Source organism: Perca fluviatilis, chromosome 5, assembly GCF_010015445.1.
Source record: "Perca fluviatilis chromosome 5, GENO_Pfluv_1.0, whole genome shotgun sequence".
NCBI lineage: Eukaryota > Metazoa > Chordata > Actinopteri > Perciformes > Percidae > Perca > Perca fluviatilis.
Window position 1 is genome coordinate 1,364,955 of NC_053116.1, and position 69,613 is coordinate 1,434,567.

At 40.5% G+C, this 69,613-nt stretch overlaps 2 protein-coding genes and 2 long non-coding RNA genes across 8 annotated transcripts; all 4 read right to left on the reverse strand.

Annotated features, from left to right (window-relative positions):
- Positions 1–15,888: 15,888 nt before the first annotated feature.
- On the reverse strand, positions 15,889–17,709 carry LOC120559883. The gene is made up of 2 exons (XR_005639376.1): positions 16,513–17,709; positions 15,889–16,027 (listed from the first exon to the last, which is right to left on the reverse strand). It is a non-coding gene; the product is annotated as an uncharacterized LOC120559883 (long non-coding RNA).
- A 1,595-nt stretch (positions 17,710–19,304) lies between these two features.
- Positions 19,305–26,133, reverse strand: LOC120559784. Its single transcript, XR_005639362.1, has 3 exons — positions 25,993–26,133; positions 25,823–25,888; positions 19,305–19,438 (listed from the first exon to the last, which is right to left on the reverse strand). It is a non-coding gene; the product is annotated as an uncharacterized LOC120559784 (long non-coding RNA).
- A 3,885-nt stretch (positions 26,134–30,018) lies between these two features.
- LOC120559785 lies at positions 30,019–37,499 on the reverse strand. 5 transcript variants are annotated; one of them, XM_039801800.1, is made up of 11 exons: positions 36,226–37,499; positions 35,466–35,478; positions 35,193–35,323; positions 33,557–33,683; positions 33,037–33,203; positions 32,144–32,297; positions 31,938–32,021; positions 31,592–31,765; positions 30,779–30,841; positions 30,429–30,491; positions 30,019–30,161 (listed from the first exon to the last, which is right to left on the reverse strand). In XM_039801800.1, exons 1-11 carry the CDS (start codon positions 36,235–36,237, stop codon positions 30,043–30,045), a joined length of 1,107 nt encoding a protein of 368 aa, XP_039657734.1. In that variant the 5' UTR covers positions 36,238–37,499; the 3' UTR covers positions 30,019–30,042. The 5 variants fall into 5 exon arrangements, with proteins under 5 accessions (XP_039657734.1, XP_039657735.1, XP_039657731.1 ...); XM_039801797.1 differs by having other exon boundaries at positions 30,028–30,161; positions 31,938–32,033; positions 36,226–37,495; XM_039801799.1 differs by having other exon boundaries at positions 30,028–30,161; positions 31,938–32,033; positions 35,466–35,485; positions 36,226–37,494.
- Positions 37,500–38,508: 1,009 nt separating this feature from the next.
- On the reverse strand, positions 38,509–59,433 carry LOC120558467. Its single transcript, XM_039799481.1, has 6 exons — positions 59,256–59,433; positions 40,586–40,915; positions 39,978–40,096; positions 39,726–39,848; positions 39,350–39,438; positions 38,509–39,201 (listed from the first exon to the last, which is right to left on the reverse strand). Exons 1-6 carry the CDS (start codon positions 59,431–59,433, stop codon positions 39,189–39,191), a joined length of 852 nt encoding a protein of 283 aa, XP_039655415.1. The 3' UTR covers positions 38,509–39,188.
- Between the last annotated feature and the right edge of the window lie 10,180 nt (positions 59,434–69,613).

Here is a 69,613-nt window from a genome sequence, read left to right on the forward strand (position 1 = left end):
GGTCAAAAAAGTTAACTTCATTCCCTGAATGTTACTCTCCAGGTTGAGAAGTTTCCAACGATGTCTTTGCTATAGTCCTACGACAACATTTACATTTTTACTATATCATGGAGACCACTTTGCAGGAGATATTTTATTGTCCCCAGAGGGATATCTTTTTTTTTTTCTCTTTATTTATTTAAACAGGGACAATGTACAATATACATTAACCTTAGACAGGACAGATGCATTATACCAGGTTGTAGCACATGTGCTAGTTTCCACCTGTAGTCCCTGGGCAGGCTGATGTCAACAAATAAATGTAATAATACATTTATCCCAAAACCAACATTAAAATGATCACACCCTTCATTCATTCCTCAGCATTCATTTACAAATACGCTCCCAAATACACATCAATTTCTATACATTATGTGAACATGAACATGGCCCGATATGAAAAAATTTTATCAGCTCTGTTGGCAACTTATTCCCCTGTCTGATAGCCACACTTGAGAAAGCTGAGCTGCCGAAAGCTCTTTACACTGAGGAATCCTACACTCGCCCCGAACAGTCGACCGAAGTGCTTTTTAAGAATGTGACAGTGATGAAATAGCCGAGATTTCTTGTCATGAACCTTAAGAGAACTTTTGTACAATGATTCCAGGGGCCTAAATGCTGTTTTACATGCCTGTGACCAACTTGTCATGCAATAACGAAAGTGCGGAATAATCATCGCATTGAGATATAAATTAGATGCATCTATGGTCAAAGAGTTCCTAATATATCTAAAATGTGCTATGTTAATTTTCAACGTGTTGGCTATCTTTTTAATGTTTTTTGAAATTTAAATTTGGGTCAAGAATGATATCTGCCTTGAGTTAAATGCTTCAAACATAACACTTGACATATTGTTTTATCATACAGCTGACATATACTTACAATAAAACACATAAACAAAGTGATATGCAGCCAGACTGAAGCACATTGTCAGCCACAATCTATTGCTCATCTTTCACAAACAGTGAAAAGACCTACACACAATCATATATGCATTATATCATGAAGTTATTCCACAACCAGCTTTAAGCAACATTATTTAAAGTTTTAATTGAGGTAGGTCCAAATTAGGCCTATAGTTTAGAAATATTTAGTTTACATTAGGGTGCCAGCAGAGGATAAGAGCTACTTGGCATGGAGAATAAAGATCAGACCATATTCTCTGTGCTTGTCTGGAGAGACTGGTTTCTATTCCTCTCCATAACCTTCATAACAGTCACCTGACAACCAAACTTTATATGAGATGTTTTTAGATATTGTCATGCTTTCTGACATGAATATGTTCTATAATGCAGCCTTGTATAACATAAACCCTATGATTCACTGTGTCTGCTCTAAATGATAACACCCACTTTCAACACGGGCCTTCCAGCCAAAGGTGTTGTCCATATGAACACCAAGGTGCCTTTAGAGCAGAGCCGATGGATTGGTTCATCATTTATGACCTCTGATACCCTCTGACCCATGTCACAACCAACTCCTCAGTTTGTGAAAAAAATGACAAAACACATGTTGTATATGTACACATACCCAAACAAAGCTATATACATCTCTGTGAAAAAAAACCTCAGCAACAATCTGCTTATCTTTTTGATTTCCTGAAATGCTTCCTAAAACTAGTCCCTTCTTCATTTTGATGGCTATATGGCTACAAGCTGTAACCACGGTGATTGATATGAGGATCATCTTCTGAATATAATAATTAATATGTTAGGCCTACCATAAATTGATATTTCAAAAAAGTCAGTTATTTGCTCATTTTGTTTCTCTGTTCTGCGCACCATCCAATATTGCCAGGTTTATATTGTGGAATCTGTTCTGTATGTCTGAATAATAAATGGTGCTAATAAAAAATTGAACTTAAAAAAAAAGTAATTTATTTAAAACAACTAATAATGCAGTGTGATGTTAAATCAAACTAAGTCCCACACATACATATGCTCATGTTTTTTCCCTTTTTCCCATCAACTGCAAAATTAGAAAATTGCATTTTTAAAGGGGTGATAGAATGATTATATAGGGTATTTTACACTGTTCCTTAAGGTCTCCTAATGGGGTATGTAACATTGGTTGGGCTGAAAATTGCCCGAATGATATTTTATTAGGCACTTAACTACCCTGTGAATATGGCTCTATTTGGAACAAGAGCTTTTCTTCCAAATATGGTATGCTCATTAATATTCAGAATGAGCTACGCGCTGATTGGTTTGAGCAAACTACATAGAAACACATGGGAGACTCATATTTCAGACACTGCAAAGTTATACATTGTTTATCGGGCTATTTCGTTATTAAAATCACTTCTGAATCTTTTTAAGCGAGAAATCAACTATATAAAGCTCAAATATGGGCCGTTTTACGAAAATTGATGGCTAATTGCAAATTTGGTAAGACTGTGTGTCGGAGTTCAGCCGCCGGTGCTGCCTCGCCGTCCGCCGGTGCTGCCTCGCCGCCCGGCCTGCCTTCCTTCACAGCCCCCGGCCTGCTATGAGGTACTTGGAGCTTGGTCACGGCTGCAGCCCACAGCAGGGACTACCAACACCGCTGCCCTGACAGTGCTCCAGGGCCTTCAACTCCCCTCTTCCTGCTAGCTAAATGGCCCATTGTGTGAGAGTGAGAGCGCGGTCAGCGAGCTTGTTACACCAGCAATCTGTTACCACATGTTACACATATGTCACGCCACTTATACAAAATCTAATTAAAGGTCTTATAAAGCTAACAACGGTGTCTGATTTCAAGTTAATGAATATTTGTGAAGACAAAGTGTTTCGTTAGCTGCGACTGTCCCTTCAATCCTAGCTATGTGTAGCTACAAACCACGGATAGTTAGCTTCCTTTTCGCCTTAATTAGATTATATTTACAGTTTGAATTTCGTCACGCCACTTACACAACATCTAACTATATGTCTTATAAACCTAACAACGGTGTCCGATTTCAAGTTAATGAATATTTGTGAAGACAAAGTGTTTCGTTAGCTGCGACTGTCCCCTTCAATCCTAGCTATGTGTAGCTACAAACCACGGATAGTTAGCTTCCTTTTCGCCTTAATTCGATTATATTTACAGTTTGAATTTCGTCACGCCACTTACACAACATCTAACTATATGTCTTATAAAGTTAACAACGGTGTCCGATTTCAAGTTAATGAATATTTGTGAAGACTAGGTGTTTCGTTAGCTGTGACTGTCCCTTCAATCCTAGCTACAAATCACGGATAGTTAGCTTCCTTTTCGCCTTAATTTGAGTATATTTACAGTTTGAATTTCGTCACGCCACTTATACAACATCTCCCTAAAGGTTTTATAAAGCTAACAACGGTGTCCGATTTCAAGATAATGAATATTTGTGAATTCCAGAGGAATTCTAAGAGGAGGCTAGCTAGCTCTCATTGATAGAGCTACATCCAGCCGCAGGCTCTATCAATGAGACTCGCGGACAAGCGGCGTTTATTTCCCCAATGGTTTGTTTAAATAACTCAACACATTATAATTACACACATTAAAAGATTAACTGGAACCTGTGGTAACAGATTGCTGGCGTAACAAGCTCGCTGACCGCGCTCTCACTCACACACACCGGGCATTTAGCTAGCAGGAAGAGGGGAGCTGCAGGCCCTGGAGCTCTGTCAGAGCACCAGCGTTTAGTAGTCCATTATCCAGAAACCGGTGACTTTGCGCGGGTATGGAGTGCTGTGGGCTGCCAGTCGTGACGGAGCTCCAAGTACCTCAGAGCAGGCCGGGGTGTGTGAAGGAAGGCAGGTCGGGCGGCGAGGCAGCAACACAGGCAGCACCGGCAGCTGAATTCCGACACACAGTTGGACAAAATTTGCAATTAGCCATCCATTTTCGTAAAGCGGCCCATATTTGAGCCTTACATAGTTGATTTCTCGCATAAAAAAGTTTCAGAAGTGAATTTTGTAATGGAATAGCAGAGATCTGCGCGACCTAGATTCGGAAAACTACCTGATCTCAGGTCAGTTGTGTAGCCTAGCTATGTAAATGTTGGGGCGTGACCGTTCTCTTAATACACCCATGGGCTGACAAAGGTTCCGGTTTTTGGGAGGTTGACGTCAACTTCCAGCTTTGTTGAGATTCGCCCGTTTTCAGCGGCAGTTTCAAAATATGAGATTTTCATAGTAAAGGGGTGTCAGTGGGACTTTGAGCTTCTATGTATGTCCTATTTACCCACCGAACTGTCGTTATTCAACTATGACAGGCTAAAATCGGTTTTGCATTCTATCACCCCTTTAAATAACGATGCATGGAAAATAAGATAAAAAATGCTTCTAGTTTATTTTTTTGTTTTTAACAACAGAACAAGTAAAAAAAAATGCAAATAAGTCAAACATAAGCATAAAACACTATTTTTTCATTATTGGTATATTTATTGTACAAATTCTCACGTAGGCTACAACGTGCAGCAAGCTTTCACAGACGCCGTGCGGTAATTACCACGTCACTTCCGGAGTCTTCAGCTGATTGTTTTAAACGTTATTACGGTGCATAACTTACTGGAACAAAGCTGAGCAACGTGTTGTTGCTGGTGACTAAACCACTGATTATATATATGTATATTGAAGCGATACTGCCGTTAAAGATCCGCTGATCGCTGTCTGATTCTCTGATATGAATGCCCGCCTTGCATTGTGGGAAATCGGCTTTGCATGCGCCCAGCTCGGATCATATTCAGGGTTCAAAATTAACTTTTTCTCCGACCAGCCAAATGGCTAGTGAATGTTCAGATTTGACGAGCCACTCAATAGATTACCATTGTTTTTTTGGCATATGCATGAAGCAAATCTACCCGCCACTTACATATTTTACCAGTATTTGGCTAGTAGATGGTGCTAATTTTGAACCATGATCATATTGTGTTCTGTCTTACAGCATACTGTAATATTTCACCGGTAATAAAATAAAAATAATATTATTAAAATAAAGAAATGCATACTATGATAATATCTAAATATATGTTGCTAGATGCAGCGTTATAGTTTTAAAAATATCAATAAACAACAAAGCAATCCAGCTTCCCTGGCCGAAATAGACCGAAATAATAACATTAAAAGAAAGACATATAAACCATGAAAGATCAGGGGCCTGTTGCACAAAAGTGGAATAAAGAAATCCAGGATAACTGAAAAAGCACAGCTTTACTTAGTGCGATCCACTCATCGCGGCTTAATCGGTTGCACGTTTGCCGAGCCAGGATCAGTAGGTGAAGCTATGTCAGCCAGAGGCCTGGACTACGAAGCAGGATTTGGCGTTAACGAGCTAACTTCAGGCTCAACCCAGGATTTTCTGTACTACGAAGGTGGATTAGTTGTTATCGGGTTCAATCTCCATGTTAACTCATAATGAACACCTAACCTGGTCGGGAGCAGGTTAAGTTGGAGATCAGAGATCAACCGGTGTTAAAGCACCGCCTACTGACCAATCAGTAGATTGATAACGGCGTCACCGTTCTTAAAGAAGAACAGGCGGAGCCCGGTGCGGGGAGAGAGAGAGAGAGAGAGAGGGGAGAGAGAGAGAGAGAGGGGGTAGAGAGAGAGAGAGAGAGATGCGCTCATAAAAGTTAAAACATTTAGAGACTGACAACCCTGTTAACATTCCCTGATTGGTATTTTTATGAAATATGTATATTTTAATGGGAGGGAACTACATATCGGCTTCTTGAGCCGTGTGTCGCCAATGCGCACATCGGTTTGAATTATGTTTTTATATTTTTTATTTGCTCTCACGGTCGCTTCCCACTGCCAGGGTTGCAACTGATATAATAGGCTAAAGCAACGACAGTTTATGGAAAGCCCCGGTGTAATTATGGTCAGATCTTGGTCCTGACTGATGAGGAAGTGATATTAATAAGCGTTGTGATTTAAACATCTACAGCGTCGGCTATTTTTTTTTTGCCAGCTTTCCTCCTGTTTTAGGAAGCAGTGACTGTATTGCGTTTTCCCTGTAAAACCGTGTCTGTGTTCTTCATATTTATGGAGAATTATAATTTGCTCTTCTTATATAACATGCGGCTCTGGTAGATGTTTGCGATTGGTCGTGGTGTGCAAACCCCGCCTCTTTTATGTGAACGTGCGCGCCGCTAGATTGGGAAACCCTGAGTTGACTGAACTAGTTGATAACAGCGTCGTAGTACAGGTTATGCTGGACCGAGGTTGTTAGGTTAGGTGAAGCCGGATAACTGAAAGCAACACAGTCTCACTCCCTACTCGTCAAATGTATGACGCATGGTCAAGGACCCTGGCGTCAGGTTTCAACCAAATAGGGGTACCCTTGACGTTATGTTTCGACGAGGGGGTCCGTCAGATAGACATTCATGTTATTCCCTCACCGTCGGATATCGACGAAAGAAAAAAACAAGCCCCCCGCCCCTTAACTCGAAATCTATGACAGTTATTATTGGTATTTTTAGCCCAATAACCACTGTTTTAATCAACATTATTCACGAGATATTATCATGGTTTATATGTATTTATTTTAATGTTATTATTTCGGTCTATTTCGGCCAGGGAAGCTGGGTTGCTTTTTTGTTGATTTATATTTTTTAAACTCTAACGCTACATCTATCAACATTTATTTAGATGTTATCATGGTATTCATTTCTTTATTTTAATAATAGCCTATTATTTCGGTCTTGGAGTAAAGAAAGAAATGTGCTGTGATCAGAATCTGTGCGTAGACCACAGATGATGCCTGTCATTGACTTACTTAGGCATCGCATCCGTGGGCCCGTCACGGAATTTTCGGTGATTCCGAACTGCCACAGATTTTGAGTTAAGTGTCCGTGTTCATTTCACGGAATTCTGTGAGACCAGGTTGGCCTACCATACACTAGAAGACTTTGAACAGACTTTGTCTGACACTCTGACAACCATCTCACATCTAACGTTAAAGACTGTCATCACATGTAAAGACTGGGGAACTTCAGGGTCACACACTGCAAGACTACAACTAAATTTGATTTACAAAAAATGTAACCAAGGTAGCGTTAGCTGGTAACTTAAGCAGAGGTGGAAAGTAACGAAATACATTTACTCATGTTACTGTATTGAGTAGTTTTGTTGTGTATTTTTCAAGTAGTTTTTAAAATCTGTATTTTTAAATGTACTTGATTACATTTGGAGTGAAGGATTGTATTTCGCTACATTACAAATCCCATCAGTTACTGAGTAGAAAAAAAAACGAAAGGAAGAAAAAAAAATTGCGCCCGGAATGACTACACCAGACCAGACCATAGACTGTAATGCACCGTGAATGCACCAGCATTCTTTATTTTGCACGAACGTATGCAGCTTCTTCTTCTCTGGTTGCAAGTCGCAATTAAAAAGAAGTAGAAGAAGAACTGCAATGTGTCGCACCGTCGGACCCATAGCTAAATACATATGTATATATCTGTATATATCTATGCGTCGGACCCATGGATGTATAAGTCTGGTTTGTGTGTAACTGCTTAAGAATACGGTCGGACCTGGATGTGTCGGCGAGCGGCGAACTGAGTGGGAGACGTTAGCGGACCTAAATGAGCTGTTATCCCTCAAAAATGACTTGACTGATGCAGAGTGCGCACCGACATCTGAAGCTTTGGTAGTTATGCTCCAAAAGCAACAAGGCATCCAGGTATGCAGGAGTCAGGACCAGCTTTGTGACAAACCACAACATCGCCAAAACAGTAAGCCATTTTTTGAAGGGGAGTTTATTAAACATTGTTTGGTGGACTCTGCTGCGTTAATATGCCCAGAGAAAAAAAAGACGTTTGAGAATGTGTCGCCTGACATAAAATTAATATTGAGCAGAGTTAAGTTTAGTCTTTTGGTCCGGCCCTCCACAACAGTCCCCGATTCTCATGTGACCCCTTGGGAAAATGAATTGCCCACTCCTGACGAGTAAACCCTGACTGCAGTACGCAGATCGAGGAGTGGCTCAATGTGGGTGGAGCTAAACGTTTGACTCCGCCCACTTGCCAAATAGCAATTGGCAGAGCCATTTCTCTATCACTCTGGCAATTGGTGTGAGGGGAAAACGCAGGACTTTCAAGCTGACCGGAGATCTTTTCCCGCGTTTGAAGTTTGCTTTTCCCGTTGTTGTTTTTCTTAACCCAACCGTCCGTTGTTGGCGTCCCCCAGAGACATGGGCTCGTTTCCCGCAAATTACGTTTGCTTTCCCAGTTATCCTTTCCTTAACCCAGCGGCGGAGTGGAACCAAAACATCTACCGGGAAATTATGTAGACCACCGGCCGGCAGGCAGTGTCCGTCCGCGGGAAGCCAGCGTCCGTTCGCGGGCAGCCAGCCGGCAGGTTAGTCCGTCCGGCAGGCGGCAGGTTAGTCTGTCCAGACTTTCCCGATTGCCACTCCGCCTCTGCCTTAACAACCGTCAGTTGTTGTCTGGCGTTCCCCAGAGACCAGGGCTCATTTCCCGGGAGTCATGTTTGCTTTCCCCGTTCTTCTTTTCCTAAACCCAACCCCTTTCTTTTTTCCTTTTTACAATTCAAATATCATTGTTTATTATAATCTATATATCTATAATTCAAATATCATTATTTATTATAATCTATATATCTATAATATATATTATAAAGGTGTTGCATTGACGTTTGAGAATGTGCTGCCTGATGTCCGCCACCAGATGGCGCGCCCACAGAATCAAACGTTTAGCTCCGCCCACATTTGGCCCAACCCCGATCTGCGTACTGCAGTCAGGTGCAATTGCTCCTGCCAGGACAAGGTATAGGAGACTGGCTGAATTAATTCACATACAGTAGGGGAGAACCGGGACGAATGAAACAGTTTGTAATTAAACGTCATTTACAAAGACATCGTAAAACACTGAAAGCTAATATTTTGTCACTAGCAACCTACATCTGTCCTCTGTCAAATACAGTTGCATTTTCAGCTCTGAACGAAACCGTTGGGGATATTTAAGCAGTAGTCTGACGTGCGTTTTGTTTCATTCGTCCCTCCTGGCCTGGATGAATGAAACAGGCATGGGGGACGAAAGAAACATACAGTTTAAGCTATGTATTGTACACTTCCCACAACTTCAATATATGGCAACATATCATGACTGGTACTTCAGATAGGTGTTATTTTAGATAGATTGCTACAGGGCTATACGTCTTGGTGAATGTCACCAAGTAAGAGTAAAAGTAAAAGTTGGTAGGACTGGATCCTTCAGAGGCTAGGCCAGGCTCCTCCTGAGCATTCGGAGAGCATGTAAATTGGAACAGGCTAGCAAGCAGTGGCGGTTTCTCTAGGAGGCCAAAGGAAGCCTGGCCTCCCCATAAAAATATAAAAAATAATTTAAAATATAAAATTAATTTTATTTTTAAATAAAATTAAAAAAGATTTTTTTAAGATAAATGTTATAATTTAAAATTATGTTTTATATTTTTAACCGTAGGAATTACAAATTTACGGTTGTGTCTTTTACTGATTTTGTAATTTCCCTTATCAAAACATTGCATTATCATGCTGGTAGAGCGAAACAGCGCCCCTCTGTCACTGCGTGCGTGGTGCAGTCCTGTCTGTGCTCTGTCTAGTGGCCAGTAAAATGCTACGAACGCTCAAAGGAGGCCAGCTTTTCCTGGCCTCCCTTAGAGAAAAAAATGTTCAGCCAATCAGATTGAGGCTAGGTTTGACCGAGCTTGACATTGAATGGTCAATTCATCATGAATAAAAAAACCAGGGAAGCCAGGTTGAACCTGGCTTCTCACCAATCACATGCCTCAGACAGATGCGTAACTATGGTAACAGTACAGCAGCGGTGCCGGCTGGTGTCAGCTGAGCTAACAGTCAGTTAACAGCAAGTTTACACAATGAATGGCGCAAAAGCGCATTTTGGATTTCTTTATAGATTAACCACAAGCTAAAAAGCGTAAAAGAGCGGAGGCAGAAAACTCAGCAACTGTAACTGACTGAAGTAGCGACCCTGCTAGCAACAGACGACGAGGGAGCTAATCTCGTAAACCAAGCTAGCAGCACCAGGCTAGCCGCAGAGGGAACGTCAACTCAGTGCTGCCAGCCTCGGGTCACACTTTTCCTGGTGAACATTTTAAGATGAGGATTTATTTTTAGTGTTATGACTGCAACACAAGGTAATAATGCTGGTTTATTATTATGCTGCCGCCGTGCAGTAAATTGGCCTGATTTATCAACTGTTCAGTAACAGTTCAACTGGAAGTTTATACAAATTATTGGAGATAATTGTGTTTTTGTTACACTTGTGTAAAGCCTACTTAGCCTACATATTGGAAAACCAGAATGAGGTCACACCGATTTTTAATTATCCTACCGTATTGTTATAAAATTATTAGGCCCAGCTTAACACGCAGGCCCAATATCTTTATGCCTTTAATTTGCTATTGCTGTGCTACAAAAACTTAAGGCTGCATTTCTCTATTTCAGTGTTTATCTCAGGACTGACTGGCTTCACTTTGATTTGATTTAATATAATTCAGTGATGTGTTTTATACCCTTGTGTTTTGTGGCTCCGTTTTTGAGCTTGTAGTAGCCATATTCTGTACCATTGTCGTAGCTTTGTGCCGATATCCTGCGTTACCCGTGCCTGGTTTGTTCTGTCTTGGATTTTGGACTTTATTCTTGTTTTAGTTTTTTCGCTTGTGGAGCGTGTACCTATGTTCCAGTTTTATTGGCAAAGCCTTAGTACTGTTTTGACACCACGAAGTGCCTTTGTTTTAATAAATAGAGATATTTTGTCTTCATCTTGACAGTATGGGTATGAAATAAATGTATCTTGTATGAATAGCGATAACGGTCTATTATTTCCCGGTGTTTGGGGATCAGTAGCCCACGGCAGACTAATTACGGTCTTGGATAGGCTATTTATATGAATTGAATCTCTATACAGTTCAATAAATTGTGATGGCTGCAGTTTGGTGTGTGGTGGTTGACTTAGGCTGAAAACTTTGTCAGCACCCCCAATTCAAAATATGTTCCCGCGACTCTGGTGCAAGCTGTCGCCGAGTTTGAAAACGCTAGCAGGGCGCCTAGCATCAGCTACAACATTTACGGGTGTTTCAAAGACAATTCAGAATGACATATGGATAGAGAGCGCTGCTCATGTTATTCAGGAAGAAATAGATAAAGAAATAAACACAGCGTCATTCATAGCAGTGGAAGTGGATGACACCACAGACATATCATGCAAGTGCCAATTGACGGTCATTATCCACTACGTAAATGAAAAGGGAATGATATGTGAGCGGTTTCTTTGACGTTAGCCTTGAACGAGATGCTGAAGCCATAACTGCTGTGGTGATGCTGGCAATTACCAACTACAATCCTGAAACAAAGCTCATTTGTCAGACATACGATGGAGCAAGTATACATACTAAGCTCGCTGGCTTCCTCGGTCAAATTTGCCACGCACCGCCACTGCTAGCAAGTGCACGTCATTGCGTGCTTGCGTCATTGAAAATGTTTTGCCGCCTTCACTTCCGCGCTGCATTTCAAAACCATGTTCAAAACTCTGGACGAAATGGATGTGGAACTGTGAACTGTGCTGTTCAATTTTTTTTGTTGAGATGGAGAATATGAGTCAGCGTCAGTCTGCTTGCAGGAGGAGAATATTCTGTCGGCAACTTTGCCGCAACGCGCTAAGGTAGGTAACGTTACCGACACTGATAGGCTTTAATGTAAGCAATAGTCGTTTTCTCTTATTTATCCCATGTCAATAAATTAAAAATTAGTGGGAGTTCATGTTTGTAGTTGTCATAACACTTAACCGGTGTTGAACGAGAGTATGTGAAAATCCAAAAAACAGTTAAAACTATACTCCTGCTTTTTAAAATATATTTTCCTTTTGAAATGTATTTGTAAAAAACAGCCAAAATTATACTTCTGCTTTTGAAATGTATCAGCTCAAAAACAGTTGTCTTTTTGTTGTGGAAGTTTTCCTCGAAGCAGCAGGGTTAGTGATATTCATGATAAAATCAAAACGAATAACGACTGTTTGAGAATTAAACCAAAGTTTGGTCTTTGAGTATTTATTTACATTTGCAAATGGAGAAAACACAGTTTCAAAGGTACACGCAGCACAACTGAAAATATCTTTCTAACCTAAAGTCTAAACATCCAAACATCATATAGTGAAGATAGTCCGTTAAGCCACCCCTCTAAATGTATCTTTTAGTATGGCCATAGTTGAAGAGAGACATCATTAACAGTCACACCATTGTCTCACCTTCCCCTCTGCTCTCTGTTCTTTTCATTAGCCTAAACAACAGTTTATCTCAGGAGGCAGAAGGAGACACGGTTTGTGGCCTTCTCGACTTCGTCTGCTAAAAAGGTCAACAATGTGAGAAGGTTCAAACTAGTAAAACTAAATAATTCTACTGGGCTATAGTTCACGGTTGCCAACTATTTCACTTGGAGCCTTTTGAATCTACACATGAAGAAGCTAAATCTTGTGGCGTTATAAAACAATCATTAAACAAATGGTTAATATCATTAAACAAATGGTTAAAATAAAATTTGCCACCACATTTTCTTCTGCTTTTGACATGAGTTAACCCAAAAACAGCTAAAATATATTTCTGCTCTTGAAACTATAATACTGCGTTTGATTTTGATTTGTGAGTGCTGATGTGCCTTTAGAATGATATGACTGCTTAGAAATATAATCATGCTAAGTTTTTGTGTTGTTAATATTACTATAAACATGCTTAGAGACATTTTAGTGTAAATTACTGTGTGAAGCTGCCTATCTGACCCCGCAGTCGTGTAGAGGAAGTGTCTGCAAGAGGCTTCAGACGCATAAATTGCTTTGTGTAACTGTCTGTCTGAACCTGCAGAGCTAGAAAGAGGAAGTGCTGTTGGGCCCTGTATACATGCACTCGGGGGTTATGCTCTGGGTGCACAAAAGGGAGAAAAAGGTTACTGCCTTGGCCTAGTGATGAACTAAGCTGTTAGATTTTATGCTAGATAACAATATGCATATGCATGTAGGAAATATCGTCATATGAGATGTTTATACGAATATCCAACCTGATGCTTGCTTTAAGAATGTATTACCATGTAAGGTGAAAACAAAGGTGGGAAAACACACCTCACTGTGATGGGGGGGTTGAACCCCAAGAAATGTACATATAAAAATGGGTGCTGAGCCAAAAACAGCGCTCTTGGGCGTATTTTCTGCTCTCTTTACCGATACCCTTGCTGTAGGGACCTCCTGTGTCTTAGAGCATTTTTTGAGTGATTGAACTCTGTTCATTTTTTCATTTATTTTGTTTGCTTGTTAACTTTTTGCTTTAAAAAAAAAAAAAAAAATAAACCACCTGTGTTCGTCTTGAGCAAGGTGACCCAAAAAACCTTGTGAGTCCTTTTTTGCTCTTTTAGAAGACTTTTTTCCCCTTTTTCTTCTTTTTTGCCACTTACCCGTGTGAGCGGGGACACTCCGAAAGGGGAAGTGGTGGCCTCCTCTTTAACCGGTGCGGTTTGCAGCCCAGGGCTCCAGACTAACTTTTTTCACTAGGAGCACTGTGGCCCCCAACTGAATATTTTAGGGGCGCAACCACAAAATTTAGGGGCACACACCGTAAATCAACATGCTAACCAAATATTCACATTTCTACTAATTTCCACTGTATAACTAATAAACACTTTGATAATAGAAATTACAATGTGTTTATTTTGCACTTTTGAAGTTGCAACATAGAAGGTAAACTGACAGCACCATGGCTGTCGTGACAGTACAAAAATTTAAAAAATATACCAGCTGTAGTCTCTAGTCTACAATTACAATGAATTCAACTTAAAATTAAACATGCATTGTTTAGGCTACTAAACTAAAATAAAAATAAACCCCTCCCTCTCTCCTCCCAAACCTGCCCTACAACCTTGAATTGAATAATTATTAATTTCTTACTCACTGTAACTTTTATTCTTGTATGTATATTAGTCTTTTTTAGCGTGTTTTATTTTCATCATGACCGTTTTTAATTGCTCTTTAATGTTTCATGTAAAGCACTTTGAATTGCCTTGTTGCTGAAAGGTGCTGTAGAGATAAAGTTGCCTTGCCTTACAACCTCAGCCTGTCAGTCAGTCCCCAGGGCAGATAAACCAACGTTGTGCCTGCTTGACTCGCAGGAAGTGTAACGTCAACAGCCCCGCGACCGCTTTCGCCTCAATATTAATATAATATTGCAGCAAACGCTGTCTGCGTGAAGTTTAGAAAAAATTTAACCACACTTGCAACCACTTTATCGGCATTTCCGTGACTCGCTGTAACTTCAACAAAACTGCAGAGCCGACGAGTCTGCTCCGTCCGCACCTCTGCGCGTGTGTGTGTGCGCGCCGGAGCTCCGCTCTCTGTCACTATGCAGAGAGGACCATGGATGTATTAGGAGAGGACAGATAAGCTTTGGGCTTACACGCTCTCAGGTGCCGAAATTTCCACGTTTAATGTGTAACAAAGGGGGCAAATTTATTGGTCTTACATGTGCGACTAGATGTAAAATTTAGTCGCACACTCTAAAATTTTGGTCGCAGTCTGGAGCCCTGCAGCCACCCCGGGGACCGATCTGACCAGCAGACCTTTGATCCTCCAGCTGAGCGGAAACCTCGGTGACCAAGGCAGAGACAGCGGTCCGAGTGTGAGTAATTAATTGTAATTGTTTGGTTGTAAAGATCTTCTGTGTGCTGTGTATATCACATACGGGGGACATCTAGGTTGTCAATCAAAAGCCTCTTGTCTCATCATTGGGTTTCCACCGTGGTGAGAACCCGTGAATGCGGGGGTGTGTGTGTCTCTCTAAAAATAATCTATTAACCATAGGGAAGTATCTAAACTAATTACTTTGAACCTATTAATATTTATAATACAATATTTATAATATTTGAACCTATAATGTTTTAATACCTACAGTATTAAATATAGGGAAGTATCTCAAATAACTCCTCTAATATAGGCTTAACCATCCGCCCCGCTGACAGTATCTGTAACGGCTGAAGAGGGCTTAGAGGGCGAGGGTTATCGGGGGGAAGAAGGGGGGTTGGCTTTAAAAGAAAAAGCGATACTATGCCTCGATAACTGTCACATTGTTCCACACCGGTAAGGAGAATTGCATTAATTAATCTTAATTACATTAAGCTTACAGTAGCAGTTTACATTAGCTTGTAGTTTACTGCATGTATGTAACATTAGCTCATTGTCCAGTAGCTTCTAGCTTTCAAACAAATGTTGTGCAAAATATGATCAGCAACTATGAGGTAAACACTACCAGCTAATGAGCTACCACAGGCAGTATGATATGCAGTAAATTGCAAGTGAGAAAGGTTAAATAGTACTATAGACACACAAGCTACAAGGCTACATCCAACATATGAAAAGTCATAATAACACCATTGATAAACACCCACTAACAGAGTAAAGGTAGCTAGGTGTAAAATGGTAGGTAGCTAGGTGTAAAGTGTGTTAAATGGTCAACAGTTGTAAGTTAAGACCATAATGGAGACCACTACACAGTTACATCAAGTACCTTAATGTTACAGTATGCTTACATATATTTGTGATACAATTATAATCTTACCAGGACAGGTTGGATAACTACTGGACTAACCTAAAGCTTTCTCTTTCTGTCTGCAGTCTGGAAATCCCATCATCAGCAGCTGAGTCTGATCGCCACTTCATGTTGAATATATTTGTGTACAGTATATAGTCATGTTTGAATAAATGTTATAATAAAGATACACGTTTCGTTAATGTCTTTTTAGGGCTTCTATACCTTACAAGTTATTGAAACAGGTACCATCTGAATATAATTATTCAGTTAGAAATAGACATTAAAAAACTACAAAAATGTAATGACACAGACAAACCAGTTCATTTAATATATTTATTTTCAGAATGCCAATCTCTAATAGGCTTTAGCAAATAATCTAGCTATTCATCTCTCTTTGGCCTCTTGTCTCCCTGCTTGTCTTTTGCTTTCCCATCCTCAGTGACTGCCTCCGTTTGTCCCTGTTAAAAGACAGCAAACACAAGAAAAATATGTTTACCATTATGAATGCTATAACGTAACGTTATATGAAACATTATACTTTTTACATGGGAAACTACTCATACATTTTAGCCTTTATCTAACGTTGCTAGTGAAGTAAATAAGGTGCAGCGTTACCTCCCAACCTGCAGCTACAACTGATAAACACACCAATTTATAAATCTCGGCTAACGTTACGCATATAGAGTAACAACCTATAAAAGAGATGAAAATGCCACCGGACATTAAACTTTAAAAACACAAATGGCACAAAAAGACAGCTAGCTAGCTAGCTAGCTAGCTAACAGCCTAATGTTAATGATAGGTTCAGTTAGCTTAACGTTAGCTCGGGTGTATCTACCTAATTACTATAGCAATTTGTACCAGCATTAAAGCGTTAAGCTTTACATTGATTTAAAACATTAATGGTGATAACACATGTACGGCAAACACTAAAGATACTTACATTTAAATGATTATTTCGCCGTCAGCGATGCCGCTCCAACTCCTGCTTAGGTCCGCCATTTAATTTTTTTAAACGAGCTGGCAAAGCCGCGCGCATAGGATTGTGGGTGATTTGGGAGCGCGAAGGATACACATATGCATCCTTTGTCGTCTATGGGAAATTCTCCGAACGAAGGACTCGGATTCGGAGGATCCTCGACATTGGAACAGTCCTTCGATGGACGTAGCATCCTCCGAATTCTGGCTTCGAAGGATCCTTCCTTGACATTGAGAAACACCTCCTATTTAGCACCGGAATTGTCCTTTAAGTTACTAGCTAACGCTAGCGGTAGCTAGCTAGCTTGGTTAAATTTTTCAAAACGAATCTAGTTGTAGTCTTACAATGTGTGACCCTGACGATCTCCAGTCTTTACATGTTATGACAGTCTTTAACATTAGATTTGAGATGGTGTCAGACTGTAGTCTTTTCAAAGTCTGTTCAGAGTCTTCTAGTGGATGGTAGGCGTAAATCACATAAAACACAAACACACAACATGGTATGTGGCCTTACTGGCCTTGGTCATTGAGTCCGACTGCCCACCCACCGATTCAACGTGACGGGTGGTGATGGCGCAGTGGATATGACACATGCCTTTACTAACTTATAGGCACAAACGTTATTCCACGTCACCAGTCTCAGGTTCAGAAGAGTCTCCAGTCTGGACTTCAGTCTCTGGTTGTAAAAGTGGATGTGGATGTGAGTTCCTGTCTGGTTCTGGTCCTCCACAGTCCTCTCCATCAGCTTCTGTTTCCATCGGACCAACACAAATGTCTTTTTTGGAAAGAGAACGCCAGGCAAATCTTTAGTTACAAACACTGCAGCTGAATCTTTTCTCTCTTGTGTGGACTACCATGTGTTTCTGTAAATGTTCTCTCCGTGTAAAAGATTTCTTACAAACCGAGCAGCTGAAAGGTTTTTCTCCAGAATGAGTCATCATGTGTTTCTGTAAATGTTCACTCTGTGTAAAATATGTATTACAAACTGAGCAGCTAAAAGGCTTCTCTCCTGTGTGAGTTCTCATGTGTCTCTTCAGATGTGACTTGAAGCCAAATCTTCTGCCACACTCAGAGCAGCTGAATGTTTTCTTACATGTTGAATCATGTTTAAGAGAGTTTAAAGCTGACTGAGGTTCTCTGGTCTCCTTCCAATCAGCACTGTCATCAGTCTCAGGTTCAGAAGAGTCTCCAGTCTGGTCTTCAGTCTCTGGTTGTAAAAGTGGATGTGAGTTCCTGGCTGGTTCTGGTCCTCCACAGTCCTCTCCATCAGCTTCGGTTTCCATCGGACCAACACATTTATGTATTTTGACATCAGAACGCCAGGCAAATCTTTTGTTACAAACACTGCAGCTGAATCTTTTCTCTCCTGTGTGAATTCTAATGTTCTTTTGTAAATTTCCACTCTTTGTAAAATATTTCTTACAGACTGAGCAGCTGAAAGGTTTTTCTCCAGAATGAGTCATCATGTGGGTCTTCAGGGTTCCACTATCAGTGAAAGCTTTACCACACTCAGAGCAGCTAAAAGGTTTTTCTCCTGTGTGGATTCTCATGTGTTTTTTTAAACTTCCACTCTGTGTAAAAGATTTCTTACAGACTGAGCAGCCGAAAAGTTTCTCTCCTGTGTGAGTTATCATGTGTCTCTTCAGATCTGCCTTGTGGCCAAATCTTTTCCCACACTCAGAGCAGCTAAAAGGTTTTTCTCCTGTGTGAGTCGTCATGTGTTTCTTAAGATGGGACTTGAAGCCAAATCTTCTCCCACACTCAGAGCAGCTGAATGTTTTCTTACATCTTGAATCATGTTTCAGAGAGTTTAAAGCTGACTGAGGTTCTCTGGTCTCCTTCCAATCAGCACTGTCATGGTTTTAGGTTTAGAAAAGTTTTAGTTTGTTTTTCATTTTTTTCTCTGAAAAAAAAAAAAATTTTTTGTAGATGTGGATGTGAGTTCCTGGATGGTTCTGGTCCTCCACAGTCCTCTCCATCAGTTTCTGTTTCCATTTGTTGAGTTTGTCTCTGATGAAGCTGTGAGGACTGAGCTTCCTGTTCCTCTTTAATGTGTGTGGGGGGCTCTGGCTCCTGCTGGTCTACAATGGAGCTACACTCCTGTTGCTCAGGGGGAAACTCTTCTTTAACCACTGACAGCTGCTGCACATCTGCAGGAAACAGGAAACACAGAGAGAGAGATGTTAACACAGACACAGAGAGACAGCATCAACAGTACAGAGTCTCTTTTCAAAACTGGTATTTCACATTTCTGCATTCTAACTTTCAGTCTGAGTGCTGTAAAAATTGACAATTATACCTGAGGCTTATCTTATTCTGATTTAATTTTCTGGTCTGGTTTGAATCCTATCTAAAGAACAGGGACTACTTTGTGTCTATAGATAAACATCTGAGCGGACAAATATGAAATGCGGAGTTCTCCAAGGCTCCATTCTGGGGCCCCTTCTTTGTAACATCTACATGCTTCCACTGGCTCAGATAACAGCAGACAGTTGCAATGATTATTTGTCTATAAGCGTTAACGTTTGCTGTGTGATCACATCAACACACAGTCACATGACTTCTCAAACCTGACGGAGGTTCTGCGCTCTCTTTCAAAACGTCACAATTACCTACTGTTTCCATGTGTTGAGTTTGTCTCTGATGAAGCTGTGAGGACTGAGCTTTCTCTTCATCATCTTCACTCTTCACAGAGACAGGAGAGAATGGGAACTTGGTGATATCAGCCTCCTCCAGCCCTTGAAGCTGGTCTCCCTCCTGACTGATCCACAGTTCCTCCTGTTCCTCTTTAATGTGTGGAGGGGGCTCTGGCTCCTGCTGGTCCACACTGGAGCTACACTCCTGCTGCTCCTCTTCACCAACAATCACTTCCAGAACATTTTGAGGTAAAGCTGAAACACAGTGTGAATATTTGTACAATTTAATCTAATTAATTCCATTAAACGTGGCAAAATCCATCACTGGAAATTATTCAGCAACAATTTTTAGAAGCCAGTTCTCCTCACACACACACACACACACACACACACACACACACACACACACACACACACACACACACACACACACACACACACACACACACACACACACACACACACACACACACACACACACACACACACACACACACTAAGGGTGTCACAATTTCGATTTTTTTAATTAAAAAAAATGGAATCGCCGATGCTGCCATGCCCCCACGTCACGTCCGGTCGGCTTGTCAAGCATCCATGCCAAGTCCCCAGGAACAGTGCTATGTCTTAATGCAACCATGGGCTTAGCGGGCAACGGTAGAACTGCACCCCTATAACCTAGAAAGACTTTTCCTATAGACTTTGCATGGCGAAAGAAACTTCTATATTTTCGGAGGTAAATTTTTTTTGGGGTACATCAATTTACCAGCCCAAACACTTAAAAGGTCCAGTCGCACTTGTGCGACCAGTATATTTTTACACGTTAAACGTGGAAGGCAAACAATGAATCCGGAATCTGTGGAGGGGTGGGTCCTAGAGATAAGCAAGCGTGTGTAAACGTCTGTGGGAAGGAGACAGATATCACAACCTACATACGTCTGAACAATGAGCAAGCGAACTACTGACTCGCTCTTCCGACCTGCGGCTAGTGTGCTAGTGCCAGAGTCCACAGTGTCACAGTCGGGTTTGATGATTCAGAGTCAGAGGTTTGTGTGGCGAAAAAGGACCGAACCCACCATTTTCAGGAAGACTATAATATATAAGATATGATTATTTCAGTGTAAACAAAAACATGAGACGGAGAGGAGAGAGGGAGAGCCTGTATGAGGCAATAATACAGTACACTGACAATAATAATACTTTGTTTACATTTCTGAATGTGAATTTGTTAAGCACCATTCAATTAAAATGTGACTGTAAACTAAAATAAAACAGCACATTGTAGTTTCTGTATTTATTACCAGAGCATTTATCAGTAAACATGGTGGAAATGTGAAAAAGCTTCTACATACATGTACACACACATAGCTTCTATTTCCATGTATAGACACATAGCTTCTATATCCATGTATACACACACAGCTTCTATATACACGTGTACGCACATAGTTTCTATATACAGGTATACACACACAGCTTCTATATACAGGTATACACACAAAGCTTCTATATCTATGTATACACACACAGCTTCTCCATGTATACACACACAGCTTCTATATACACGTGTACGCACATAGCTTCTATATACAGGTATACACACACAGCTTCTATATACAGGTATACACACAAAGCTTCTATATCTATGTATACACACACAGCTTCTCCATGTATACACATACAGCTTCTATATCTCAGTCCTTCCAGAACAGTGTTTCCTCTATGTTGATTGGCAAGTGGCGGTCCGCCACGGTTAGATTTCTCCCGCCACGGTATCAGAAATATATACAAAAAGCCGTCTATCAGCTGTGATTGTAAAGAGCACGTCGACGGAGAATAGCGCAGACACGCGCTTCACAACGCGAGTGGGCAGCGCGCCACTCGGAGAAAAGGGAGAAAGAAAAAAGAGACAGGCTGTCTGGAGGACCCGGTTGAGATGGCATGTGTGCATTCTTTACAACTGTAAGTCGTATAACTTACATTGTCAGTTCATTTAAGCCTGTATTAGTCTATAGTTCTTGCACATTTTGCTAGCTAAATTGCACGTGGCTGTTGATTCTTGATATCATATTATGGCATAGTAGGCTAAACCGTGATTATTTCATACATTCATGAAACATATTAGGGGAAATTCATTCAACATAATTCACAGCCAAATAATTAAAAGTATGTTATTTGAACATTTATAACCTAACCTAACCTAACCTGGCAGGCACTGCCTCCAATTTGGTGTCTGCTGTGGTGCGCAGCGCTGTTTGGACCGTGCGCCGGTGCCCTTTTTTTCCTCCATAAACTCCGCTCTCAGCTCCTTTGGCAGCAGTGTTGGGGAGTAACGGAATACATGTAACGGCGTTACGTATTCAGAAGACAAATTATGAGTAACTGTATTCCGTTACAGTTACAATTTAAATAGTTGGTATTTAGAATACAGTTACATTGTTGAAATCAATGGATTACATGACGATACTTCTCTGTTTCACGAGTTTATTCACTCTGACTAAATTAAGGCAACTCTATGCATTTTCCAGAAGCCCCGATATGAAATCGAAAAAAATAGCTATTTGCGTGATCAGTCACAATGGAGTCGGAACCGGCACGACAGAGCCAGGGCATCAATAAGTTTCTATCTTGGAAATTCAAACAGCATTTCACATTAAAAAACAAACAGGGAGAATGAAATATAACTGTGCAGCCTCTGCTTGCCAGCAACCAACCTCCTTTCAGCGTCCAAATTACTCCACCTCCAACCTGAAGAAGCATCTTAAAGTAAGCTATTTTTTTAATTAGCCAGGTGTAGTCGTCTGCTGTAGTTTTACTGGTCACCTTGCTATTTTAACATTGACGTGCGACTTTACATTCTCCTACCTGCTGATTTACTAGCTGCAGAGCCGTTTAAAGACTGACTAGCCCCGTTTGACATACTAGCTAACGTTAGCTAAAATTAGCTCGTGGTAGCAAGACTGCGGTTAGATTTTTGTAGTATGCAGTTCGGGACTACCAATACAATAATCTATCTGCTTGTTCAGGTACACATTCAGCTAGTTGGAATAAAAAGAACACACCATTATAGGGCTGTTTAGTAATCTGGATGTGATAGCTGCATTCCTACACTTATAAAACGCAATTCAATGTGGAAGTAATCCTGAAGTAATCCAAGTATTCAGAATACGTAACGGAATACGTTACAAATTAGATTTGTGGGCATGTATTCTGTAACGAAATACGTTTTGAAAGTATCCTTCCCAACACTGTCTGCCAGTTGCTGCATGAACTTCCTCTGGACAATTTACAGCTGGTGCACTCCTTGGAGAGGATGTGTGCAATGATTCCAGCCAGTTGTAGCATGTATAAAGTTATATGAACACATAGACAGCTACCGTCTACGTGTACCGCGCCTTTCACAGAGCGATCACCCGGTGCTTTTCTTCTGATTCAGAACCATCCACGCCGTAACCTACGTTACCGACTCTGGCTTTGCCTTCGGCCCATCGGTGATGCATTGCCCACACTTGTTACTCAGAGAGTGTTACAGAGACTATGATTATTACTAAACAACCAAGATGCATCTTCAACCACGCAAAAGATTAAAAACAAAACCGCGAAAATCCGAGCGGTCAATATGACAGTATGGCCAAAATAGGTAAAAGTGATTGTATTTTCTTTGACTTTTGTGTAATGTACAGTATATAAAAACTATTTTAAATGAAAATACAGACTCTTTTAGGAAAAGTCAGGTACCAGCAGGATTGTATTTTTTTTTATTTAGCAAAGTTATTACACATATAAATTTCAAAACGGTCAAAATGACCGTCCTGGCCGTTCTAGTGTAACCCAGCCTTGGAGTTTTTTTTTTTCCAAAAGCCAAGAAAAATCAAATGCACACTGCAAGGCTGCCAACTTTGCCACTGAGGCAAATATGCAGATCTGCCCCCACTGCTAAAAAAAATCCTAGAGGAAACACTGCAGAAAAACGCGGAGATTTTTGTGATTGTTGCAGGCAAAAATCCTTGATTATGCGGCACGTTTTCTTAAAAAATGCGATCGAATATGCGGGATATTTATGCAATTTTAAGCGATGAAATTGTGGGAACTTGCAAAAAATGCAGGAACTTGCAAAAATTGCGGGAACTTGCAAAAACTGCGGTTTGATGAAAAAGATAAGAAAAAGTGATTCCCCCAACTCCCTGCTTTTTTTAAACTTAATTTCCAAAAATAGTTTACTTATTGCAATGACTGAATATCTGTAAAGAAATAAGATACAAAAATATATACAAATAATATAATATTTAAGTAAAAATAAAAGTAATAGTCTAAACAGAGGGAAATAAAAGATACAAAAGTGACAGACTTTCAAAAAAAACAATATAGACAAACAAAGAAATTTGAGTAGACATCAGATATTAAGATAGGTTTTTTATTGGATACCAACTTAAGAGACTCAAAGTATCAACCTCCAACACCTGCTTTTCAATGACGTTCACATCGCGTAATTACGTCACTTCATAACGTTCCCATGGCAACAGGAGAAAATGGCTGCTCTTGTGTGAAGTAAACTGAAGTAAACGCAACATTTTTTAGACTTTCTGCTAATATATATGTGACTTTTTTGCAACGAAAATGCGGGGATTATGAAATCATGCAAGCACCGCATATTTTGCGCGGAAATCGGCAATTTATGCGGCGAAAGTGCAGCATATTTGAAAAAATGCAGCCCCCGCATGAATATGCGGACTTCGGCTGATTTATACAATTATGCGATCGCATAATCGCGTTTTTCTGGAGGGACTGATATCTATGTATACACACAGCTTCTATATCTATGTATACACACACAGCTTCTATATCTATGTATACACACACAGCTTCTATATCTATGTATACACACACAGCTTCTATATCTATGTATACACACACAGCTTCTATATCTATGTATACACACACAGCTTCTATATCTATGTATACACGCACAGCTTCTATATCCATGTATACACGCACAGCTTCTATATACACGTGTACGCACATAGCTTCTATATACACGTGTACGCACATAGCTTCTATATCTATGTATACACACACAGCTTCTATATCTATGTATACACACACAGCTTCTCCATGTATACACACACAGCTTCTATATCTATGTATACACACACAGCTTCTATATCTATGTATACACACATAGCTTCTATATCTATGTATTAGGGTTGTGCCGATGGACGATCGTGATGGCTGGCCAACATCACGATGGAGAGCCACCATCGTGATGCCACGCCCCCCACCCTGTCAAACACGCTAATCCTAGTTGCGGGCGCTGGACGAGAAATTGACAAGTGCGTCGGTCTTAAACTAGCAAAGACACAAAGTGGAAGCTACTTTTCCCCCCCTTACGTGCAACCTATTTGTGAAAAAGACCATCGCTTTGAGCAGACTGGATTGGCTGTAGTGACTCACTCTCACTCTCACTCTCACTCTCTCTCTCTCTCTCTCTCTCTCTCCCTTCTAGTAACATTGGACACAGCGGTCTCGAGTGAGAGAATGATGACACAACTTCTATATCCATGTATACACACACAACTTCTATATCCATGTATACACACACAGCTTCTATATCCATGTATACACACACAGCTTCTATATCCATGTATACACACACAGCTTCTATATCCATGTATACACACACAGCTTTTATATCCATGTATACACACAGAGCTTCTATATCCATGTATACACACACAGCTTTTATATCCATGTATACACACACAGCTTCTATATCCATGTATACACACACAGCTTCTATATCCATGTATACACACACAGCTTTTATATCCATGTATACACACACAGCTTTTATATCCATGTATACACACACAGCTTTTATATCCATGTATACACACAGAGCTTCTATATCCATGTATACACACAGAGCTTCTATATACATGTATACGCACATAGCTTCTATATACACACACACGTGTACACACATAGCTTCTATATACACATGTACACAGAGCTTCTATATACACATGTACACAGAGCTTCTATATACATGTATACGCACATAGCTTCTATATACATGTACACACACATAGCTTCTATATCCATGTATACACACACAGCTTCTATATGTATACACACACAGCTTCTATATCTATGTATACACACACAGCTTCTATATACATGTACACACACATAGTTTCTATATACATGTACACAGAGCTTCTATATACACATGTATACGCACATAGCTTCTATATACAAGTGTACACACATAGCTTCTACACGTATACACACATAGCTTCTATATACACATGTGTACACACATAGCTTCTATACACATGTACACACACATAGCTTCTATATACACATGTACACACACATAGCTTCTATATACATGTATACACACATAGATTCTATATACTATGTGTACACACATAGCTTCTATATACACATGTACACACACATAGCTTCTATATACATGTATACACACATAGATTCTATATACTATGTGTACACACATAGCTTCCATACACATGTACACACACACATAGCTTCTACATGTGTACATACATAGCTTCTATATACATGTACACACACATAGCTTTTATATATTTCTTATATGTTTGAGATGTAAACATGTCCCACCTGTCCCCTGGTCCGCTGACAGCTTCCTCTCAGACTTCATATTAAAGTTCCTCGCGGCTCTGCGACCTGTTTCAGGAAATACAACAACAACACGTTAGCAGGAGCTAGCTGCTAGCGGCTAACCTTAGCTTTAGCACCGACACCTTGCGACATTAAAAAAGAAAACAAACCTGTTCTGTGTAGCTTTGTTTCAGCTTTTAAAACCACATCCAGCAGTTTGGGACCTTTCTTTCTTCTTAAGAAACTAAACACTGTCGCGTTTTACTCCGCCGTCTTCACCAAGATGTGACACACAAACAGTTAACGTTAGTTCCGGGGACGGACGGTATTACGGGTCGTACCAACAACTTCCGGGCAGACGTTTTATATATGTCAATGTTGTTTCCTAATGTAACCATAGACAGTATATATGTCAATGAATGTAACCAAAGCCGGTCTATATTAGAAATTCTGTGATGTAACCGAGGGTTTCTTATGTTGTGTCGTGCGAGGTACTTATCCCCATTATATATCTATGCTTATCCCCGCCAGGATTTGTATCCCCTGGCCGCGGGAGCGAGCGTGCACTGGGAGCGGAGCTTCGGTCCCCCTAATGGTTGTCTCATTGGAACTACAGCTGCAGCTCAAAGTTACATAGTGGAAGACTCAACAGGGGTTTCCATAGTAACAAGGCTCTCATTTATCTACATAAATACGTTTATTTGTCTGTTACATTAAGGCGACGTGTGAATTGTTTAATGCGTCGTTTATTATTGTGGATTAATGGACATTGTTTTCCAAAGTTCCATATTGACATGCTCCTTAGCTATAGGCCTATCTACGTTAGTCATACAGGTTAATGAATAATATGTTTTCCTCGTCTTTGCTAACCCGAACCTCCCTGCCCTCTAACGTGATTTATTTTTTAATTTAGTTTAATATGGCTTTTCAATTAACCGCTGTCTGCCATATAAATTACAGAGGGGATACACAAAATATCAGGCCGTTTTCACCTGCTATAATCTGTACCCCCTCCTCTTACATGCAAAGGGTCTGTCCTGCCATCATGTGTGTTATTGTGTTTTCGTTTTTTTTATTCAGTTCAAAAGCTGCTTTAAAAAATAGATACAGTAAATAGGCCTTTACAGAAAAAGTGCTAACTGACTTGTAAAAAAAGTGAAATTATACAAAATCTTAGAAAAATGACTTATAATAAAGAAATTACCTAAAACAAGTATACAAATGCCTGTTTAGGCCCTCAAAAATGAGATTAAAGTGCTTAATAATAATAATAATAATAATAATAACTTGAAAATGCATTTCCTGCAGAAAATGCATGGGAATGCTGAACAGCTAAATTTCTAAAGCTAAACTGGATTAAATCCGTAAAATGTTGAAGTAGTGATAACAGGTGGGAAAGTATGAATGGTTTTAATTAACATGAATTTCACTAAAAAGTTGAATAACACTACTAATGTATTAAAGACGTGGAATAAAAAATAAAGTGTAGTCTTCCAACTGTATGCCCACGTTTTCATAAGTTTACTAATCCCTTTGACATAAACCCTCTTTTCAATATCAATTTTGCAAAATACCTACTAGTGACAATAAACAAGGAAATTCTAACAGTCTGGGTAGTAGGACTGTGGAAAATAAGTTTAAGTTATGTAAAACATCAAATCATACAGTGACCCTGGGTATTGAATAGGTAAGCCAATAATGAAACTGAGAAATAGGATACCTTTTATTTCCAACAGGTATACTCAATTCATTACAATATAACTTTAAATGTTCCCCACATTGTACGGTTTGAAAGGGACCACATTGATGGAACCAATAAACAACAATAAAGTACAAAGAATCTTAACTAGGGTAAATTAAAATATATAAGTGTAATCCAAAGGCATGTAGAGGCAAGATTCACAAGGAGTCTATTTTAATGAAAATGATGAACAGGCACCTAATAAATGTTAACAGGCTTTAAATCACGTGTCAAACTCAAGGCTGCCGGCCAAATCCGTATACACATATACAATCCGTACAGACATGCACCAGAGTTCAAATGAGCTTTCACTGATTTTTTCAATTCACTCAAGCTGGACTTTCCGACCAAACACTCCAGGGTTCTTTTTAAACGGAGTGTGTGTGTTTGTACGGATGCAGTGGGGGCCATCAACACAAAACCTCAAACTTGTGTACGTTCGTACGTAAATATTACAACAGAAAACTCAGATTGGACAGATAGTCTAGCTAGCTGTCTGGAGAGAACACAAAAACTACTGCCAACACAAAGAAATAGGAAGGGCACGGACATCAGCTGAAAATGAGGGACATCCGTAGAATTTTCGGTGGCAATGGACCTAGATATAGACTGCTAGAAATCAGGGTGTTTGCATGGTGTGTTGACCCTGGCAATGAAGGCACATGCTTCTTTTAAAACCACAGGCAGTGTGGGACCATGATTGACACACTGAGCACTGAGACCATGAACGCCACTTCTTTGTAGCATTCTTCTTCTGGTCGTGTCAAAATGGATGCGGCAGACACAGCACAAATTGCCCCCCATTGCCGAACGAAAAACATACAGAAATATTTTGGAAGTGAAACCAGTTTGTTGAAATCATTAACATATATAAAACAATGTCTCTAAGGCAGCCATTTCATTTACAACTTTTGCCAAATGAAAATCTCCCTGATTTTTTAACGGTTAAACACCAAGCAAAGTTAAATAACAATAAAATAAGTCAGAAAAGACTGTGGAGCCCAGTTGACATTTAAATTGAGCTGGTTTGACAATCAGAGGGGGCTGAGGGGGTGGGAAATGAAAAAATAATTTCTGAAAATGTTAAATTAGGGAGATAATTTAAGTAATTATTTAGTGACACATTTTATCAGGTGACCTGCACCTCAGTTTATCAATAGTTACCATGGTCAGAAAACACAAAACTGTCGTTTTTTTCTCCATAGATAACAGGCCTGGGGCCTCATTTATAAAACTGTGCGTAGATTCTATTCTGAAAGATTTTGTTTGCAAAAATTGTCCTAATAAGGTCCATGATAATCAATCAATGAATATTCCAGCCTTGAAAGGAGCCCTTGATCACCAATCACGAAACGGAAAATTGGGAAAAAATCCGATTCAGTGATTGTGAGATCGATGTGCTCCTAACAGAGGTAGAACATCCAAACTAAATCCTGTTTGGAAGCTTTAACCCTTGTGTGGTGTTCATATTTTTGTTACACAAACTTAATACTTAACAGATTTAGCTCAATTACCAATGATACATACATCATTTATGGTTCATATTTGCCATTTACCCCTGTGAGATCACATTTATGATCATATGATAATTTTCGTTTTTTGTGAGAAAGGAAATTCAACTATTAAAAAGGTAAAAAATAGAAACAAGATTTTAGATCATTATTGGTGCAAAACAGGTGAAAGTGCTTGAAATGTAACAATTTGGTAACTTTGTGGGAATAGCAGGTGCAGAAAGACAACATTCCCACACACAGACACCTACAATCAGACACGACCACATTAAGACGCACAGACACATAGACACACACAGAGACACACACACACACAGACACCACACACACACAGCACATTTCCCGGGGAGAGGCAGGGGAGAGCAGCGCTGCACTGTGTGGGAGGATCCCCTGCCTCTCCCCCGTTGCTGGCAGCCCCTCGCCGGGCACCGCGACCGGCTCTGGGTCGGTTTAGCAAGAACGGGATTGTTGGGTTCAGGAAAACAAAAACTGGGTTAGGTTCGGAAAACGGGCATACCATCGGAGTTCACTAAAGCACAGTCTACAAAACCTTGGGAGCATTACGCACGATCACACGTGTGGTCAAAAGGTTGCGGAAAACTGGGAACATTTTTACGCATGGAAATTCTTTATAAATCCTGACTATTGCGAGGAATGTTGCGAAGACAAATTTCACCCTGCTTCACGCAACTTTTTCTTGCATAACAGGTTTTATAAATGAGGCCCCTGGCCTTTTTAGTTGTACATGGAAATATCCCCAATTTTCATGTCAGAACCTTTGTTCTTATATTTTATTTTCAGTTGTTTCAACTTCTTTTTTTTCCACTGGACTGCACCTAAATCAAATGCATTTTAGGTTCAACCAGTTTTCACCTGTAATAACATAATTGTGATTACATATTGCAGTATTGTAATCTGTTGAAATTACTTGTTTTTATCTTTGCTGCTTGAAAAAGGCATTATTAGTATCAATTGGACTTCCTGGTTAAATATATATAACCACAGTTTGGACAGATACCTTCATCTTCAGTCATCACAATGGCTACATTAGTGGCTTCTGAGGACTCTCCTTCCATCTGCTGTGCACCTAAAGAACATAAAAGAAAACACAATAACATCTTTCTAGATGCAAATTTTGATTCTTAATTAAAATTTATACTGTCAATGGTTATAGTAAACATCTAAATCTAAATCTCAACAGCCAATTTAAAGTGTGAAATGATCAGGATACCAAGCTTATAGAAGCTGTTTAATGTCACTTGGATAAATATTGTATCTATATATTGTAATTTTCAAACAAGTAAATGATTTGTAGCAATTGTTTTTCAAAATGTATTAAGATTGCAAGAAATACCATTTCCACACATAGCCTCAAAGATCTGTTCCACTGACTTCTTTTGGATGCAAACTGCTGTGTCTGTTGATTTAAGGACATTCAACCATGACACAAAGGTGAAAATTTCATCATATAATTTGCATCAGACATGTGGACAGTGGTCAAATATGCTGTGTAATGAGGTTGAATTACAAAAGTTACATATGTAGTGACATGTGCTTCTTAAGTTTAATGTTAAATATTCATTTGAATTTAATTAAATGTTTTAATTCATATTTTTTATTGATCTCCAGCAGTTGGGAGGGTTCGGTGCCTTGCTAAAGATCACCTTGGCAGTGCCCAGGAGGTAATAAAACAACTCAGCGTACCTTCTGCGTCCATGTGCTCGGACATTCCCTCTGCCATGTCAGTGGGGTTGCATTGTGTTGTATCTAATTGATATGTTTAGGAAAAAGGAAAACATGTGTAATATGAGCATAACAAATAATTGGTCTTCCCGCATTACTGGAGAACAAATAATCACATAGCACTATCAATGAAGATTAGTTTAATAGTTTATAGTTAATAGTTTAATGAGCAAAATGAGAAAAATATGTAAACCATTGCCAAGGGCCATCCCAGTCACATTCAACTAAACACTTACAGGATATTCTGGAGAGGTACCTTTTTAGAAAACGTGTTATACTATCATTTTAATTAATTTATACTGTTTATTGATCCCCAGTGGGGAAATTACAATGTACACTCTGTTTGTTAGAAATCACTACACACAGGCCTGAAACACACACAGACATGCTCAGGACCTATTCATGCACAAATGGAGAGTCAGAGTGAGTGGGTTGGGGGGGGGGGAGGTACGGTGCCTTGCTGGCAGTGCCCAGGAACTGGCATCTCTAGATCTACCAATCCACAATCTGTACTTTGGTCCGTACTGGGACTTGAACCCCCCATAATGATGAAAACTCCAACTGAGGAATATTGTAACAATCCTTACAAACTGTCAAAGACGCAAATGCAATAAAGCTGTTCTGGATGTCTGCAATGGCCCAGCACTATACAAAGACTCACATGAAGGCCTGTATTATTCTTTAGTTAACTTATTTTCCCAACTTTGCATAGAGCCAAATGGTCTGCAGGAACACAAGTGAAGAAAGACAACAGCCACTGTTAATATCACTTACTTATTTCAAATGAAATTTGGTCAGCAGCTGCCAAAATGGCCTCTAATTGGTTTCTTCCGTAGAAGGAGGGCTTCTTGAGGTCAAGTCCAATGGGCAGCCCAGCAACTTTGATTGTTACATCATCGTTATTTAAAATGGATAGGTAGGGGAGTCTTCCAGTACCTCCGGCCTCCTCTGAAAGACATGGGCACACATATGCATGCACATGTTACACAGTTGGATAATTCTGACTTCCCTCCTGTTGAAAGCTAGTTTTGCTAAAGTGTCATAATCTTATGGTTGATGGGTACATTAGATACATAATTTATTAATTTGATAATAAAAAAGTGTTTGAACGTATGCTTACTATATCTTTGGTTGAAAAGATCTTGTACTTTTTTCAAAAGCACACTGATGGGCTCTTTAGTAGGTGCTGCGGCTGAGGAGCTGGCTGAGGAGCTGGCTGCAGATGTGAAAACAGACAACAATTAATTCCATAAAACTGTTTTATGTATATTTGCACTATTATGGGGCTGAGTCCATTTCTGTGGACTTTCATACAACAAATATTACCTTTGAAATGCAGTGCAAAATTGTTCACTGTGTCCGTTGAGTCAAGGAACACAGTGGCTTTCTTGCTACTCGTTTCAAAGACCTCTAAGCTGGCCTTTTGAGTGTCAAAAGATAAAATGGCAGTCTCCACACCCAGAGCCTCAAGCTTGGACACCTTTATAATATTTAGAGAAACAAGCAAACCACAAAAATAGTAAATAATTGATTATAAACAAAATGGACAAACGTTAATTTTAAAGATCCAACATACACTGACGAAACAACTCTTAACGGGGCTAGGCAATCTCTATGAAAACAGTGTTGTCACAGGTGAGAAATAAGTGCTTATGGAGATTACATAAACTATACATTAGCTCCATATACATGGAGTCTAATGGACTCATAGCCATATGTGACTACTAATGTTTCAATTGACCACCTTGATCTGAATAGACTAGCCCAACCTGTAAAAATATTTTTTTGAGAGGGGTGGTATAAGCCTTCGACAATCTTTTTAATGTGAGAATATTTGATGCCGATAGCCTTGTAAACACTTGACCCAACTACTTTGTTTTACAGATTAATTGTGGTCTTACAGTGTTTATTCTTTTATTTTTATTTATTTTATGCTTGCCATTTCATGTTTAATAATTGCTTATAACATACATTTGGATGGCTATGGTTTGAGTACGTGAATCATCGGAGGACCTGATTTAGTATACCCTGGATGTTTAAAAATCAGATGGAATGTTTATTTGGGATGAATTCATTTGAAATTCTAAAATAATCTACAGATAAACACTCCAATTGTCTGTCACAATGTACTGCTCACATCACAATTGCCATCAATCATCCTTACATCTAATACTATAATGATACCACTAATGCCTAGCAAAGAAAGCTTCTTTCCAAACCTCTAACTTCAGGTTCTTCAGATGCCCTTTTATTTTAAGATCCCTCATCTCAGGGCTAAGGTCCTGTGACTGCCCATGTGCCTTCAGTGCTGCTGCCTCCTGAACATACTGCTTCTTCACATCTTCCCTCAATGTGGACCACCTACCCTTAATGTCATTCATTGTGCCTGAGAACAAAAATAGATGAACAGAAAACTTAACACCATAGAGTCAGCATCTCTTTATATAGTAAATTCATACAGAGAAAATCTGTCAATCTGTCCAACACACTGGTTCACTTGGCTTGTAAAACCCTGTAACAACGCTGCAAAAACAATATAACGTTTGCAGTAGATCACCTGATGATTCTTTTCAATAGACACAGCAGTCTTACACTGAGTCTGTGAAATACTTGGCAAATACTTTCTTGAAAATCTGTTTAATGACCCTTGTGAACCCCTGATGTAAACAGGGCCGCTATGTACAACAACAGTCCATTTAGTATAACAATTAAAAGCATCAATTAAATATTGTTCATCACCTTTGTTTTTGAGAATGTCCCGACAAAAAAGATTGTACGGTGACAGCTCTCTTGTGTAAAGTTTTTGTTTTGGCGGCCCTGGCTTAGAACAAGCTTTAAAGGACCTCTTGTAGTTACCAATCCAGTTCTGAAAGAGAGAAAACACAAAAAAAGAGAATTACACGAATTAAACTGAATCCAATTAAATTTTATTTATAGTATCAAATCATAACAGTTGTCTCATAACACTTTACAGATAGAGTAGGTCTAGACCACACTATAATTTACAAATACCCAACAATTACAATAATTACCCCCAAGAGTTACTGTGTGTGTGTGTGTGTGTGTGTGTGTGTGTGTGTGTGTGTGTCCGTCCATTTATAGCGTAGCAGGGCACTGAAAGGCACTGCAAGGTGTAGCAGGACGTAGCATGGCATAGCAGGACGTAGCAGGGCACTGCAGGGCGTAGCAGGATGTAACAGGGCACTTCAGGTCATAGCAGGACGTAGCAGGGCACTTCAGGGCATAGCAGTGTGTAGCAGGGCACTGCAGGCTGTAGCTGGGTGTAACAGGACGTAGCAGGGTATAGCAGGACGTAACAGGGCACTGCAGGGCACTGCAGGGCATAGCAGGGCGTTGAGCAGGACCCCAGCAGCAGCTGCAACCATGATTTAGATGCCATCCTAATCCAAGGAAAACTGCTGGGTGAGAAAACATAAGGACTCCAGGGAATAAGCTCCCCAGAGCTAGGTTAGTAACAAGCATTTCTAGGACATGGATGCACACAGATGGAAAGAGAGAGGAGCTCAGTGTGTCAAAGGAAGGAAGTGCCCCGGCAGTCTAAAACTATAACAGCATAACGAAGAGCTGGTCCAAGGCAAACCTGAGCCAGCCCTATAAGGGTTGGTAGAGAAATCTGACAACTATGAAGATAAGCAGAGAAGAGAAGGGATGTTAACAAAAACTTTAGATTTTTACCAGCAGTAAAGCAGAATGATGTTATATACAATTACAATAATTACCCCCAAGAGTTACTGTGTGTGTGTGTGTGTGTGTGTGTGTGTGTGTGTGTGTGTGTGTTTATAGCGTAGCAGTGCACTGAAAGGCACTGCAAGGTGTAGCAGGACATAGCAGGGCATAGCAGTGTGTAGCAGGGCACTGCAGGGTGTAGCTGGGTGTAGCAGGACGTAGCAGGGTATAGCAGGACGTAACAGGGAACTGCAGGGCATAGCAGGGCGTTGAGCAGGACCCCAGCAACAGCTGCAACCATGATTTAGTTGCCATCCTAATCCAAGGAAAACTGCTGGGTAAGAAAACATAAGGACTCCAGGGAATAAGCTCCCCAGAGCTAGGTTAGTAACAAGCATTTCTAGGACATGGATGCACACAGATGGAAAGAGAGAGGAGAGAGGAGCCCAGTGTGTCAAAAGAAGGAAGTGCCCCGGCAGTCTAAAACTATAACAGCATAACTAAGAGCTGGTCCAAGGCAAACCTGAGCCAGCCCTATAAGGGTTGGTAGAGAAATCTGACAACTATGAAGATAAGCAGAGAAGAGAAGGGATGTTAACAAAAACTTTAGATTTTTACCAGTAGTACAGAAGAATTGTGTATTTATTTGATATGTTGATTGTAAGTGTGGAATTAAAGTAAACCTTACTTCTATGACACTGGTTTCCAAACCAGTATCTGATGCAGCTCTTGATATGAGGGGGGAACCAACCCGTGTCATTCCATCCTCAAAAAATGTTTTCAAAGTTTCCCTTTGTTCTTCATTAATTTGTGTTCTCTCTTGTTTAATAATAAAGAAAAAGCTGGTCAGCAATAAATCAGTAATAAACAAGTGTCATTGTTAATTATGTATTTTAATATCATACTATCTTTCTCATACACACTCGCCTAATGCTCCTAGATTAGCAATTGTAAGGCTTACCTCTCTGGGCCATCTTCAACCTGAAACACAAACAGAGAGAAACTTGCACATGACAGATTTGTATTAACGTTACACAGACAGACAGACAGACAGACATACAAACATACATAGAGACAGACAGACCTATGCTTTTATTATTTTTGAAGTTCAATGTTCAGGACAACAATGAATTTTTAGGTTAGCCTCCCTCAATGCTCACTTACAAATAAGCAACATAGACACCACAGTCTATCTATTACTAATAGACTGACAGTCATCTTATAACAAACATGGCAGGCTTAAATTCATGGATATGCATATACAATGAAACTCTGGACACCTGGAGTCCATTTGATGTATCCTCAATGCTACAGGTGCAATCCTTGGTGCAACCATAAAAATACGTTTTGGGTTTGAATATTTCACTCAATAGGCGTATGATTACGTTAATGAGCAGCTACATGCAATAGGCCTTACTATTAACACTGTGAACAGTGTGGAAAACTACTATTTACACTGTGAACAGTGTGGAAAACTACTTACTGTCAAGCTAATGGGGACATTTACTAAAACAAAACATGCTAATTAGTAACGTTTTATGCTAACGTAACGCATTTAGGCTAATAATACAATAACGTTAGCTAACGCAATTGCAACAATTATCTCATGTCAACACTAATATCACGCCATCATAAAACATTTTTTTCTGTATTGTTTTCGCTTATTGACGCTTATTGACTAAATATTCACAGTTTAAAGGCTCTCATTTTAATGGTCTTACCTGTGTATACATATGCCGTTATCCAGCAGACTTCCGGTTAGCGGCGACCTGGATTGTTCTGGGATTGGATCTGGAGTCTTCTCGTGTATTTATCCGTGATTAACCATGCGAATGGATGATAACAGCCTTCTGAGCCTACTAGTATAGGCGCAGCAGGCCCCTACTGACCCATATCTATGAGGCTGATAACCACTGATAACGCCCATTCAATCCAATGATAACATTCGAAGCGGGTGCCTGGAGCAGCTAAGGCCTATGGTCCCACCCTTCACTGATCCACTACAGTTCGCCTACCAGCCCAGCCTGGGAGTTGAGGACAGCATCATCTACCTGCTGAACAGAGTCTACACTCATCTGGACAAGCCTGAGAGTCATGTTCTTTGTCTTCTCCAGTGCTTTCAACACCATCCGTCCGGATCTACTGGGTGAGAAGATGACTGTGATGCAGGTGGAGGCCCCCATCGTGTCCTGGATTGTTGATTACCTGACGGGCAGACCACAGTACGTACGCCTAAAGAACTGTGTGTCTGACAGGGTGGTCAGCAACACTGGGGCTCCACAGGGGACTGTCCTCTCTCCCTTCCTCTTCACCCTCTTCACCTCGGACTTCAACTATTGCACTGAGTCCTGCCACCTTCAGAAGTTTTCTGATGACTCAGCAGTAGTTGGCTGCATAGAAAAGGGTGATGAGGACGAATACAGGACTGTTGTGGACAACTTTGTCACTTGGAGTGAGCTGAACCATCTGCAACTCAATGTGACAAAAACGAAGGAGCTTGTAGTGGATCTGAGGAGGGCGAAATCATCTGGGACCCCTGTTTCCGTCCTGGGGGTCCCTGTGGACACTGTTGAGGAGCACAAGTACCTGGGGGTGTACTTAAACAATAAACTGGACTGGACTAGACAAGCCGAGGCTGTCTACAAAAAGGGCCAAAGTTGACTCTTTTTCCTCAGGAGGCTGAGGTCCTTTAACATCTGCTGGATGATGCTGAGGATGTTCTATCAGTCTGTTGTGGCCAGTGCTATCTTCTTCGCTGTCACGTGCTGGGGCAGTGGGATGAAGGTCGCAGACACCAAAGGACTGAACAAACTGATCAGGAGGGCTGGTGATGTCGTGGGGGAGGAGCTGGACACACTGACGACCGTGTCTGAGAGCAGGATGCTGACCAGGCTTCAGTCCATCTTGGATAATGTCTCCCACCCTCTCTAGGACACACTGGCCCAGCAGAGGAGCACCTTCAGCAGAAGACTCCTCTCACCCAGATGCATCACAGAGCGCCACAGGAAATCTTTCCTGCCTGTGGTCATTAAACTTTACAACACCTCCCTCAGAGAGTCACACACCCCCTCTCTGTAATCATCTCATCTCAACATAGACAATCATTTCTCTTTTTTATTGCACTATTTGCGCATTAACACTGTACATTTAAAATTTGATATATTATTACTGTATATTTGTTTTTATTATATATGTTAAAAGTCTTGATAATATATGTTGTTTTTATTTGTTGTTTGTATACCTGGAGTGGTAACAAAAATAATTTCCCCCTGGGATTATTAAAGTATTTCTGATTCTGATTTTGATCAAATGGATTGCACTGCACTGCTGACAAACTTGGAAGTTGAAATGTAAAATTGTTAGTTGGAAGCTAAACTGCATTTCCTTAAAAAGGTAAGAGCTGAAATACATTTCTAGAAAAGCTGGAAGCTAAACTGTAATACTGTCAAAAGTGGAATCTCAAATAAATTGAATAAAAAGGCTGAAAGTATAAATACTTTGTATTATTATCAGCCATATCCATTGCCTAGAACAAACAAGCATGACCCTAAAGAGCTGAGAGGTGAATATGTTGCCTGAAACGAAACGGGCTATATACATGGATGAAATCACAAATGACCCTGGAGGGAGGGGAAGGGAGAGAGAGAGAGAGAGAGAGAGAGAGAGAGAGAGAGAGACAGAGAATTGGGTTCACGTCACACATGCAGAACAAATGAATGATCCCTCTGCTGGTGGGCTTTTGACGCACAAATGGTGGAACCAACGGCAGCAAAGGTCACATTGAATCTGGAAAAAAAAGAAAATGTCTTCAGTGAGAAGTTACACATTTTCATTCTTGTGTTACAGATCTAATCTTAATATATTTCATAAGGAGCTAAAAAATACTAAAATCTTAGTCCTTATGAAAAGAGAATAACAAAAAACTTCTCGAGCACTATAGTATCACCAGTTACAGCAAAACTGCAGTAACAAAACATCTGATTTCATATTATAAAATTGCAGCTTTTTACGGTTATTGATTTTGTTACCCAATTACAGTCCGACTCATGCTCCACCTCCCCACAAAAGTGACATGTCTGTCAGGTCATCTGTTGAAAGGAAAAACATAGAAAAACAGCAAGCCTGCTTATTTTCGTCATGTATCCACATGTTGTAATTTATAGTTAAATTAAGAATGATTCTGACAAGTGCATATTGTATTTTGACAGCAACTGTGTTCATTTAACAACACATCCCATAAAAGCATAATACTTACCACTGTCTAGGAAGAGAGTGATGGCGATTTGCAGCCTGTATCGGTTAACATTTTGCAGGTTAAGTAAATTTGCATGAAAATCTACTTCTTGTCTTTTTAAGAGTAGCTCTGCAAACTAAAACAACATTTACTTTATAGAGGTTCCAAGTTACAACCTGTTAGTAACAAAGAGCCTGTATAAAGCCTTACAGAGACAAATCAGTTGTCAGTGAACAACATTTTTGTTTAAGTCATTGTTTGTCTTAAAAACTATTTTTTGTCTAACATTTGTAACTGGACATCAGTGGTATTATACATTGATATGAGAGGGAGGACACTCGTCTGGTTAATAATGTACTTTCAGGGCAAATACACCAAGAGGTGGAGTCGGACTGTTTGGGATGCTGGACTGTCTCACATCTCCACCTTGAGATACTGCATGCCTTTTTTTCACATGAATGCCCTGAAGACAATAATATTAAAAAAGATTATAATCATTAATGTTGGCAGTGCGGCATGGAAATGATAATACATATATATTTCATATATTTATGTGCAAATGTCATTTTTCATTGAAAGTGGACAAAATGTTAATGTTTAGCAATCCTTACCTTGTTGTTTCCAAACATCTTTGGAGGTCTTTTTTGGACTCCCCCAGGGGATCCAAGAATATTAACTTCTTGGATCCTGGGTAAATGACCTTCATAGTTAAGAATCAAGCATTATAAAAATAATATAATAATAAGCCATTGCAGCCATTCATTCTTATTCGTCTGTTAATATTACTCTCCACTGCTCTCTTATCAGCTGATTGTGTGTTAACCTTTCTTAATGAAAAGTTGTTCCAGACACTGTTACCGAAAAAAAATACTACTACTTCTATTTTAAGTTATTCCAAAAATGTTATACTTTATATCATGTCCATTTTTAAGTAATCTGAAGAGTTCATTAGAGTACATCCATGAGATTTACGATACCAATACAGACCTTGAGTCTTGGAGTCCCCCTGTTCCAGATGGAAGTCATAGCAAATGAGTCTATAAATGCTGCCTTTGCTGTGTTTTGACGATTATTGTTATGCACCAATACCGCCAGATGTGCATTGATTGACTGTGAAGAAATATTAAACATATTATATTGTTTTTCAGAAAAGGTGTTGATAGCTCTATAGCTGACATACAAATTAGCCTACATGTAATTTCTAAAAATGTGCACATTGTTTAAATAAGATAATCTCACCTCACTTTCCAACTCCATGTTGGGACCAGTCCTCTTAATGTCCCAATAAAATAATTTATAGGCCCCTATTTTTGAGAGCAGGACATGGGCATCCCTCCCCGCCCAAGCATCCTGTACATCTGTCAAAAACAATGTAAAAACAAATAATGACAATAATCTACAACACCTATTCCAAAAAAAGTTGGGATGCTGTGTAAAATGTAAATAGAAACATAATGTGAGGATTCCCCTTGAAACCCGATATTTAATTGAATAGAATTATTAAATTTTCTGTGCTCATTTTGAATATGATGCCAGCAACATGTTGAAAAAAAAATTTGGGACACACTGCCAACGAAAGACTGGAAAAGTTGTGAAATGCTTAAGGAAAAGAAGTGGTGAAATGTCCCACATTTAGTCATACATTAGCAAGAATGGGAAAACATTTCACATCAAAAATTAAAAAAATTGTTCTTTTTAGTTCCCAGATGCTTGGTTAAAGAGGAGGTGTTGAAGAGAGGTAAACATAATGACGCGGTCCCAACTTTTTGGAGACGTGTTGGCCACAGAAACAGGACAGACAAGAAAATTATTTGTTTGTATATTGAAAATTTAAATATAATACGTACATTTCTCAGCAACAGCTTGTTTGTATTGAAATGCTGCTGAAGTTGCGGCCAGTGGAGCTGCTGGCTGCTGGGTGGCTGCGGCAGGTGGAGCCTCTGGCTCCTGGGGGGCTGTGGCTGGTGTAGCAGCTCGATGCCTTCGAGCTGAGGCTGGTGGAGCTGTGGTCTGCTGGGTGGCTGCAGCTGCTGGAGCTGCTGGCTCCTGGGGGGCTGCGGCTGGTGGAGCAGCTCGATGCCTTTGAGCTGAGGCTGGTGGAGCTGTGGTCTGCTGGGGGGCTGTGGTTGTAGCACCCACTGGAGTGTTGCGTTTGGTTTTATCCCCCCAGTGTGGCACTCAGGGTGTTTCCCTAATGTTGTGCTCGAGCTGGTCACTGTTTATTTTGCACAGGAGTGCTCCATTTTCATCCTGCAGATCAGCACTTTTATGTTCAATTGCTATAATTATGAATGGCCCTACAAAATTTGCGTCCAATTCCCCCCCCCGCCTTCGTTTGTTGGCTCCTAATGTTTTGCCTTAAAACACTGTCCCCGAGGTTTTCTCACTGGCTTTTCCTTTGTTTTTTCGTGTCCCTTGGCCAGGTTTTGTCGAACAAGGTCCATTATCTGTTGTTGTTGTATGTCTTGGGCCACAACTTCCTGCCCCACAACGTCCTCCACAGTGCTGTCAAGCTATACCCAAAATGACATTTCCATTAAACCCATACATATGGGTGTGTTATGCATGTCTGTCATATACACATATAGAGAGATAGAAATAGAAAAAATTATTGAAAAATAAAAATATATGAGAAACCAACCATATAATGCTCAGGGACTTCTGATGGATAGCGAGCCTCTCTGCCGGACATGAGGTAGTAGGGCGAAAATTTGGTTGTTGTTTGTTTTTTTGTTTGGAGACCGAACATTACAGAATCCAGATAATCAGTGTAAATATAACATAGAATTGTATGAGACTATTATTACACATACATATAAAATCTTAATGTAGTAAAAGAAAGAGCTCACCTCTGAATTGTGCCATTCATCTGCTCAACCAAACCATTAGTTTGTGGATGATAAGGTGAGCACAGGCTCCTTTTGATGTTTAGAATTGTGTTGTTGATCTGCAAACATAAGCCAAACTTGTAAGAAGAAATACATTTATTACACATTCAGTGGGACTCCCAAAATTGCAAAGTCATGCAGAAGTCATAACAATATTACAAGAATACATTTTAGTACTAGTTGGTATATTCAATTCAATTCAATTCAATTCAATTTTATTTATAGTATCAAATCATAACATAAGTTATCTCGAGACACTTTACAGATAGAGTAGGTCTAGACCACACTCTATAATTTACAAAGCCCCAACAATTCCAACAATTCCAGTAATTCCCTCAAGAGCAAGCAGTGCGACAGTGGCGAGGAAAAACTCCCTCTTGGGAAGAAAGCGACAGACCCAGGCTCTTGGTAGGCGGGTGTCTGAGGCGGGGGGGAGCGGGTGTTGGGGGGTAACAGTGGCAATAATAGTCACATTAATAATGGAACAGTGACTGGATGTAGCGGGAAGCTGCAGGGTTCAGCAGGACGCAGCATGACATTGCAGGGCATCGCTGAGCTCAGCAGGGAGTGCAGCAGGACCACGCGGCAGCTGCAACCAGGGTCTTGGTGCCAACGTTCTCCAAGGAAAAATACGCTGGGGGAAAAAAAGCATAAGGACTCGGGGAGTAAACTCCCCAGAAGCTAGGATTAGTAACAAGCATTTCTGGGACGGGCTGCACACAAATAGTAATAGTAATAGTAACAGTAATAGAAACAGTAATAGAAAGGGGAGAGGAGAGAGCAGCTCAGTGTGTCAAAGGAAGGAAGGTCGCCCGGGCAGTCTAGGACTATAACAGCGTAACTATAACAGGTAACTAAGAGAGACAGGTCATAAGGAGAGGTAGCTTTTTCGGGCTTAGAACTCTCCCCCTGCCGGATCTGGCTTGGCTGGCCTGCCTCCCTCTACTTTGTTATGTGTTATTAATCTAACAATTATGAAGAGAAGCAGTTGGGCCAGTTAGGTGAACACTGCAACTCCTCACTCCCTAACTATAAGCTTTATCAAATAGGAGAGTTTTATATCAACAACATGTACACAATTTTTGTCTAGGAGTGAGGTAGGCTGCTTACGGAATTGACAAATTCTTTGCCCTGGTCAGTTAAAATGCTTTTGGGGGCTTCAAACTGATGGACACATTTTAGAATGCAAGAAGTCACCTCCTTGGCTGACTTTGATTTAAGAGGGTAAACCTGTGGCCATTTAGTGAATCGTGACACAAATATGTTGATGTCCATTTTCTGTTGTGGACAATTTTCCAACAAGGTCCATCCCTAACAATTCAAATGGTTGAGTGACCTGAAAGTATTGACAAACAAAAGATTTCACATTTAAATTTTATTTCAGACATAATTTGAACAAATTTTATTTTATCCAGCATTATGAAAAGAAGAGCAGGTGGAACCAAAAGCAGAAGACAGATTGCAAAAGAACTGAAGAATAAACATTATTCACTGAAAAAATAATAATATAATATTATTATAGTATATGTGTTGCTAGGGGAAAATAAACAGCCATAACTACTCTTGGCTGAAGAAGATCAAAAGAAGTTCTGCTGCTTTACAGGTAACTCTGAAGTTAAAAAAAAAATTAGTTATTACGTGTAAACTTATGGCATGCAACCCAACTTTTGCAAGCAATTGTCTGATGTCACACAACAATAATGTCACCCGGTGGCAGCTTTTTATAGTCATCCAAGTTTTTCTATTTTTGTTGTCATGGATGTTGGTGTGTGTAAATTCCAAGTCATAAATATCCAACTTCTGAGTTGTCTGTAAAGCAGCATTAATCACTAGTAATACTATCATGAAAACACCAAGTGATGGAATATTTATGTTGCTCTTTTTTATTTAATACTTTTAATTCAATGTTTTTATAATTCTTTGACATACTTTTTAAAAGACTTTTTAAAAAGCCTTTTAACGTTTTTGGATTAACTGACCTTTATTGGGGTGTACTCTATTGGCTTTTTTATTGTTATCGTAGCCACCTGGCATGCAGAGCATTGGGAAACCTGAAAATTATACTTTACTACATACTTTAAATAATAGGAAAACGTCTTTATAAATCATTTTAAATATATATATAAAAATAAGACATATGTATTGCTGACTTACCCACTGATATCAACTGACATCCCAGGCCAATAAAATCTGCGGGATATGCTCTCCCGGGTTTTGGTCTGGCCACAGTGTGCCCCCATGGGGCTGGCATGAAAGTGAAGAAAAATGTTGTCTGCCTCCTCAGCACCACAGACAACTTATGTTTTCACTGTTTTGACAGTCTCTTTATAGCGGGTGTAGTAGAGCTTGTCCCCTAAATGTCGACAAAAAACATGCTGACAAATTGATTTACATAAAACCTAATATGCCTGTACCTGGTAATCACCATGATAATAGTACAAGCTTGAAGAATTATTTGCACATTATTTTTTTAATTTAAATTAATTAATTTAATTAAATTTAAATTAACCTACCTTCAACATCATAAAGGCCAGCTTTTCTTCGAAGGAGCAACTTTTCGGTCTTTGACAAGTTTGCTGGATACTGGCATTTCACTTTATAATTAACTATGTTTTTGTATTCTTCAGGATCCATTTTGAATGATGTCTAATACTGACAGTAGTTTCTTGACTCATAATCACCTTAGCCTCTGACCTCAGACGTCAGGTAACGTGACCATGGGGAATTGTAATTCTTGGCTTTGATGTCATTTTTTTAAACCTCTAAACATTTCTTTTCAAATTAATATAATAAATATAGCCTACAAAAATTTAAACATCGACTTCTGTCACAATGGTGATGAAAAACACAGAAATAACACAAATGATGGCAAGACAGACAAGAGCCATTTTCATTTGTTTTGGGTGTATGACACAAATTGTCCACTGCTGTCACTAGTGTGCTTTTGAGTGATGTCTATTTAGTTAGGAACCTTTCAGCAGGTAACATGGGGTGCTGTTAATCGGAGGAGCACAAATACTTTTTGACTGCATCAAATCGCTGCACATCGCAACGCCCATGTGGATGTGTAAATGTTTGTTGATGGCACTTAATGGACACATGGATTATTGCACGTTCATTAAAAAAACATTGTAATCAATAAATGTCCATCAAAACGCAAAGATGACTACTGGAGTCTATGATTTCAACAGTAGGCTACTGAGTGGTGTAAGGTAGAAGAGAGCGCGTTAGCTAGTTTACTAGCCATAGACTGTTTGTTTCAAGTCCGTATATCAGCCCCTCAGTGGCTTTAAGTTGTTAGGCTTAGCCATTATAAGACCCTTTGCATGTTAGAGGATGGGGTACAGATTATATCAGGTGAAACAGCCTGATATTTTGTGTATCCCCTCTGTAACTTTTGCTATAAAACAGCAGACATCTCCATATTATCTCAAGTTATTTATTGTGACCTGGTAGACACAGAAAATAGCACACATGATGGCAGGACAGACCTTTTGCATGTTAGGAGAGGGAATACACATTATATCAGGTGAAAAACGGCCTGATATTTTGTGTATCCCCTATGTAACTATTGCTAGAAAACAGCACACATCTCCATATTGTCTCAGGTTGTTTACTGTGACCTGGTAAAGTCACAAAATAACACACATGATGGCAGGACAGACCCTCTGCATGTAAGGGGAGGGGGTACAGATTATAGCAGGTGAAAACGGCCTGATATTTTGTGTATCCTCTCTGTAACTTATATGGCAGACAGGTGAACAAAGCAGTTGATTGAAAAGCCACATTAAACTAAATTAAAAAAGAAATAATGTTAGAGGGCAAGGAGGGTCGGGTTAGCAAAGAGGAGGAAAACATATTATTCATTAACCTGTATGACTAACGTAGATAGGCCTATAGCTAAGGAGCATGTCAATATGGAACTTTGGAAAACAATGTCCATTAATCCACAATAATAAACGACGCATTAAACAATTCACACGTCGCCTTAATGTAACAGACAAATAAACGTATTTATGTAGATAAATGAGAGCCTTGTTACTATGGAAACCCCTGTTGAGTCTTCCACTATGTAACTTTGAGCTGCAGCTGTAGTTCCAATGAGACAACCATTAGGGGGACCGAAGCTCCGCTCCCAGTGCACGCTCGCTCCCGCGGCCAGGGGATACAAATCCTGGCGGGGATAAGCATAGATATATAATGGGGATAAGTACCTCGCACGACACCGGAACAAAGACGGCACGTCTCACTTTATTCAACCACAATACAGTCAATACAACACGTTATCCACTTCCGCTTTCCCCTTCACAATAAAAGCTCTATGGTTTACTGTAACTTCCTCTTAACCTTCACGAGAAGTAACACATTCAAATACCTTACACTTAAACAACATTTAAGCTCTTCTGTGTTTAAATAAATAATATTTAATAACGCTTCTAGAATCAGATATCTAGTTAAAATAGTTTGTAGTAGTTTATTTTGAACATGTGTATATATACTGTATATATATATATATATATATATTATATATATATATATATATATATATATATATATATATAGTAACAGATAAATAAGAACATGTACATCTCAGAACAATCTTCCAAAATTATTGTAAGTGATTAAAATAAGAAATTCCCAAGTTCATAAAGGAGTAGGAAGAAGTTAAAAAAATAAACCTTTTCTGGTCCTACCCCCTTTTTCTATTTTTATCATTTATTTAATACAAAACAATTTGATGCTTCACTTATTTATACATGTTTACATACACATACACCATATATCTACCTACCTACACTCACATACACACGTATACACAGACACACATGCATACACATAGTAGACACACATGCATACACATAAACGCACATGCATACACATACACACACATGCATATACACACACACACTTACACTTGTTTTTTCTTCTTTCCATCTATGTTCTTCATTTCCTTCTATCTATATCAAACCAAATAATAACCCATCCAAACTAGACTTAGTTTATAAGCCCAGGTGATAGTATTGTATACTGACTGTATACTATCACCTCAAGTCCTTTTCGTATCCATTCAATATATTCATTTTAAATATCAGTAACAGAATGAATAACAAATTATTTCATTAAGGAAATGATGGAATAGTAACAAATTTCTGCTATAGGGTTGTGTGGTTGCATATTGAGAAACGACAGATTGACAACACTTTGATAATTGTAATTAAAGATATAAAAGCAAAGATCCTCTAAACTAAAGAAAGAGCATTTCAAGCAGCGCCAACGGTATGAAACTGTACACACTTCTGTCTCCTAAAGGGGCGTGGCCTCATTTGAACGTGTAGTAAATGTTGTGTGGATGGATGAAAAGTTATATTTGAATAATTTATTTTAGTGTCAGAAAGTTCTGGAGATACGTGGCCTGTTGAAGAACGGCTCCAATATTTACTTTGATGACTACGGGTTGAAAGGATCGCTCATTATCTGTGTTCACGTTAACTTACAATAGATCTTTATTCTCATTGTTTTCAACCACGAAACACAGTTTAACAGCTCTCAATAATGACAGTTAAATCACAGACAAACAGAAATATAAAATGTAACCCTCATGTTGTCCTTGGGTCAAATTTGAACCGTTTTTAAAGTTTCTACATCAGAAAATTGAGGGGGGGGGGTGGTTCAAGAAAACTGCCTCAGGATGGAACTTGTTTTGGTAGAACATTTGCACCCCCGCAAAAGAAAACTCCACATACAATATTAAATGAAGTTAACTGTTGACACAATACAGTAACGTGAGCTATTTAAATTAGCTGATACATGGTTAAACCTCATTGGCTCTTACCAATGTATCTCCGTGTGTACTTCGTCCACAACAATCCCACCAATCAGTCCCAAAACGTCCCAGTTAGAGTGGAAATGCCCTAAACATATTCTTTGTAAATCTTTACAATCATTCCCTGAAAGAACCAAGCAGGCCTGACTTGTTGCACCGTCCACATTTTCCTTAAAATTTGACATTTTCAGCCTGTAACGTTGCTCGATGGACTATAGGTCAGTATATGGTCTATTATGGAAAATGATGATCCAGCTAACTACAAATTGTTGTGACCTGATACACAATGCTAGGTTATTGGTTAAGTTGTACAATGTAGAAGCTGTCAACTGTTGTGTATCTTTCTTGTTGCCATTTCACTCTTTACTTTACTAGTTATTTAAACTACTAGGGCCTATATATAAAATTAGAAGTTTACTTGCTGACACAGAAGAAATTGTCAGAAGAAATAAATCAAAAGGCCATTTCCATTCAAATCAACGTAGCAGAATGGTCAGAGCGGCAGCCATTTATATGTGTACCATTGCCATGGTAACGTATAAACTTCAGTATAAGCCGACTTCCGGCGAGTCACGGAGCTGAGGTTTTGCAGCAGCGGACAAACGAGCCGTGGAATAGTAATGTTACGAGGCAGAGAGCCAGCCGCTGAATAAGTCAAATTAACTTCATGCTTCATCCACATAAAGCACGTTGCTATCGCCCCGAGTGACAGCTCATTTTCTGTGAACGATGTGGCGAGGGGGTAACGTTAAGGTGGAGTTAGGAAGCTAACATTAGCCAACTAACACCGGCTGGCTGGCTGGTTCTGCCGTGCTTTTAAGCTGCATCGGTTACAGAGAATGAGCTGAACAGTGGGCTAGGTCTAAAGTTAGCGGTCTGCTGACCCACTGCTGCTGGGTCCAACGTTAGCGGTCCGCTGACCCACTGCTGCTGGGTCCAACGTTAGCGGTCCGCTGACTCACTGCTGCTGGTTCCAACGTTAGCGGTCCGCTGACCCACTGCTGCTGGGTCTAACGTTAGCGGTCCGCTGACCTCCTGCTGCTGGGTCTAACGTTAGCGGTCCGCTGACTCACTGCTGCTGGGTCTAACATTAGCGGTCCGCTGACCCACTGCTGCTGGGTCCAACGTTAGCGGTCTGCTGACCCACTGCTGCTGGGTCTAACTGCTAACCAGTTGTCGCTGGGTCTAACTGTTCCTCCTTATTCCCTCCGAAAACGTCTCCCGAGCTGCGTCGGGAGGCTTTCCTCCTAGCGAGCTTTCGACACAGTTTACGGCCCCACTGAAGTATTGTCACTTTATTGCTTGAACATGATACACAAAATAAAAATGTGTGTATTGAATAAACTCCCATATTGATACATGATTAATAGTGAATCTTGCTAAACAGTTAGTTAGTTAGAAAGAAGTGAATATATGTGTGGGCCCTATAAAATATCGGATGGTTACATTTGTCTGATTTCTTGATTATAATTGATTATATGACAGACATTACAAGACAAAACAATATCTAATACAATATTTAAAATAAGAGTGTACTTTTTCCTACCACACAATATAATGTATTCTATCTAGATGTTGATACATAAAGATTTGTGTTTGATACTTGAGTTTTGCTTGGACTTAAAGGCGCAAACGTTATTCCATGTCACCAGTCTCAGGTTCAGAAGAGTCTCCAGTCTGGTCTTCAGTCACTGGTTGTAAATGTGGTTGTGAGTTCCTGGCTGGTTCTGGTCGTCCACAGTCCTCTCCATCAGCTTCTGTTACCATCGGACCAACACATTTATGTCTTTTGACAAGAGAACGCCCAGCAAATCTTTTGTTACAAACACTGCAGCTGAATTTTCTTTCTCTTGTGTGGACTGCCATGTGTGACCGTAAATTTCCTCTCTGTGTAAAAGATGCATTACAGACTGAGCAGCTGAAAGGTTTTTCTCCAGAATGAGTCATCATGTGGTTCTTCAGGTGTCCACGTTCAGTGAATGCTTTACCACACTCCGAGCAGCTGAAAGGTTTTTCTCCTGTGTGGATTCTCATGTGGTTCTTCAGGTGTCCATGTTCAGTGAAAGCTTTACCACACTCCGAGCAGCTGAAAGGTTTTTCTCCTGTGTGAGTTCTAATGTGTTTTTGTAAATGTCCACTCTGTGTAAAATATTTCTTACAGACTGAGCACCTAAAAGGCTTCTCTCCTGTGTGAGTGATCATGTGTCTCTTTAGGTGTCCACTTTCGGTAAAAGCTTTATCACACTCCGAGCAACTGAAAGGCTTTTCTCCTGTATGAGTTCTCATGTGTATCTTCAGATATGACTCACGGTTAAATCTTTTCCCACACTCAGAGCAGCTGAATGTTTTCTTACATCTTGAATCATGCTTCAGAGAGTTCAAAGTTGACTGAGGTTCTCTGGTCTCCTTCCAATCAGCACTGTCATCAGTCTCAGGTTCAGAAGAGTCTCCAATCTGGTCTTCAGTCACTGGTTGTAAAAGTGGATGTGAGTTCCTGGCTGGTTCTGGTCCTCCACAGTCCTTTCCATCAGTTTCTGTTTCCATGTGTTGAGTTCGTCTTTGACGAAGCTGTGAGGACTGATTTTTCTCTTCATCATCTTCACTCTTCACAGGGACAGGAGTGAATGGGAACTTGGTGATATCAGCCTCCTCCAGCCCTTGAAGCTGTTCTCCCTCCTGACTGCTCCACAGTTCCTCTTTAATGTGTGGGGGGGGCTCTGGCTCCTCCTGGTCCACACTGGAGCTACCCTCCTGCTGCTTAGGGGGAACCTCTTCTTTAACCACTGACTGCTGATGAACATCTGCAGGAAACACAAATTGAGGAAAACTGGGACGTCAGACAAAACCAAGACAACTGCACCATTCAACAACTTGCCTCTGTTTAGGAACAATCACAACCCCTGACATTTTCATAACAGAAAGGTCTGGAGGTCATTGAAAGCAAACTGTAACCTGGAGAAGGCCTGGCTGGTTTGTGGTGAAAAGAATGCTATCACCTGCATACAAATGAGCATTACAACACTGAGCCAGAACATATACAGTATATAATTTCAGGGGATCTAAAATTGAACCATTACGATCAATCAACCAGCAACCTTGGGTTGCATCGCCTCGGCCACCAGGTTCATGGTGTTTGTGTCTTTCAAAGAGAACTCAACTATTTAGTGACTGGGACTTCATGAAGGGATGCATAGATACTAGTCTGTTTTCTCCACAAGTGGGCTCTGCAAATCAAAAAAAAAACCTAGGCCAATCGGGAATGCATCAGGATTTGTTAATCCACACGCCCTAAATGGTTCCCTACTCCTGCTGACGTGAAGATGGAGGTGCTGAGGGCTCACCGTATAGGATCAGAGCGCAGTACAGGTGGGTACCCACACATTGATCTGCAAGAAGCTACGGTGCAGACTGTGAGCGGATCTGAAGGCAGCCAGAGGCTCTCAGCTCAAGGTGAACCTTGTCCTCACCTTATCACGCTCTTGCCGACAGGGCTACCCTTTGAAATGGTCATTGCCCCCTGTCACTTTAATAACACCACTTATGTCATATTGTTGTATGCTGATCGATTAGTCTAATTAATTTGCATATTATTCGAAAGATCGTTTTCATTATTACTTGATAAGTATAACAATTAACCCAAAATAAAAATAAAAAAAGTCATTAATATTTCAATATTTTATTATTAATGTTCAAATGACTGTGACCAGCACACACAAGGCCCCCTTCATTTTTCATCTCATCTGATCAATCACATAGAGCTGTCAAAACTGGTCAAAAATGACTTTTAAATGTTCCTTCTAAAAAACACACAAAAGGTTCGAACTATTGGAATAACTATTTTTGCACATTATGTCCTGTAATAGAAAATCACATATTTGTCTTTTAACATATCTTACTATTGACTTGTGCTTTAAGTTTTTAGCAGCATGAACTCTTTACCCCTATATTGATGTATGGATCCTGATAGCCAAACTTTACGTTCTTCTGTTTATCTAAAGTGCAGAGACTGGTTTTTTTCTACCTCCCATTTTTCTGTGAGACCGGCAGCCTACGCATCTAGGCTACAGTGTCCGCTATTTTTTTTGCCAGCTTTCCTTCCTGTTTTAGGAAGCAGTGACTGTATTGCGGTTGTTAGGTTAGGTGAAGCCGGGTAACTGAAAGAAATCCAGCATGTTGATCTTGCTTCGTAGTAGCCTACAGGCTGCCGGTCTCACAGAATTCTGTGAAATGAACACGGCCCCTTAACTCAAAAACTGTGGCAGTTTCACAGATTCGCCGAAAATTCTGTGACGGGCCCACGGATGCGATGCATGTAGGTCAATGACAGGCATCCATTGTCTACGCACAGATTCCCTGATCACAGCACGTTTATTTCTGTACAGAGAAGCTGTATACAGCTTTGCTATTATTGGTATTTTTAGCCCAATAACCGCTGTTTTAATCAACATTTATTCACCAGATCTTATCATGGTTTAATTGTATATCTTTTAATGTTATTATTTTGGTCTATTTTGGCCAGGGAAGCTGGATTGCTTTGTTGTTTTGATATTTTTTAAACTATAATACTACATCTAGCAACATATATGTAGATATTATCATAGTATGCATTTCTTTATTTTAATAATATTATTTTGGTATTATTACTGGTGAAATATTACAGTAGGCTATGCTGTAAGAAAGAACAGATATGATCAGAGTTGGGCGGATTCAAAGCCGATTTCCCACAATGCAATGCCGGCATTCATTTCAGAGAACGATCAGCGGGTCTTTAACGCCAGCATCGCTTCAATATACATATATATAATCAGTGGTTTTGTCACCAGCAACAACACGTTGCTCAGCTTTGTTCCAGTAAGTTATGCACCGTAATAATGTTTAAAAAAATCTGCGTGTATCTATGGTCCTGGTAGGCTTAAATTGACTTAACAGCGCCACCTGCTGTTGTGGAGTGCAAATTACAGGACATTTGTTAGAAAATTTATCTGCATTTGTGTGTGGATCTGAGGGCATTTGTGTGTGGATCAGCAAGGCGGAAAATTTGTGCCAGAAGTCAGTCAGTCAGTCAATCAATCAGTCAATCAATCAATCAATCAATTTGTATAGCGCTTTACAACAACCAGCAGATATCCAAAGTGCTTCACATCAAGAACTAAGAATAGAACAACATATCTTGCAATAAGAAGAATGAAACGTAGAAAACAGTAGAATCATAAAAAGGTTACATAGAAACAGGAAGAGGAAATTGTCACACCACTACTGAGTATTAAAAGCCATTCTAAACAGGTAGGTTTTGAGTTTAGACCTGAAAAGAGCAACATCTGTAGTTGTGCGAATATCAGGGGGTAACTTATTCCAGAGTCTCGGGGGAGCAACCGCAAAAGCCTGATCACCCCATCGTTTGTACCTTGACCTTGGCACTTCTAAAACCAGTTGGTTAGAAGACCGCAAGGACCGACTGTGCTCACGCAGGGTTAAAATCTTGGATGAGTACTCCGGGGCCAGGCCATTAAGGGCCTTAAAAACAAATAAAATCTTAAAATCTATTCTAAAACGCAGAGGGAGCCAACGTAGGGTGTAAAGAACGGGAGTGATGTGTGCACGTCTAGATTTATTTGTTAAAAACTGAGCAGCAGCATTTTGCACATGTTGAAGGCGTGAGATGGAGGTTTGATTCAAACCAAAATAGAGAGCATTACAGTAATCCAACCTTGAACTAATAAAAGCATGGATCGCCTTTTCTAGATCATGCCTGTTAAGGAATGGCTTAACTTTAGCTAGGAGACGGAGCTGGAAAAAGCTCATTCTAACAACATTGCTGATTTGTTTGTCAAATTTCATGTTGCATTCAAAAGTAACCACCAAATTTCTGACAGCTGGCTTAAAGTATGAAGCCAGTGCTCCCAAACTCAAAGATGGACCGTTTGTCGTGGCTGAAGTACTGAAGATGATACACTCCGTTTTATCTTCGTTCAAGTTAAGAAAGTTTTGTGACAGCCACAACTTAATATCATTAATACAATTAAGCAGGGAGTGTAGTGCGACACTGTCATTCAGTTTCATAGGCAAATAAATTAGCAAATCATCTGCATAACAGTGAAAAGACAGGTTGTGCTTTCCTATAATAGCCCCCAACGGCAACATATATAAAGAAAACAGGATTGGGCCAAGAATTGAACCCTGGGGTTGTTGTGGCAAACAACGTGTATTAATGTGATATAGATAGGAGATGTCGATGTGTCTGCCTGATGGAAGTCACAGACTTTCTCGGTCTTACTGCTTCCAGCGGCTGCCTTCCTCAGTGCTACACAAAGACTCTCCCCCCTCATGCAGTCTTCAGTTGCTGTGTAGCTGCTGACAATCCACAGATGGTCTGCCGTTATACAGTCGCTAATAGCCACGATGATATACCACTGAAGCAGTCGCGCTAGTTGCGGATAGTCCATCCGGTGAAAAGTTCATACCAAAAACGCCTTAAGCGTAAACATTCAAAATGCAAGATCAGCAAAATGACTTCATACAGTGGAAAATCCCCAGAAGAGGTGGTCTTAGGCCTAAAAAGTAGCCAATTGAAGCTTTACACGCATGTTCTGAGAGTGATCATTAGAGCATTTTTCAGGGGGAGGATCTCTCTTTTTGGACGATATAAAGTGGAGTTAGACAAAGGAATCTTTAGCAAGCTTACCGGTACTTGCTCGGGCTTTCTTGTGTGTTGATTTTCTTTCGTGCACATTAAAGCTCTTTTTCTAATCTGATTCCCTTGACTGCTGCGTAACTCTTTTATAACTCTTAAAACTTGCACCTAAAGCGAGTAACGAGGATCATAGAGCGGTCGCAGCAAGCGGTGGAGTCTGCGCGGCTTATCTGGCCTTGAGCTGCGGACACTTCAAATTTACTTCCTCAGTTTGGCGAGCCAGCCAGGAGGAGGACGAGACGAGACCTTTCTGATCCCGGGAGGAACTTGCATTCTGAAGTACCAGGGGCCCAAACATATATCAAAGGTAGGCAGAGCCATTTTTTCTGCTAATACTGAGTGTTGACGGAGTGCAAGTCTCGCCCAGGTGGAAAGCGTCAGAAGTCGTTTTTCTCTCCCAAAAGAACCTAGAGGAAATTTTAGTAAATTGGCACAAAGTGAATGGCTAGAATAACTAACAAAAACACTGCCAACAGGAATCAGATGTGAAAAAATATATGTTGTTTGTCTTGAAATACCATGGTTTGAAGGCTGAGACTAATAACTTGAAAGTGTAAGGAGTAAGGCTAGAGGACATATGAAGGTGTACAGCTGTAAATCAGACAGACAGGAAAAAGAGGTATAGTTTCGGTCTCGGCGCCTTTGTTTGTAGCACCGGCGCATAAGGTCAAGGTCGCGAGGCTGCAGCAGGAGGCGCGAGCAGGAAGATCATTACCGAGAAAGTCAGAATAAAAGGAAAGGCACATAATAGGATCTAGCTCAGGGGTGGCTGAGAGAGTTTTTTAAAGGGGTACAAAAAAAAAGGGATAAAATAACAGAAAATAACAAAAAAAAGAGGTTATTGCGCCGAGGGGAGGCGAAGTGCGCGGGTCATTCAGGGCGAATGACTTAAACGGCCCAAGGGGGGCTAAGGTTTTTTTAGGGAAGAAACCTTATTCCGCCAAGGAGGCGATGAGCGCAGTCATTTAGGGCAAATGACTTAACCTCATGGAAAACAAGGTATAAAAATAAAAAAATATATAAAAAAAAAAACAACCCCGAGAGCAAGCAAACAGTGGAACTAAGGAGAGAGGTGGAGTAGAGTGTAAATTCAGAGTTCACGGCTGTGGGGAGGGGCTCACGGCCAGTAGTTCAGTTGTGGCTATAAGATAATAGCGGGCAGTATTACTCTATTTTTGCAAAGTTGGATCCGACAGCTTGTAAATCGACAACCTAGATTACAAGCACAGCTAGAATACTGCTCACTCTCTCTCTTCTCTCTCCCTCTCTCACTCTCTCTCTCTGTCTCACACACATTTTCCCTTTACACACACACACCCACACACACACGTATTTAACAGCGCACACACACATTTACATCCCCACACACACACCCAAAGACATATATCATATATACACACCCACATTCACATCTCTCTCTCTCTCTCTCTCTCTCTCTCTCACACACATTTTTTACACACACATACTTACACTTACATAACGCACACACATTTTCACCCCCCCCACACACACACATTCAAAAACATATATCACATATACACCCACACTCACACACACACACACACACACACACTAACGCACCCACATTTTTCATCCCTACACACACACACATTCAAACACATATCATACATATACCCACCCACACACACACACACACACACACACACACACACACACACACACACACACACACACACACACACACACACACACACACTGTATCTATCTTGCACACACACACACACACACACACACACACACACACACACACACACACACACACACACACACACACACACACACACATATCATCCTCAAACCACACACACACACACACACACACACACAAATTCTGTTTTGGAAAAATATAAAAAGTTGTGCGGTGATAAGAATACGCAGCTGAGCAATTGTGAACTGTATTTAATCGGTAGATTTTTGGATTAAAAACAAAATCAAATAGAGCACTAATTGCGGGTAATATAGCACAACCGTTTCGAGTTATAACACCTGTCAGGACGGATTGATATAGTAAAAACGAAACAAAGGCCTTAGGGCCCACGAGCGCGTATCACTGACAGCCCATGACTAGTAAATGCCGAAAAACCATAAAGTGAGTTAAAAAGAAGGTAGATAAAGAAGCAAACGGTTTTGGTTAATGAGAGTGGAACAGTAAGGCAGGTATATGAAAGGATAAGATGAAAAGGATCAGGAGAGGAAAGTGAACGTATGGAAAGAAAGTGAAACAAGAATGCTAAATTACTATGTTTTTATTAAATAAAGTAATAAAAAAGAAGGAAGAACGAGTAGAGGGAAAAGTAAGTGTAAGTAATATATGTTGTCGGTATGGGGCATACAAGGGTTTTATGTTGGGTTGGAGGAATAGACCATAGTTGTGGTATGTTGCTAGAATTGAGTGATTTGTGGAGCTACGTGGACAGAGTTTAAGGGAATATTATTATTATCACTGCAAAAGTAAAGTCACTTTCATAAGGTTAAGTAAAAAGACAATTGGAGCTGAATTGAATAAAACATGGGGAAATTTAGTTTAACAATTTAGTCACTAAATGGGTACTAAAATGCTTTGATTGTCATTTGTGGCAATTATCATAAGGAGTTATGTATTACAGTTTAAAAGCTAAGGTGGGTTGTTTAAAGTTGACACATACAAACTGTAGTCATAAGAGAATTGACACCTGAAGCAATATGTAAGTTGACAGGTTGTAAAATTCATTTAGTCACAGGCAGACATAGGTCATAATTAGAACATAGAAAAACACAGAGAAGCCAAGGAGACACACACACACACACGCAGACACAGTCACATATACAGTGCATACACAGCACTGTGGGTTAAGAGTAAACCATACATTTTAGCACAAACACACACACAGCTAATTAGAGGGCATCCCAATTTTTCCACACCCATGAAGAACAGGATTGATTTATTGACGACAAGCACAATACACCCAATATTCTTACATCAACACACACTATCATGCACACTGGAGAGGAAGGCCAAGCAGGTGAAAATGACAGTACCAAAAGTGACAGCAGAGGAAAATGCTGTGCAAACAGAATCCAGTGAAAGCTAATATTATTTGGAAAATCTCTAAAAAGTGGGTACAGCAAACAAAAGGTTTCTCAATCTGTGGCTCACGGGAGGGACTTTTGATTTGGCTAAGTGTGGGGATTTACAGACACTACGAGCAGATTAAACAAGAACAAGAGCAAAAAAGATGTCTGCAAACACACAAGCTTCCAGGACACGGGACCAGAAGGTCAAAGAACTGGTGCAGAAGGCAGTGAGCATGAGTGAGTTCAACCACTATCGAGCATCATTGTGGCTGGCAATGAGGACTACATCTCCAACCCGAATAAATCCTGCCATGCTCAGAAGACAGCCAATTGGGGACAGTTGCAGAAGTCCACAGGAAACAGAGGCAGGGGTATGGCACCGACCCAGAGGAGGACCCTCTGTAAAGAACTATGTTCAGACAGACTGTGGTAAAGCAACTCCCAGGTCAAGCATCCAAATGCAGCTGACAAGAGACTGAGGAATATGACGGCAGAAACTTCTGTCTGGTCATGAGGCAAAGCTGGCAGTTATGAGACACTCAGAGACCTGTCTGCCAAAGAAGCAGAGGAGGAGGCTCCGGACTGCAGCATCAAGATATGCAAACGACCAAGAATGAAACTTCCTCAAAGACACCAGAAATATCAAGAGGACAAGGAGGGCAACCTTAAGCTGGTGCAAATCTAAAGGCAGACAGGGAAAACATCATCTGGCTCAGAGGATAGGAGCCAGAGTGTCAATGAAATCTGCACCTACGGGCATGACGGAAAAAGCAGCAGCTATGCGTGAGTGTTAAAATCCTGATGCATGCCGTACCTTTTTCCAGTGTGCTTGAGTTAAGATTAAGGGTTTATAAATATAACCTACATACTAAAAATTAGAGTAAGAAGAATGTATTGGTTCCCCCAGAGAAATTGATGAGGTGTAGTTGTTCACAGTCAATTTAAAAAGGATTGCACATATACTATTAGATTATATGAAGTAGAATGTAAGAAGCTGCAGTGAACATTTTAAATCCACTGTTCCATCTGAAAGTCTCCCACCGATTGTATCATGCCATAACTATGGAAGAAATTATTGGCTAAGTAAAATTAAACTGGTTTAACTATCTTATTATTGAAGAAGCAGCTACAGGAAGTCAAGTATTATAGGAAATTTGGTTAGGACACAACGTAGGATGCATCAACTCAGCCCAGTCTGTGCGAATAACATTGAAAAAGGAAGCTGTTGAGCCTCCCCTGAATGTACTTGTTGACATTTAGCCACTTCAGTTTTGGAAAATGCTTGTGACAGGTGTCCAAATTGATGTCATACTAAAATTCTTTCTACTGCCAATCTCTCTCCTACATTTTGCCATTAGGAATGCGCACCGATTAGATCACTGCGCAAGGGGGGGAAGTGATAAGACGTTTACAAGCAGTATGGTGGTCTCCATTTCTGGCAGGATGCTGCAGGAGTGTGACGTTTGTGCAGAAAAATTTGAACTTTTTGCGATTTATTCCACCACCGGACGGACCATTCCGACATCTGATGTTAGGGAACCAGTGACCTAACAGAATCAGGTATGCTCTGGGTGCCGGCTTTACCTCTAGCACTAATGTCTATGTTAACATGTACTAACACGCACATAACCCCCGCATGAAATGCTTACGGGACATCCCACGCTTGTTTTTTGTTTTTTCAAAAGTCCGATTGAATGACCTCCACTCGAACAGCTGGAAGATAAATTGATCAGCTATCTAACCCAAATGTATCAAATCCATGAGTGTGTTTCAACAGGTGAAAGGTGCCACGGAAGAAAGATGTGCAGAGATTCCAGAAAACCTAATTCAGATAACTCCTGGAGATTGGGTATACATCCTATATCCAAGTGTACGAACGAAGGTGGGACCAACCAAGACGGGAAGGCCTATTGAAAGTCCTATTAGTAACACCAACAACCCTCAGAGTAGAAGGTAAGACGTATTAATTCCATCTTAACCATCGCTGCAGAGCAAATGACCCAACCAGAGTACATGAAGCAGTTAGGGGAGGAGCATACAGAGCAGAACCTTCTGGATCAGGAGGGCGGCGGTGACACCACCCCACAGGGGAGTGACGACACCAATGCCGCAGAAGAAAAGATTGGGCGTTGCATGCAGTAACACAACCAGTAGTAGGACAGCGAGCAGTAGGTCCACCTCCAGTTCCACCAGTAAGTTACCAAAGGGCAGTCCCATTATTCAGGCAAATAGGCAGATGGCCCACCCAGCAAAACCTGAACAGACGGCCGGGAGAAAGGGGAAAAACCATGGGTTTTGAGACACAAGCAACTGATGGCAACACTGTAATATTATCAACAAAAACAAAAAAAAAAGAAAAAGGGGGGGGGGGGTGCTTGAGTCAAAGGAAAATACCATCAAACAAAGACATAAATCTCACCTACACAACGTCACACGCGGTAGTCAATCATAGCCGGAATCCAGAGGGCATTACCCTCAAAGGTTATCTAATCCACGAGCACTGCCAAGTTAAAGGTGAGGCAATAGTGATGAACTCAAATGTGGGCAAAGTTTTTGTTTCAAAGTGAGCTCAGCGGAGTTTATGACTAGACAGCAGGCCCAGCAACTGGTAGAATTACACCTAGAAGAACGAACCAGAACCACTAGATCTGTATCGACTGGGCCCCAGGAGACATTTGAAAAACTGAAAATTTCCCAATGGAAGTCTAATGTCTTTTACCAGTGGTTGGAGTACTCCGCTAAACAGATAACCAGAAAGGATTGTATAGCCTGTTATAATGCCAAAAGGCTACCCCAAATACAGCCATTACCTGGAAGTGAGATAGGAGCCTGTTTAAAGTATCGCGAGTGTTTTGCACCCTGCACGATGCAGATGGCCGGAAGTAACAGTAAACCACAGTGGCCAAATGAAGTATGCCCAAGACGAATTTTAAAACGAAACGTTAAGGACGACTTTCTACTGCCCCCTGTAGTAAAGAAACCAGAGAACATGATCTTCCCATTTTGTGTAGTACGCGGACCCGAATTAGAGCGAATAATCCATCAAGACACCCCATGGCTAAATGATTCAAGGAAACTGATCACATGCACACTCAATCCATGGTACCCAAACGATCCCACAGCTAGCGCTCGTATCAAACTCTGTTCAACAACCAGCACAGCCGGTTTTAGATGTGATCAGCTTGTACCAAATAATGGTTATGTTATCTATCATAAAAACCTGATGGAAATCTATAAATACAAAATCCCAGATTATTCATCCGGAACCTATCCCTTGGGCAATATTTTTTGGTTATGCGAAAAATATATGGAGATCAAACCACAGCTATAGGCTAATTGGACCGGAATTTGTGCCACAGTCCTGTTGTCAGGGCAACTGACCATAATAGCGCCACCAGCAGAAGAGACAGGGGACAGAACTAAAAGAAGTTCAGATAAAGAGTGGACCCCAGACAATCGGGTTTATAAAGCATTTAACCAAAAACCACATGGGGTGCCATCCGAACACCTGGCAATAGGTAACGATTGGATAACTTCAGGACAAGTGGCAGGGTCAATCCCGATATTCGGACAAGTAATAAATGCCCAATATAACAGTCGACAATAGATTTATTAATTACACTATACAAGCACTAGAGAGTTGTTTTAGAGACACTATTGGCCAAGGCCAAGGAGTCTGTATCTAGGTTTACATCCACTTGTCAATCGAATTATCTGAAGTTTGGTAAAAAACAAAACAAAAAAACAAACAAAAAAAACCTCATGCGAATAAAGCTGGTGAAAGTGTGTTTCCATCCAACAGCTTTAAAGCGAATAGAAACCTGTGCGTAATGACATCACATGCTGTTTTGCGATTAAATTGGTATATCGAATTGATTTGAGACATTTTGGGGTGTCTCTATTCATTTTTGCATTGAATCGCATGGGATTTGGGCGAACCTTTGCAAACAAAGTTTTGCTAGACAGAAGTAGTTGTTATTTTTCTGGTGAATTAAGTTGAAGGAGTATCTCGTCTCCTCGTTTGTCCACTTGCGTCTGTTTTTGTTGGCGCCTGTCATGTGTGCAGGCGGAGCAGAGATGCTGGGCGGAGATGAGCTGAGGCTTCTTCTTCTTTGTTTTATTGCAGGTTGCAACCATAAAATGACCTAAATCTTAATCGCAATCCATTATTTGTTCGGCAAATAACGTTTCCATCAGCGTTTATTGGATGAGCCGTAAATCGATCGGGGGAGGGTCCGATGGGAGCGAGCGTATTTTCTTTGAGACAATGGTCATGAGGTTCAGTCGGGTTTTGCTGTTTCCATAAGGCATTTTTCATTCGATATTGCTTGGTTCGGATGGAAACGGGTCGATGGAAACATAGCTTGTGATATGATGAGGAATGCTGCACGATTATCCCAATGCATACCGGGGTGGGCGGAAATCTCACACCTGCAATTAATAAACTAAATGAGATGAGAGAGATTAATGTAGAACTATCCAATTGGAATACTGGACTAATGGGCAGTTGGGAGTGGATCAGTGGATTATCCTAGAGTAGGGTTTTGGAGGGAGTAGGAGTGGCCATCGGAGTTGTGATTTCGATAGCACTGATCGTTTCTTGCTGTATTTTCCCGTTAGTCAGGTCAAAGATCCAAAAACCATGGCCGTAGTTACAGGAGGGTTCTCAGTGTATATAGGCTATGAGAGCGAGATAACGGAAGATAGGAAGGAGTTGAATCAGGAAGGTTCAGATCAGTATTATGAAATACCAACTGGCAACCATTCAATTGAAGAAATCTATGTGCACATGGAACCCAAACCCACCACCGAGACAAAAGACAACTGATTGACTGTGACCTAATACATGACGGCTGGCAAGTGGACATTTCTTTTGACTCAGCAGGCTAGAACCCCCATGCTAACGAACTCAGTGCATGACTAACCCAAAAAAATAGAAATGCTCGACAGATGAGAAGTACGGTCGACACCCTGGATCTGCCATGGGCTGATGTCAACCATGCATCCCAACGAAACAGGGCCCAGATGATCCAGGAACCAGCTCTGCCGCAGCCAGTAGGGACCAGGCACCACAACCTCCCAATCCCAGTTCCAGCAGGAACCAAACCTACAGCACCCAACCGTAGCAGAACCAGCGCCAAAACCGGGACCGAGAGACAGCCCAGAAGAAGGGATGACCAGACCTGAGGACCAAGAGGGATGACCAGACCTGAGGACCAAGCAGATGGGGACGTCGAATCATCAGACACTACGGTGGATAGTGATGACAGCACCATGGCTGAGACGCAGGGGAACATGTCCACAGCCCCACAAGCTGCCAACATGAGACCAGCATTACCAGTGCCTGAATGGGACAGTCCGATGATGACCATGCCAGCAGAAAGTTTCAGGAGGATGATGAAAGAACTATCACCGACGGACACCCATTATTATCGCACTCTGAGAAGAAAACAGCAAGTACAGAGCTACAAACGCAATCAAATCGAGCAACGTAAAAACCTGAGGAGTATTGCAAAGGATCGTGATCAGTGCCTGGAGATCATTAGGGCACAGGATGAGGAGATAAAGAAAGCCCATAGTGCCATAGAATATGCAGAGGTGCAAGCAGCGTCCTTAGCCGCCTCAGTGGCACAGATTACCCAACGCATGAGTCAACAGGATCAATCCTTGGAGATGCAACAAAGGTTGAGAAGAGTGAGTGATAAAACGGAGACCAACCTACAAGAGTAAGAGGGCAAACCTCTCGGGGGCCCTCTACGATGTGTAAAGTATCTGGGTTACCCATCACCTTTGCAAAACAAACCTCAGATGAAAGCACAGGACAATCTGTTAAATGCACTGGACTCAGTAATCACACCACTGGTTAAGTAAAAGGGAAATCATGGTTATGTCACTGAAACAACAATGTCTGTCATGTAATATCACTGTATCACTGGAAGAAAATAACTGGAATTGATAAGCCATATTGTTTGTCAGATCACATGAAATGAAGCAACTGGATTTGAAGGATTTCTAACGGGTCAAAAGCTGGAAAATATCACATCAAGTATGGTGTGAAGTTTAGTAAGAAAATCATAATCACATGAGGTCACAATCAAGTGTTGTTTGAGTTTCAACAGTATATGGTTAGTCAGAAAAGATTGTACACCACATCAGAGTCCAATTTACTTACAGACCACAGGAGGGCAGTAAGAGATAGTTTGATGACAATCAGTAAAAGTTTCACAGCACTATATATGTGAAGTGCGTTATAACCATGTGTGCCTAGGAAAAACATTTATGTAGTTAGCCTCGAAAGCTTCATATTCATGTGTGTTTCATGTAAATCCCGAGCAAGGTTCCGTAGATGCGTCATTGTCGTTTTATACCTCCTTAAAAGTTTGGTTGTTTAGTGATAGCCATCATTTAATGATCACTCTGGCCAAAGACCACCATTATGTATACTGCAGTAACAAACTCTTTGACAGGCACCAGATTTATGCTAAAGAATGTGACTCTATAGTCACAAAGGGGGGAATGTTGTGGCAAAAATATGATAAATCTGGTTTTTAATTGAATTATGGGGACAAATACAACGTGTATAATGTGATATAGATAGGAGATGTCGATGTGTCTGCCTGATGGAAGTCACAGACTTTCTCGGTCTTACTGCTTCCAGCGGCTGCCTTCCTCAGTGCTACACAAAGACTCTCCCCCCTCATGCAGTCTTCAGTTGCTGTGTAGCTGCTGACAATCCACAGATGGTCTGCCGTTATACAGTTGCTAATAGCCATGATGATATACCACTGAAGCAGTCGCGCTAGTTGCGAATAGTCCATCCGGTGAAAAGTTCATACCAAAAACGCCTTAAGCGTAAACATTCAAAATGCAAGATCAGCAAAATGACTTCATACAGTGGAAAATCCCCAGAAGAGGTGGTCTTAGGCCTAAAAAGTAGCCAATTGAAGCTTTACACGCATGTTCTGAGAGTGATCATTGGAGCATTTTTCAGGGGGAGGATCTCTCTTTTTGGACGATATAAAGTGGAGTTAGACAAAGGAATCTTTAGCAAGCACTTACCGGTGCTTGCTTTCGGGCTTTCTTGTGTGTTGATTTTCTTTCGTGCACATTAAAGCTCTTTTTCTAATCTGATTCCCTTGACTGCTGCGTAACTCTTTTATAACTCTTAAAACTTGCACCTAAAGCGAGTAACGAGGATCATAGAGCGGTCGCAGCAAGCGGTGGAGTCCGCGCGGCATATCTGGCCTTGAGCTGCGGACACTTCAAATTTACTTCCTCAGGGTACCCCACAAGAGAGAGGAGCGGTTGACGAGGAGCAGTCACCAATCATGACAGAGAAGCTTCTATTCGCCAAATAGGAGCTAAACCACTGAAGTGCCGAGCCTTGGATGCCTACGTACGGATCAAGGCGAGAGAGGAGGACTGCATGGTCCACCGCATCAAACGCCGCTGTGAAGTCCAATAGCACTAAAATAACAGGATTCCCGGCATCTACAGACAGGGCAATATCATTGTGCACTCTAAGCAGTGCAGACTCAGTGCTGTGACGTGATCTGAAACCAGACTGAAATTTTTCAAGCACAGAGTTCATTTGCAAAAAGGCTTGTAACTGTATAAAAACAAGTTTTTCCAAAACCTTTGACAGAAAAGGCAGATGACAGACTGGTCTGAAATTGGACAGCACTGTAGGGTCAAGATTAGGTTTCTTAAGTAGGGGCCTGACCACAGCATGTTTAAAGGCAGCTGGGACAGAACCTAAACTAAGACAAGAATTTAAAAAAGTGAGTAGACTCGGCCCAATGGTGTCATTAAAAACCTCCTTCGCTATCCTGGCAGGAACAATGTCTAACGGACAGTGGGTAGGTTTAATGTTTTGCACTATCTCAGAAAGCAATGTCAGAGAAACTGGCTGAAATTCCTCAAACACAGCAGAATGCATAGGAGCAGCAGGTACAAACACATTAAAATTAACACTGGCATATTGCCTGACAGATGTTCCTTTGTCAATAAAATAAAAGAGAAACTTCTCACAGGTACTAGTCGAAACATCTGTCGGATCTGAGGTGCATGGATTCACAACAGAGTTAATAGTATTAAATAACACTCTGGGTTCGTGGCAACTGCTAGCTATAACAGAAGAGGGATGTTGCATCTTCGCCACCTTCACAGCCTTCTGGTATGCGGCTAGACTGTCTCTTAATAAACCCAGTGATACTTGCAAATTGTCCTTCCAGCTTCTTTCAGCTTGTCTGCAGTGTTGCCTAAGGGCCTTGTAGAGTCATTTAGCCAAGGGTCCGCCTTAGGTTTAATAGATTTAGTCCGAACAGGGGCAATAGAGTCTAAAATTTCGGTGCACGTGGAGTGGAACACAGAGAGAATGTTATCTGGATAACAGGGAGATACCAGACCATTCATAACACAGAACTGTGAGCCCCCGAATGCCAAAGCAAACTCTCCAGCTGAAGAGGAGGTGATGCAGCGGCGCCTAGAAGCTGAGGAAACAGGCTTACTAGCAGGTGGTGGTACACTGATGTCAAACCTGATGGGGAAATGATCTGAGATACCAGTTTCTTTTATTTCACTTAGTGAAACTGAAAGCCCATAAGAAATAATGAGGTCCAGGGTGTGTCCAAGATGATGCGTCGGCCCTTCCACACGAACGTTTCTTATTTGCAGAACAAAATGCATTAGTTTGTCAATGATGTTTTGTATTTGCAAACCACACTGAGTTTTTTTGTGAATCGTTGGGCGTGAGTAAAACACGTTTTGTGTGTGTGTGAGGTTTTGGCATGATTCTAACTCCATAGTAAGCTAGGTTAGCCTCCTTGTGCGCGCTTCTCAAATGTACTTTCAAATTCATGAGATTTTTCCCTTTAATAAATCGTCCACAGATTTGACCACCTTCCACTGCAAGTCACTTGCTTTTATCTGACACAGTCATAATCAAATAGGACTGCCCCTTAGGGGTGGGAGATATTGACAAAAATGAATATCTCAATATTTTTTTTCAATATCTCCATATCGATATTCAGACAATATTTTTGAAATCCTTCAAAGAAATGTGTGAAACCTGGCAAAGAAGGTCCAGTTGGTCTTTTGACTTGCTGCATTTGACCTATTATTGTATAGAATTACTAGTAGGGGTGGGTGATATGGACAAAAAATCATCTTGATATTTTTTCAGATTTTGACGATAATGATAATTAGACAATATCCTTTTAAAAATGTGTTTTTAAAAGTCCGAGTTACTTAATCACTGATGATAATAATGGGCACAATGTTGAATGAAAACAGTTCTTATTTATTTTCTTTAAAATAATTCTTCAAATTTAAGTATTCAAGTAAAAACAATTCAAGACAAAATACTAATACTATACGAATACTAATTGAACTAGTGACCTACTGCCCCTTTCTTCCAACTTTCGGTACCGCTATGATGCCAGGCGATGAGGCGAGGGGCACGGACTATGTTGTGCTTTATTTGACACGGAATGTTGGAATTTCTGGGTTCCCAATCGGAAACTATATATGTCTACGGCATAGACTGAAATGTCAACTCTGAAAGATAGAACGTTATTTGTTCTATGAAAGACATTGACAAAGATGAAAACATGACAGTTTTGCAAACAGACATTACAGTTTTAGTTAGTTATGTTTTTTTGCAATGCCTTGTTTTTATTTTTATTTCAGTTTATGACAATGTTTTTTCCTACCTAGTTTTCATTATTTCGTTCATTTACGTTAACGATCACTGCCACCATTCAGGAGCGGATCCGCAGACGTTCCGCAGTTGGTGGAAATTGGGGGTTAGAGGCCGTTATATTTAAGTTTAGCCGACAAAAGGTGAGCATCATGCAGCGAAGACAGTTAAGTTTAGACACCATTACAACTTGTTAAAAACGACCGATAAGTCGACTAATCCACTCAGAGGGGGCAGCCCTAGACTTCAGCAGAGTGTTTCCCCCTTCCCCTAAAAACACGTTAAATAAACACGTCCACGTTGTTCCTACCTTTCTCTTCATTATCTTCACTCTTCACAGGGACAGGAGTGAATGGGAACTTGGTGATACCAGCCTCTACCTCCTGACGGCTACACAGTTTCTCCTGTTCCTCTTTAATGTGTGGGGGGGGCTCTGGCTCCTCCTGGTCCACACTGGAGCTACACTCCTGCTGCTCAGTGGGAATCTCTGCTTTAACTACCAGCAGCTGCTGCACATCTGCAGGAAACAGGGAAACACACATTGAGGAAAACTGGGACTACATGCTTCTGCATACTAACTTCCAGAGTGCTCAAGCTGTAAAGACCATGGATGTATTAAGAGAACTGGATACAGTGTGCTCGAGTTCTATACGTGCGTTAAATAATTCTGGATTTGGCTAATAGTGCAATTTAAAAGATGATGGTTTGAACATGGACAATTTAAGTCATCATCAGTCATACTGTTAAGTTGATGTACCCCCAAAAGAATTATCCGCTGACATATAGACATTTCTTTTTTGCCATGTAAAGTCTATTGGAAATGTCTTTCTGGGCAAGCTGGTTGTCATAACTTTCAAATACACTGTTGGCCGCTAAGCCCATGGTTGCTTCAAGACATGGCACTGTTCCTGGGGGCTTGGTAAAGACTGACAATTGCACCTAAGGCTTATTCTTATTTCATTGTTTGGTATATAACTGGTTTGAATCCTACTTAAAGAACAGGGACTACTTTGTGTCTATAGATAAACATCTGAAATGCTAAGTTATCCAAGGCTCCATTCTGGGGCCTCTTCTGTTTAACATCTACATGCTTCCACTGGCTCAGATTATGGACAACAACAAAAAAAGTTATATTATGCAGACACACATTTACATAAGCACATCACCAGGGGGCTATGGTTTATTACAACTGAGGAAGTGCATTGAACAAATCAACGATTAGCCCCCAGAGTTCAACGTTAAGTTCAAAAACATTTGAAAACAAGTTTGAAAAACCCGTCAAAAACATAAATAGAAAACATCAGTGGGGGTCAGTGGAGAGGGCTGAGGGGGTGCAGTTGGTTGTGGGATGTCAGAGTAGGAGCAGGTGAGGGGTGTGAATGTGGGCTTATCCATCTTGCAGTAAAACACTGCACTTTCGAAATCTGGGACAAACCAAAGACCAATCGATTGGTAGAAGATTCGGGAGAATTTCAGTTGACTGATACTTTCTTTGGTTGAATACAGCCCTTATGTACACAGTACTTTAATGTTTATGTCTGTCTTTGTTCAACTTTGTTGTCCTTTTCATTGTACGATTCATTGTACGTTTAGATACTTGACCATTAAATAGACCTGTAACAATTATTAAATAATTGTCTAACCGTGATTTTTTTTTTCCCTCCGAGAACATCCCCGAGCTGTGTCAGGCGGCTCTCCTCCCAATGAGCTTCGACACAATTTACGGCTCCACTGACGCATACTGTCACTGGACAACTAACAACAATCACCCTTTTGTCCAAATGGCCTTCTATCCATTTTATTTCTATGCGAGGACACCACGAAGAATCCAGAGACTGTTGATATTCACTCCATGCAGATTTATTTGTTACATTTTAACAAACAAACCGAGCTGTCTCGGACACATCAACTGACCACCGGAGATAGTCAGTCGAATAGACAACTGAATCTAAATTTCATACGACTCTCTTCTTATACAGCATTGTGTTCGTTACATTCCTTAGATGGACCTGAACTGGTGATATTTTTACTTCCAACAGTCCTCTCATCTTCCTTTTCTTAAGTACACCTAGGTTGTTGTGACCCAGACAATAACTACTAACGTACATGCTAGTTCTCACAGATGGTTTACTTCAAATTATTTACTTTATTTCATCCTGGAGGGTACTCAGCATGTCCTGGTGTACCACACCGGTCATATCAAACGATTATATTTCTTTACTTTATTAGCTTTACCATGGCCTAATTAGTGGCATAGGAGACACTATACATTACTCATTTTCACTGATATGTGTGTGTCACTGATCATATTAATATTAAAACATGGCAATGCACAAGTGAGTTTTTATAGTTTTATACAGATCCTAATATGTCCAGCTCAGCTTTGCTTCAAAGAGAAAACTCCTCCACTCCCTGACAGGAAACACCTTGCTAGGCTAACTTCCCTAGGTTACCTCCCACACATCTCCCTTGGCTAAACTAAAGATAGCTTTCAACCTGCACTTCCTGTCTCCCTGACACAGAGAGAAAAGTCTCCTCTTAAACATTATTAAAATAAAAAAAAAATAATTAAAACATGAACCCAAAGTGTATTGAATAAACTCCTATATTGACACATGATTAATAGTGAATCTTGCTAAACATACGTTACTTAGAAAGAACTGAATATATGTGTGGGGCCCTATAAAATATCAGGTG

Coding starts and splice junctions, on each gene's coding strand:
- LOC120559785 (XM_039801797.1), bottom strand. Junction 31,766..31,937: donor TCTTTTCAACCAAAGATATA/GTAAGCATACGT, acceptor CATGTCTTTCAG/AGGAGGCCGGAGGTACTGGA. Junction 30,162..30,428: donor TGAGGCTATGTGTGGAAATG/GTATTTCTTGCA, acceptor TATGTTCTTTAG/GTGCACAGCAGATGGAAGGA.
- LOC120558467 (XM_039799481.1), bottom strand. CDS start 59,433: ATGGGACTGCCCTTTGGTAACTTACTGGTGGAACTGGAGGTGGACCTA. Junction 40,916..59,255: donor GATCCAGAAGGTTCTGCTCT/GTATGCTCCTCC, acceptor AAACACCCTGAG/TGCCACACTGGGGGGATAAA. Junction 39,849..39,977: donor ACATGGAGTTGGAAAGTGAG/GTGAGATTATCT, acceptor ATTTCTTCACAG/TCAATCAATGCACATCTGGC.